The sequence below is a fragment of the Capra hircus genome, chromosome 4 (assembly GCF_001704415.2).
Source record: "Capra hircus breed San Clemente chromosome 4, ASM170441v1, whole genome shotgun sequence".
NCBI lineage: Eukaryota > Metazoa > Chordata > Mammalia > Artiodactyla > Bovidae > Capra > Capra hircus.
The window spans coordinates 88,763,735-88,835,823 of record NC_030811.1 but is presented as its reverse complement, the minus strand read 5'-3'; the positions used below and the strand labels follow the sequence as shown (position 1 = coordinate 88,835,823).

The following is a 72,089-nucleotide window of genomic DNA, read 5'->3' as shown; positions in this document are numbered from 1 at the left end:
TGACTTGAAAAGATCCTTGAGTATTCACTGATCCCACAATAGAAACACATGGAACATACTTAATGCAGAGTTTGAAGGAGACTCACCAGTCCCCACCTATAGGCTGTGAACATGAAATAAGAGATTTAGGAGTTGTATTTTATACATCAGTATTACATGATCAGCAGGAACCTGGCTGATGCATTAAGCAATCAGCATTTCTTTAATTACCAAGCAATAAACATTATCCAAAATATTCATACATTCAAATTCCCAATAAATCACAGATTTAACAAGTCAAAATTTCTCAGATACTCAAGCACTGATTACAAATTTATTTGAAATTATAGTGTCTAAATAATGGCTTAAGGACTTCTCTGGAGGTCCAGTGGTTAAGAAACCACGCTTCCAATGCAGGGGACCTGAGTTTGACTCCTGGTCAGGGAACTAAGCTCCCACAGGTCACATGGCCAAAAAATAAAGGTAAATAAATGATTTAAAATCATAAATTAACATATCAGATTCTTATAAATGCTTTCAAAACCTATAATGAGGACAAAACATACACACATATTATGCTGATTATTAGCACTGAAGGATTTGGATAGGCAAATTGTTGCTTCTCAATTGGATTTGGAATTCAATTATACAGTTCTACTGCAAACCAGTGCTGCTGCTGCTGCTGCTGCTGCTGCTAAGTCGTCTCAGTCGTGTCCAACTCGGTGCAACCCCATAGACGGCAGCCCACCAGGTTCCGCCGTCCCTAGGATTTTCCAGGCAAGGACACTGGAGCTGGTTGCCATTTCCTTCTCCAATGCATGCAAGTGAAAAGTGAAAGTGAAGTCGCTCAGTCCCGCCCGACTCTTAGCGACCCCACGGACTGCAGCCCACCAGGCTCCTCCGTCCATGGGAGTTTCCAGGCAAGAGTACTGGAGCGGGGTGCCATCGCCTTCTCCGGTGACTCTGCCCCAAACCACAGGTTACTAAATTAAACCTCTATTATAGTCAAAACTCACCGTTACTTTTAATTAACTGCCTCTCATATAGATTTTAATGTTTTGATACATAGTTTTTCTCTACAAAATATTGCGTTCTTTCACATTTTCTATGCCTGGCCATATAGAACCAAATAGCTTACCGCTCTGACTTAACAGTTTAACGTGAAGGTTTAATTGAAGGCTTCCATTTGATGTGTCTCATTATAACTAGCAGAATATGTAGATCAGGGTTTTGCAAACTTTAAGGTACATGAAAATCACCTGTGAAACTTGTAAAACTACAGACTTTGATTCTTTAGGGTTATAGGACCTGAAATTCTACATCTCCTTTTCTTTCCTTTTTTTTGGATTCTACATTTCTTGCAAGCTCCCAAGTGATCCTAATGCTACTGGTCCTTGAACCACACTTTGCATAGCAAAGATATAGATACATCTTCTCCTGGGTGGTTAGGGGTTGAGTCTATGTAGCCAATTCTCTTTGGTATAAATGGCTCTTTTATTTTCTTGGAATACATTATCTTCTTGCACAACTAATGGGTGTGCTGAAAAACTGTCAAACCCTCATTCTATTACTTCATGTGGCTGCTGGTGTTGATCATTTTTTGTTTCTTGCAACAATATCTACCTCTATTATTGCCTGTATATATTCTTCCCTGTATACAGACATAAAAATAAAGACATTTATATGCTTTATATGGAGAAAGCAATGGCACCCCACTCCAGTACTCTTGCCTGGAAAATTCCATAGACCGAGGAGCCTGGTGGGCTGCAGTCCATTATGTCTTTACAAGTCGGACATGACTGAGCGACTTCCCTTTCACTTTTCACTTTCCTGCATTGGAGAAGGAAATGGCAACCCACTCCAGTGTTCTTGCCTGGAGAATTCCAGGGATGGGGGAGCCTGGTGGGCTGCCGTCTATGGGGTCGCACAGAGTCGGACACGACTGAAGCGACTTAGCAGCAGCAGCAGCATATACTTTATAAACAGACTGTGAGGAAAAATTGTGAAAGACTCTGAAATCTGGAAAAAAAATTGTTAATTGTCCTGTCTAGTACAATTTTCTATTGATTCATTGATGGGGTTCAGGACATACTACCTCAAAATACGGCACCTTGGCATATTGACTATATTATGCTGAAGAAATCTGAGAGACAGCATGTGCAGGACAGGCTTTGCCTTACTCTGAAGCAGTTTATAAGACCCTCGTATGAGGGCTTCTCTGGTGGCGCAGTGGATAGGAATCCACCTGCCAGTGCAGGAGACCTGGGTTCGATCCCTGATCTGGGAAGATCCCACAGGCCACAGCGCAACTAAGCCCATGTGGGCCACAACTGCTGGGCCTGTGCTCTAGAGTCTGGGAGCCACAGCTGCGAAGCCCCCACACCCTAGAGCCTCAGCTCTGCAGCTAGAGAGGCCACAGCACTGAGAATTCCACGCACCACAGCTAGAGAGTAGCCTCCGCGCTCCACAGCTAGAGAAAGTCTGTGCACCAACAAAGACCCAGCACAGCCAGGAATAGATAAATGAAACAATTAAAAAATAAATCCTCATGTGAATGGTACACTCTCAATACTTCGGGAAAGGAACATCCTTATCTCCAAGAGAGGAATCTGAGCAGGTTTCTATACTTGGCTCATATCCTTTCTTGTCCTATCACATTGTTGCACCACTCTCTACTCTTCATCAGACCTAGCCTTAAAACACTCAAGTACAACCACTTCAGGTCTTCATTCCCTTATGAAGTGTCCCATAGAACTTATATTAAACAAATTTGTATGGTTTCTCTTATGAATCTGTCTTTTGTTACAGTGGTCCCAGCAAAGAACATAGAAAAGAAGAAGAAAGTCATATTTTTCCTCCACAATAAACCATTTTGTGGTTGTTGTTCAGTTGCTCAGTTGTGTCTGAGTCTTCGCGACCCCATGGACTTCCCTGTCCTTCACACCAGTAGTATCTCCCAGAGCTTGCTCAAACTCATGTCTATTGAGTCGGTGATGCCATCCAACCATCTTATCTTCTGTTGTCCCCTTCTCTTCCTGCCTTCAATCTTTCCTAGCATCAGGGTTTTTTCTAATGAATCAGTTCTTCCCATCAGGTGGCCAAAGTATTGGCGCTTCAACTTCAGCATCAGTATTTCCAGTGAATATTCAAGACTGATTCCCTTTAGGATGGGCTGGTTAGATCTCCTTGCAGTCCAAGGGACTCTCAAGAGTCTTCTCCAACACCACAGTTCAAAAGCATCGATTCTTTGGTGTTTAGCATTCTTTATGGTCCAACTCTCACATCCATATACGACTACTGGAAAAACCACAGCTTTGACTAGACAGACCTTTGTTGGAAAAGTGAACCATTTTATGACTGTAAGTTGTAGTGAATTAATATCTTAGTACAAAGGATTTTTTCCATAGAAGTGCAAATTAACAGTTGAATGCAATTTATTATTGCTGTAGATAAACCCATTTTCATTTATTTGTAAATTTACTTTGGCATTCCTTATCGACTGCATATATATATATATATATATATATATGTTTCTTTTAATTCTCCTTTGATCAAGTGGTAACACAGGGCTGTTTCCCTCATTAATTAATGAGTCACATGGATTTTATATCTACATAAGAATGTCATATAGAAATAATGGCTGCTTTTAAAAATTATCCTTTAGCAAGACATAGAAAGTGGAAGGGAAAAACTACCTACTGTTTTATTTACTATTTCATATCATTAATAAGTAAAAATTGAACAGATCTATTCATCTTCATCATTCTTTTGTCTTGTATCCATATTTTTTCTTACATTTTATTTTAATCTTTTATCATTAGAAACTTAAAAAATAATAATTTGATTGTGAATTTTTCAAAATTTTGACAAGTGCTAGTTGCTCAATCATGTTTGATTTTTTGTGACCCCCTGGACTGCAGCCCACCAGTCTCCACTGTCCATGGAATTCTCTAGGCAAGAATACTGAAGTGGGTTGCCATGCTCTTCTCCAGGAGATCTTCCCGAACTAGGCATCTGACCCAGGGTGGTACAGATGCTTTACCATCTGAACCACCAAACAAGAACACCTTTAATATGGTGCCTATGCCCTTTTAGCACTAACTCAAATGTATTTTTAAAGAATTCTTGTTTTCTGGCAATAGAAGGATATTTCCTGACCCATTTCAATTTTTTTTTTTTCCTGTTTCTAATCTTGGAAACTGCTACAGTCCAAGGAGTCCAGGCTCCTTTTTGGTGGAGAAAATATAAAAGACCCAAATATTGGTATTGTAAGTACGCATGAGAGTTAGTGGTGAGTCAGTGCTACTGCTGCTGGGGCACTGGAGAAGTCAGTTCAGAAAACATATATGTTTTTGAAGTCTTGAGTTCATACTCATTTCCCCATGTATTAAGTTGCTATGTCATACTTTTCTTATAGGCTGAGGTTTTACTGACCCCTGAGACTCTTTACCGTATGTCTGCTAAAGGAAACATGCTAAACCCTTCTTGGGGGAGAGCTGCAAAACAAATATTTGTATCTTAATCCTAACTTATATCCTTGTCCTGATCTTCTACATAGTTATTCACATATGACCAGAGAACGGAACAGAGTTGGAAATCACAAAGATTTGGGAAAATCACTCAGAGACAGAATGAGGACAAGATATGAATCAGGAACAAGAAATCAAAGATTCTGTCTTAATCTCCATTCCTCTGAGTTCAAACTGGGTTCCAACATTGGATGAAGTGAAATTCATTCTAACCTCTCCCCTGGTGGTGACAGAGAGTCAGTGTTCTCTGAGAACACTGCAACTGTGGCTTGGGCTCCCCTGGAGCTTTCTCTAAAGCAGGAAACACAATTTTTTTTTTACTGTTGAGGTTTTTCGCTTTGGCTATGAGAACCAAGTACAACTTGATTCTAAAGAGTTTTCCTCTTTTCAGCTCATTCCCTACTGAGCTTCCTTCCCTTAGTTGCACTTTCAGAACAAATTGCATCCTGCCTCACCCAGAGAACTGGAGCCATGACTAATGTCAGATTCTTAGAGCTAAGCATTAAATACAGCTGCATCTAGTTCACAGACTGAGGCATCCTCTTAGTCCCCATGTGAGGCAGCCCAGAGGGTGAAGGGATCATAGCACCTTCCATGGATTGGTTGTGCCTTAACACGGAGCTCCTGTGACTTGGGACCAATCTCTCTCTTAAAATCTAGATTATTTCTCAGACAATCGAATCAACATTTAAGTGCCCACCTCTTTCACACACATACACACACACAAACACACACAAATACACACACAAACACACCTCAAATAGTTAAATGCTTTTGTGCTATAATAAGATTCTTCCTAAAACTTTATCACAGATTACCAGGTAAAGAATGGACTTGAATGATTTCTATACATTTTGTGAGAATACTGTAGGGTCTATCAACCAATAATGATATTTCTGTCTTGAAAATGACTTCCTCTCTCCTTGTCTCTGTGAAGCAAGTCACAGTTAATGCCCAGAAAGTAGAAAGTACAAAGTGTTCTGTTCATTTCTGATGGCTTAGAAATTAATATTACCCCCAAAGAGAAGTTGTCCTTTGAGAACCACAATGAACCAAATTTGGGGACACATTTGATTACTGTCTCTTTGAATCATTTGTGGAAGACAAAATTTAGAGGACTCAGCCTCACAAATGGAGGAAGATGAGGAAATGTATAGAAGATTTTCACTAATCAAAGACATGAAGGTGAGGGTAACAGGATACCTTATTGCCTTCAGTTCAGTCGCTCAGTCATGTCCGACTCTTTGCGACCCCATGAATCACAGCGCGCCAGGCCTCCCTGTCCATCACCAACTCCCGGAGTTCCCTCAGACTTATGTGCATCAAGTCGGTGATGCCATCCAGCCATCTCATCCTCGGTCGTCCCCTTCTCCTCCTGCCCCCAATCCCGCCCAGCATCAGGATCTTTCCAATGAGTCAACTCTTCGCACGAGGTGGCCAAAGTATTGGAGTTTCAGCTTTAGCATCAGTCCTTCCAATGAACACCCAGGACTGATCTCCTTTAGGATGGGCTGGTTGGATCTCCTTGAAATTTGAACAGGCAATTCACACACTCTGTTTAGTACTAGGTAAAGTTTACAGACAAGAAGCATTAATGTTTATAGTCTAGTTAAGCTTGTATAGGCTTACTTCATTTTACTGAGTGTTTGCCATGTTAGGACTAAGCATACGAAGGTAAGAAGGAAAAACAAACCCTTGCCACCAGAATTTCACTTGGTCCTGACTTTACAAGCAGTTCTTTGACTCGTTTCTTTTTAAACTTTATTTATTTTTAATTAAAGGATAATTACAAAGAGTCGGACATGACTGAGCGACTGAACTGAACTGAACTGAGCTGACAATGTTGTTTTGGTTTCTGCCATACGTCAACATGGATCAGCCATAGGTATACATATGTCCCCTCCCTCTTGGGCCCCCCTCCCACCTCCCTCCGCATCCCATCCCTCTAGGTTGTCACAGAGCTCGAGCTGGGTTTGAGTTCCTGGAGTCATACAGCAAATTCCCACTGGCTATTTATTTTACAGGACTCTGGAATTTAAAAGAAGCAGCTTTGGTTGTGAAGGCAGCTAGAAGGGAATGATCATTTTGCCTAAAGAGCTCTCAGTGGGGAATTACCTGGTGGATAATAGATGTTTCTGAGCAGCCAAAACCAATTTCACACGTTCCAAATACTGAAAGTCACAGGAAGAATCCCTAGGCGTGCCTCCTGGAGCCTTTATTCCTGTTTTATACACAATTCTAGCCATGGTGATAACGCGAAAATACTGGCTCCCTTACAAAGACACATTTTGAGAACTTTCAAAGTTAATACTGGAGGTAGGTTCTTCAGTAGGGAGGTAGAGTGGAACCATGCAGTCCTGGTTTACCCTCATCTGATTCTAGCAGCCTTGTTTTCAAGGTATATTTGACCAACACCCACAACTGATAAAAGAGCAAATGGTGCCATAGCCCTAGAAAGTTGGAGGTTACCCTGAAGGATTTGATAAGGTGTTATGATTGTATAACCTTTAGAGAAATTAACCCAGAAGATACTATGGTTTTATTACCCTGTAGAATGTTCCCCAGGTTTGTATCTCATTTAACCACATTTCCTTTTGCTAACTGTATACACGTTTGTGTGTGCGTGAAGCAAGAAGACCAACTCTATTGTCTAATTGCTTAATTCCTGATTCCCTCACTAATAAAAATTAGATGTGTGAATGCTGAGTTGCTTTAGTCATGTCCGACTCTTTGTGACCCTATGGACTGTAGCCCTTCAAGATCCTCTGCCCATGGGATTCTCCAGGCAAGAATACTAGAGCAGGTTGCCATGCCCTGCTCCAGGGGACCTTCCCAGCCCAGGGATCAAACCTGCATCCCTCATGCCTCCTGCATTGGCAGGCAGGTTCTTTACCACTAGTACCACCTGGGAAATCCAAAAATTAGACACATTCTAACAAATAACTTTGTTCAAGAATTTTGCTTTTAAAGTTCTGTATTCTCGTAGCTAAGTCGGTAAATAATCTGCCTGCAGTGCAGGAGACCTGAGTTTGATCCCTGGGTCGGGAAGATCTTCTGGAGAAGGAAATGGCACCGCACCCCGGTATTCTTGTCTGGAGAATCCCATGGACAGAGGAGAGCCTGGCAGGCTACTGTCCATGGGGTTGCAAGAGTCGGACACGACTCAGCAACTAAACCACTACCATTTGCTTTTATAGCTCTGTCGCACACAGTATCTGAGATACTTAGCTGCTCTTCAAAGACTGAGAGAATTTCAAGGCTATCTCATCCTTGTTGCTTTCTTCTTAGCTCCTACCCCATCTACAGAAGGAGGCAATCATCTCAACATTCATGCCAGAGTATCTTTTATTGGTAGTTTTGATGGCTTTGTGGATGGGGTCAGTAGAGATGTATTCTTAGCTCATGGCAGCTGCTCAGGCCTCTCCTTCCCAGCCTCTCATCAGTTGACTGGCACTATGAAGGACCTGATCAGGACCTTTTAGATACTTCAGTGTAAGTATCTGAATATAACAAAGTGCCAAAATTCTGTGCCAAGAGACACGTATCCAGAAGCATTTCTTAAAGAACTTTGTAATATTTGTAACTCCCATTTATTTGCTGTTTCTATTACGGCTTTTCCCTGGTAGCTCAGATGGTGAAGAATCTGCCTGCAACACAGCAGACTGGGTTCAGTCCTTATTTGTTTCTCTAAAACAAATGTTAAAACTTCAAATAAGAAGAGCCTATGTTGAGGGATCATGAGAATAATTTTTCCTTTTTAATTTATGTTCTTCCTCTGTAAATAAGCACTGTTAGCAGTTTGATTTATAGTGGTTTCCAGTTTTTCTACACATTTTCAATATGTTCTGCTATCTTTCCATATCATAGGCTGTCTCTTTGAATCACTTCCTCACAGTTATGAAAGATTCTCACAAAAGACTTTGAATGTTGGTACAACAATGGATACGTGAAAATTGTGCTCAACCTATTTGGGGATTTAGAAAAGAATTGCTTGGAATTTTTCTGTTTTGTCTATTGTTGGAAAGATGTATGAAGTATGGGGAAAGGCTGGTGAAAACACGGAGAAGACAATAGAAAAGAAACTTGGAGAAGCTGGAAAGAGTTACCTAGAAAGTCTGGTCTGTAAGTCTCCAGTGAGAAGGGGGTGTGGGAGCAGGATTCTCACTGACTTTATAGGGTCGCTCCTATCTGTATATTTGTCAGGGAGAGGAGAGGGCGGTGACAAATGATGAGGACAGATTAGTGCAGGAGAACACAACTGTCCTTAAAAACATGGGCGTGAGTGCAGCTGAGAAACTGAGAAGAGTATCAGATGGCTATTCCAGATGAGCTGGACAAAGATGCTTGTTACCAAACTCAGCTTCGGGTGTTCACTGCTCTAAAACCAGTACTGGAGAGGAAAGCGTTGATTGGAAAAGGAAAGCTTGCCTATATTCAGGAGGCCAGCAACCTGGGGAAAAGGCAGACTCGTATCCCAGAACCAACTCCAAAGATTCTGCTTGGCCATGAAAATTTTTCACTCAAAAGACCTGAACACTTTGATGGATTTCAGGCAAGTACCTATGCGAATTATAAGCATTTGAAGGTGGTCAGGCCGAGTCATATTGGGTGCACATCCAGTTAGTGTTTATAGCAGAGAAAGTTTATTCATGAGGCAACCAAGCAAGGAGACGGGAGAACAAGTCTCAGATCTGCCCTCTGGAAGGCAAAATATTTATGGGATGTTAAAGCAGGGCGGGGCTTGCCTGGTGGCTCAGTGGTAAAGGATCCACCTGCCAATATAGGAGACATGGGTTCGACCCCTGATTCCAGAAGAGCCCACATCCTGCAGAGCAACTAAGCCTGTGCTCCACCACCACTGGCCTGGGTTCTAGAGCCCAGGAGCTGCAGCTGCTGAGGCCTGAGCACACTAGAGCCCATGCTCTGCGGCGAGAGCAGCCCCCGCAGTGAGAAGCTTGCAAGCAGAACCCCGGGAGTAGCCCCTGCTGGCCTTGACTAGAGAAAAGCCCGCGGAGCAAGCAAGGCCCGGCACAGCCAAAAATAAACAAAATAAACACTTTTTAAAAAGCAGGGTGGTTTTAGGTGTGGGGAAAGGTGATTGGAAGTAGGGAAAAGGTGAGAGGTGTTTCTGGGTTATGTGCTTCTTCGTGGGACACATGTTCAAAAATGGCAGTTTTTAGCCTCCTGATGTCAAAAGGTCATTCACTGGACACCTGGGCAGGCCCAGTCTGGGGGCTGGTGGTCCCAACCACTCTTGACCAGTTTGAACTGGATAAGAGTCAACTCTAGGTTTCTAGAAAACAACTTAAATCCACCTGTTACCATAGTGACCCATACGTCAGAGACATTATCTATAGGGGTGGTTAAGGAGCCCTGTAATATATTATCTGGGCTACATGAAGCTTGGAGGGTAGACAATTAAGAAAAACAACAACTAAATTAGTTGTTTAAGAAAAACAACTCATTTACTAACTAGTAAAGGGATGTTACAGAGAGGGTTTTAATAACCTATTTCCTTATCTACTGTTTTGTAAGACACACTTGGGATTTAAGATGCCAGTTTCGGTTAACCCTATAGGGTACAGTTTCAATTTCACATGACAACAAATTGTGCATTTCTCCTTTGTACAAAGAGAACAGCCATCGCCTGGGCTAGGATCTGTGGCATAATTATAACCACTGTTAGGTTGGCCTGGGTCAGTAGACAGCAACCCTGAGGTTCAGGGTCAGCAAGGGAGTGACAGTGCTGATGGTCTCTGGGTAACAAGAGCTTGGGCTGGTCAGGGCATGCCTTCAGTCTGCTCGGGTTTCAGAAGGCAGTGTACCAGGCATTTCGGTCCACAAAGCAACAGCAGCACGTTATGGAGTGTTACAGCATCACGGCCGTTCTGCGGAATCCTCTGACCTCAAGGGGGCACTCTGAGTTTTGGGTTTAAGAAGGAAAAATAATAGCTCGACAAATATTTGGACACTAATCAGAACGCCCGGGGCTTCTTGTATATACAGTTCTTGGGGAGTAAAACTCAAAAAAGACTGGACTTCCTGCAGTCATGGATGCCACACTAAATTGTATAATATAGGGAAGCATGACTGGTAAGGATCATATGAGGCCATGCTTATCCAGATCACTCTGAATACTTCATTTTTTGCTTCTGCTGAATTCTTTTCTTCCTCAGGGTCAAATCTGTATTCTATTTTCCCTAGTGAGTATTCTTTTCTTGTTGGCCTTATCCTGTGTCTTCAATGACTTACTGGATATTTTATGCATATATTATCTCACATTTAATTTGCCTAAAACCCACCTTAACAAACCATGCTTGTAGCTGAAATTCAGCTTCTGTACCCTAGTATCAAACTGAATCTCAGAGACAGAGCTTTGGGTGAAATAGAAAAGAACAGCTTTATTGCTTTACCAGGCAAGGGGAAGCAGAGCAGACTAATGCCCTCAGAACTATGTGGTGGCTCCAGAGGAGGTAATGAGTTTTATAGTAACTGTTCAAAGAGGCAGGTGTGATCAGCTCATAGCCATTCTTGATTGGTTGATGGTGAGGTAATTGGGAGTCAGCATTGTCAATCTTCTGGTCCAACCAATCTGGGGTCTACATGCTGGTGGGACGCACACAGTTAACTTTTTCTGGTAGGGGTTTCAGTCGGCAAAATAGCTCAAAGATATTGCTGTGTATATTCATTGAGGGGGTGGGGGGAAACCAGGAGCCTGCCCCAAGGCTGTACTATTGTTTCTTGATTGCTCTTCTCCTGTTTCTGCATCTCCTCCCTTCCTTGATTAGCAGCTCTTTGAACCTGCCCTTGGGAACTCAGGGAAGGTCATGGAAGCTATGTGAAGACTATTTCCTACAAACAAGAAATGCACAGAAAGACTTTTGTGCCCTGAAGACCCACAGGGTCCTGCTCGGTTTCATGCTTACAAATCAATAAGAAAAAAAATATCCAAAAGGAAAATGAACAAAGGACATAGACAATATAGAAAATGCATGAAATAAAAAACATAAATGACCAATAAACATGAAAAAATGTTCAGTCTCATTAGGAATTTCTAAAATAACACGCCAAAAAAAAAATCACTTTTTTGCCTGTCATATTGATAAAGGTTTCTAAAACCTAGAGTTCCACTGTCATAATGTTGCAGTGACAAGGAAAAGAGGAATGAGGTTTTTTTTTTTTTTCCCTTTCCTGAGAACAAAGAAGATAAAACAGTGAGTAGGCCTGAACATTCCTAGATTCTTAACTTCTGCATGTCTTTAAGCTTGCTTTTCTGCCCCCTAACTCTGCAGGAGTTACAATTCACAGTTTCTCCTTTGATTCTATGCTAAATACATCCCCTATCTGGTGTTTACCCTTACAACACCCTTCCCCTTAAAGTTACATATCCGAAAGGAGGTCAGAGCCACTGAACTGCCAGAATCAGATACCCGGTTACTGACACCAGTTTATGACTCTCTCTGAAACAATGCAAGAGGAAGTAATCAAGATCCTGTCACCTTTGCTCCTCATCACTGATCCTGAATGTGAGCCCTTGCCTTATATAAGCCCCTAGACTCCTCGTGGAGGGGGAGCACAGTTCTTGAGGCATGAGTCTACTGGATTCCCTTCTCTGCAGGCTGAGAATAAAAGCCATCTTTCTATTTCTTCAAACTCTGTCTCCACATTTTTCATTTGGCCTCGGTGGGCAGAGAAGACAAAGATTTTGGCTGGCAACAATGATCCAGATTTAAAGTTCTTTTTCAGGTAGTGATTCCAGCGTCTCCAAGACTGAAGTCAGTTTTCTGGTCTGCCCGGGATTCTTCCCTCCAGGTGAATGAGCCTTCCATTCATTAGTTAATCTTTACAAAAGAAACAAAGGAGGTTTTCAGACATTTAGAAAAGGTAAGAAACCTCAAAATGTCATCTACAACAGCAAATTATACCTAATCAAGTTTCAAGCAATAGGGATAAGTCATTTCCAAACACTTAACATACAAGTATACTTGAGATTTTTCTCTGAGAAGGACACATTACTTGTTTCCCAAAGTAGTATTCCCAGGGATCCTATTTCAGGAGAGAGGAGGGGGATGGTTTATAGAACTGGTTTCTGAGGAACACATTTTAGGAAATTCTGGATTAAATAACAATAGTTAATATTGTCAACTCAGTAAAGTGATACTCTTTGCCTTGCTCTGGCACCAAGCTGTTACAAGAAGCACACTGACTAAAACCACCCACCCTGGCCAGGCACCATAGTAACCATTTGCATTAATTATTTTACAATAGGAGGTCCTGGTAATGAACATGGAAGTACCAGCACCAACCAGGAAAGTGAAGTGAAAGCCACTCAGTCGTGTCTAACTCTTTGTGACCCCATGGACTGTAGCCCTCCAGGCTTCTCTGTCCATAAAATTCTCCAGGCAACAATACTGAAGTGGGTTGCCATTCCCTTCTCCAGGGATCTTCCTGACCCAGCGATCGAACCTGGGTCTCTTGCATTGCAGGCAGATTCTTTATCATCTGAGCCACCAGGGAAGCCACGTGAGACACCAGGGAAGCCCCACCAACTGGAAAAGTTCGGGAAAGGTCAAAAGGAGACGCCACTATGACCTCCCAGAATCCTTCTCGCTGACATCCATCTTGGCTGAGCAATGCACGCACCACCAGGAAGGATTCTGAGTCAGAATGATTGGCCAAAGACAACCGGGAAACTAACCCCATCACCATAAAACCTGAGACTGAGCCACGTGTCACAGCAGTTCTCCTGGCTTCCCTTACCCTACTGCTCTCCACCCAGGTACCCCAATACAATCTCTTGCTTTGTCAGCACGTGCGTCTCCTCAGACAATTCATTTCCAAGTGTTAGACAAGCGCCCCCTTTCGGGCCCTGGAAGGGGTTCCCTTCCCACAACGTAAGTATTTTTGCAAACCTTATAACAGTTCCATTGTAAGTTTTATTTTTACAGATAAGGAGACTTAAACACAAGAGAGGCTAAGCAACTTGTTCAAAGTTGGCAGTCTAGAGAGTGGCATACTTGACTCTGCATCCAGGTAAGCCTTCTGCCTAACCTCTGTGCTGTATAACTTTCATGGTCTCTAAGCTCTGAATCCTAAGGCTCTCCCATGGCCTTTAGTGTTCCGTGTTCTGCAGTACGTGAAAGGACTTTTTCTGACATCAAGTAGAGAGGATGCTATTCCTTGATTCCTTTGCCTTATTACAGAACGGCATGCTACCTCATTACCTACATTTCTGCCTTTGAATCCAGGATCCTTGGTGTCTTCCAAAGCCTTAGAGTAAGAAGACAGGTTTCTACTTCCTTTCAATTAAAAAAAAAGTTTAAATATACTCATTCTTCACTTTTCTAGGTCATTTAATAAAGTAAACAAAATTTTCCTCTAACTCCATTAGGGGATAAATGGTTTCTATTGTCAGGGTCCACTCTAAAGTCTCAAATTACAGTTGATTCTTTAACAACAGGGGTCTGAACTGAGTACTGACAGAGTGCTTTTTATTTTAATAAGTACATGCAGTACTACATGATCCACAATTGGTTGAATCACCTGTTGCAGAACCATGGATATGGAGGGTTCACTATGGGATTCTGAGCATTTGTGGATTTTGGTATCCCCAACAGCTTCTGGACCCAACCTGCAAATACTCAAGGATGACTGTCTTGACTAGTTAAAACAGAAGATCTGAGAACATTTAGATTAAAAAAAATTATAAGGTACACAGAGGTATAAATGTCTTATTCTTTTCTAAGAATGCTTAGATTTTTTTTTTTTTTTTTTGGCTGCACCTTCCTCCACCAGGAATCCAACCAGCACCCCAGGTGGAAGCAGTGGAAGCACAGTCATAACCATGGACCACCAGGAAACTCCCTTTTTTAAAGCTTTTTTTTTTGCTTAGATTTTTGTTTTTGGAGCGCCTTATAAGCCACTTGCTCTTTCATTTGAATTATACTGTATTGCTTTCTCCTAATCAAGAGAAAGTATAATGCTTTGATAGAGTCAATTATTTTACTTAAAGCATGTTTCTATACATTCCTATATGCATGCATGCATGCATGCTAAATCGCTTCAGTCGTGTCTGACTTCGTGCGACCTTATGGACAGCAGCCCACCAGGCTCCTCTGTCCACGGGATTTTTCAGGCAAGAATACTGGAGTGGGTTGCCATTTCCTTCTCCCATATTCCTATACAGACCTAGGTAGAAAATTAAAGGGATATGTATAAGTTTTCAAATGTAAATTTCAAATAACCTTATATTATAGATATTATATGCTAGAAATAATATGATTTATAGTTACAAAAAGCATCTCATGAGTTCTATGATTACTATGGGAAGCCTAATTGGAGATTTCTGGAAAAGCTGACACCTGATCTTAGTTTCAAACACTGAGAAGTAAACCAGCCTAAGCAGGCAGCCATTCCACATCAGGGAAACACCAATGGGGACTGTGTATCCTTGCTTTATGACTCCCAAGCAAATAAACCTTATTTTCCATGCAATAAACCTTAACTTGCAGTACGCGGTGGTCTTCTCCCATTTCATATTGAGCGCCTACAGCATGTCATCTTCTGATACTGCAACACCGACGCTGGTCCTTACGGAGTTTACGCTAACGGGACGCTCTTTAATGCCTTCTATCACCCAATTATCCCCAAAAGATAATCTCGCCACGTCAGCCAAATTTGTAAAACCTGTCTTGGGCAAAGGGAAAGGAACGCGCAACTCCGGACAGCTAGAAACCAAAACAGCCGGCGCACGGAAAGGACGTTCGGCACCGGCCTCCAGCCGCTCGGAGAGGCGCGCGGCTCTGACGCGTAGACCCCGCCCCCCCACTCCTTCTTAGCGGCCCCGCCCCCTCGAGCCAAGTGCGCAGGCTCCTCCTCCGGGCTCCGGTTCTGCTGGAGACGCAGCCCAGCGACTACATCGCCTTACAGCGATCTTCTGAGCGGGTCGTCTGGCCTTGCCCTACTGCAAGGTCTGCGGCGTCCCCGCGCTTCCGCAGGCGGAGTGGTACAGCCAGCCACTCTCCCAGCCTCGGTGCTTTGGTGAACACAACCCCCGGCGTGCCTGGAAAGTGCAACCCCTCGCCCGGCCCGGCAAGTCCCGGGCGTGAGCCGCGCTGACCGAAGGAGGATGGCAGCCTCTGGGGTAGAGAAGAGCAGCAAGAAGAAGACCGAGAAGAAACTTGCTGCTCGAGAGGAAGCCAAATTGTTGGCAGGTTTCATGGGCGTCATGAATAACATGCGGAAACAGGTACCGCCTCTGTGGGAGTGACCGTCGGCGTGGGGGAGGTGGTCCGGGGCTTGGGCCCCTGACGGACCCGGCTGAAACCCGCGCCCCGTGGATCGCGACCCTCTTCTTCCTCTGTCCTCGCCCTTCCTTGCATTTTCGTACGCCGGCGAAGCAGCTGCTGGTGGAGGGTCGCGTTAAACAGCTCTCCAGCAGAAGTGCCTCGTTGTCCGCCGATGCTGTGGCTCCCAGGTCAGACTCCTAGGGGACCTCTCGGACTGGCGTCCGGCGTCGGGTATCGGTTGTATAACAGCTGTGCCCTAGTTATCTCTTTGTGAGCCGAGCATCCCTCCATTGGCCAGCCGTTTTTAGCTGCCGTGAGATCTCGTGCGAAGAATCCCATTGGCACAGCCCAAACCGAAGCCCTCGAGGAAGGGAGAAGCATTGCTGGCCCTGACATCAGCTCCTCTTAAATAAGGATCCCCGCCTCCCTTCTGTGTTACCGGGGTGGAGCTAGGAGAAGGCAGTCTCTTGTACGTGTTAATTTAGAGCAGAAACAGTCGTGGATGAATTCCGTGCCATCCATTAAGGGCCCCTTGCGCCTCTGTTACTTAAGAGGAGTCTTTGTTCTGTCTTTGATGTGTGGCGTTTTAGTGACAGTCTTCGGCACGTCGGCGAAAGGTGGGTTGTGAAAAGAACGGGTTTTAACGCCAAAGAATGTAGACCAGAGAATCTGTTTGTTTATGAATGCCTCTTAGACCAGAAAAGTCGCTTGGTCATTTTCCTCATCCTGGAAGCTTTGTTTGTAGAAATGTGCGTCCAGGGAGATCTGTGGGAATGTTTCAGTTTTGTGTCTGTGGTCCTGTTTTTCATGACAAAAGCAGGATGTGAGTGTAACTGCAAAACCTAGCTTGCTCATTTGGTGGTGCTGAAACTGCACAAACCAGATTGGGACTTGAACTTAATTGAGAGCATACAGCTGGTCTCCGGACTTTATTGAAGGTCGGTTTCTTTTTTCCTGCGGCTTTGTAGGATTAGTTCCTCAGGTAGGAATTGAACCAGCGCCCCCAGCAGTGAAAGCCGAGTCCTAACCTCTGGGCCTCCAGGGAATTCCCAAAGCTCAGTATCTTTGTCTTATGGTGGAAGGAATTCAGTGAAGTGACAGGTAAGAAGTGGATTTATTTAGAGGTGCACAACCCATAGACAGAATGCAGTCTGTCTCAGTACCTGAGAATGCACCTTGATATGGTTAGTTTTCCGGGCTGGATAATTTTATAGGCTAACGAGTGGGAAGATTATTCCAACGGTTTCAGGGGAAGGGGCAGAGATTTCTGGGAACTGGGCCATCACCCACTTTTTGGCCTTTTATGGTTAACCTCAGAAGAGTCAGGGCACTGGTGGGTGTGTCATTTAGTTTGTGCTAATGCATTACAGTAAGTGTGTGATGAGGCTCAAGGTCCACTGGAAGTCGAATCTTCCACCATCTTGGACCAAGTTGGTTTTAACCAGTTTTTGTCATGTCGTGTGGCTGCGCCACCCTTTTAAAGGTTGTGCCCTGCCCCCTTTCCTACCGTTTCTGTTCTGATGGGACTATGGACAATAATAGAGGAATTTCAAGATTTTTTTGAAGATAATAATTGCTGGTGTCTTTAAGAAAACTCTGCTGGCATCTTGTTTTTGTTCATTAGCTCCTGACATCGTGCATGAGTGCAGTAGATGGTAGTGAGAGTGCATTTAAATCTTTCCTGGTCTTTGCGCTGAAGTAGCTGTGAATGCCTGAATTCAATATTTTATGTAACTTTCATGCATAAATTTACATGTATACATTCATGTTCCTTTCATGTGAACCTTTTTTGTTTATGACACCACTGACATTATTGATGCATTTAACTAGTGTCTGCCTCTAACAGGTAAATGAACCCTAGTTGACTAGCGCCCAGATTTGTTTCCAACAACCCTCCCATTCCCCCAAATGCGTGTTTTCATATGCAGACTATAGCATTGTGAAGCATTGCCTCATTCTATAGATAGGGTGCAACTGGGCTGGAGCATCAAATGTCTGCTTGAGAAGGAGGGGATTGTTTGAGACTATGTTTAGCTTTGGGGGTTTAAATTAATTCATAACCACTTTTTAGACTTAGCCTTAAGCAATATTAGTATCTACTTATTGTTACAATAGAAATACAGAATACTAAGTAGCAGGATTCTGTTACTGAGTGGGAAGGGAAAAATGGACGCTGGATGAGCCATCAGGAATTTCTTCCACAATGGCCTTAATCTGCCAGTTTCTGCTTTTTGTCGATGGCTTTGCTAACAGTTCTCCAGTAGCATTTTTACCAACTTCTTAGAATCCTGCATCTTTTGTTAAGATGTGTAGTTTGACTTTTGCAGTTGATTTACGTTGTACACGTATTGTCCTGTTTGACATAATACAGAAGAGGCTCACCAAGGACTGACAAGGGCAGTTGATGGGAAGTGGCAGAGGAGAAGCTAGTGTAAGCTAGAGGAGGAATGTTGAAGTGAGGACCAGTTTTTAAATTGTCATTGTTCTCTGGTGAATACTTTTGTGTTATTACTATTTTTTGCATCCCCTTATGTCCTCATTACTTTGAAGATGGGATGACAAGGGCCCTTCTATACACACCCAGAAACATCCCTACAAGAATTGAAGAGCACTGTGAACTTAGAATTCCTGAATCCCAATTCCTGCTCTATCATTAAGTAGTTGTGCGATCTTAGACAATAGGATTTAGGTCATTCATCTCTCTGTGACACTTGAGTCAATCTGTATGTAGTGGTGAAAGGGGATGCTGCTGAGCCAGCTGCTGCTGCTCAGCTTCCTGTGAAGCCTTTTCTTCCATTATCCTTTCAGTCATTTCTGGCCTCCTGTTTTTAAGTAAACTTGACAATGAAGTGTAAGATTGACAAAAAGGATCCAGATCATAAATGTGCAGCTCAAAGAATTATTGCAAAATGAACATACCCCCTCCAAGAAAAAGAACATGACTAATACACCAGAGGTCCCCCTCTTATGCCCTTCTCAGTTGCTACCTCCTCAAAGGTAACCACTATTCTAATTTCTGCTGCCACAGACTTGTTTTTCCTGCTTTTGAACTTGCGTACATGGAATCATAGAGCATACATTCATGTGTCTTGGTTTCTTAAAGCTCACATTTTGTTTGGGAGATTTATATATATTGTCGTTTGTTGCTCTAGTCCGTCTTCATTGTATGTAGTTTGCATACATACAAACTTGCATGAACATTGCATGAACACACCACAATTTATCCCTTCTATCATGCTGGGTATTTGGGATTATTAAAACTAGTACTACTGTGAACATTTTTGTACATGTCTTTTGATGTGTACACACGTGCCTTTGTTGGGAAATACCCAGGAATAGAGTTGCTGAGTCACAAGGTAGGCTGCATGCAGCTTTACTCGGTATAGGGGTACAATTTTTGAAGTTGTGCCAGTTCACGCTTCAGCCAGTTCTGTATGACAGAGGCTTTTGCTCTGTCTTAGCCAGCACTTGGTATCGTCAGTCTCTATGACATTAGCCATTCTAGTGGCTGTATGCTGCTGCTGCTAAGTCGCTTCAGTTGTGTCCAACTCTGTGTGACCCCAGAGACGGCAGCCTACCAGGCTCCCCCATCCCTGGGATTCTCCAGGCAAGAACACTGGAGTGGGTTGCCATTTCCTTCCCCAATGCATGAAAGTGAAAAGTGAAAGTGAAGTTGCTCAGTCGTGTCCGACTCCTCGCAACCCTGTGGACTGCAGCCCACCAGGCTCCTCCGTCCATGGGATTTGCCAGGCAAGCGTACTGGAGTGGGGTGCCATTGTCTTCTCCGAGTGGCTGTATAGTAGCATCTTACTTTATTTGGTGGAGTGCCTTGTCATTTTTCCAACTTTTTGTTTAAGTTCACATTATCTGTTACACTAGAAAGGGGCTCTTCAAAGCAGGGCAGGGTCATTAGTCACTACTGCACGTACCCAGTACTGATGCTGTTTGTTAATGCAGTCCAGAAGATCCTTATCAATTGAGAGATGTTTTGAGAACTTTGAGTACCACTATAGTTCAGTTTCCTCAGGTTAAATGAATTAAAGAATAATTAGAAAGTAAGAGCTTATGTTAAAGCCCCATTGAGGGTGAAGTGAGAGAACTGCAAAGCTAATTTTGAGGACTGGATGCTTGCTGAGCCGTCACCTCAGTTCTCTTACTAACTATTATTAAAATAACTCACCCTCTGTATGCTCACTTCTCCAAGACTGTCAGTTATTACACATCGGTAATCCTTAGGGTCTCCTGCAATGATCTAAGCCTTCTGCATCAAATCCTCAATAATAGAAACACTTCTCAAGCACTTACTTTGGATATAACAGCCATTCTGCAAAGTGTTTTACAGGCTTTTCTCACTGAATTTTCATAACAACGCCCATTGACAACTCCCTATTATCCAGACCTCCCTGTCCTTAACTCTTCTCAATTTTCTCTTTTTGTCTGTCCGGTTTAGGAGATATCTCTCTTTCTTTGCTCTCTTTTCAGTGTCCCAAGCTTTCTTGGCCCTCTGTCCTTTTTTTCACATCCTTTGGGCAAACAGCATTGATGACTGTTCACCTTTGTGCAAGGCTCCCAAGCACAGCTGAAGAATATCCCATTACTGGGCAGCCCTCCACTGGGTGAGTCCTGACTTCACCTGGCCTGGCAGTACTACTTACTGGTGAGCAATCCCACTTACCTATTTATTTTACTGTTTTCCTCTAACCTGAACCCTGTATCCTCACTTTCAGTAGATCATCTCTTTTGACATCACAAATAAATATAAGTCATTAGTCTGGAACTATCTATCTTTCATCTTTCCACCACCAAATCTGTAAACTTGTTTTGGCACTTTTAAAAAATTCTGCTACAGTGACTAAGGCCATTGAAAGCCAGCACTTCCATCTGGGCCTTGACTTTCTCAGTACTAGTCTAATCAGAAAAGTTGCTGCACCATTGATTACTCTATCCTTGTTAGGCATCATTAACTTCTCCTCTGCTGGATTCTACTGTCAGCATTTAGGCATGTTTTAACCTCTCTAGCTTGTAAACCAACCAATAAACCAATCCACCTATTCTTCGTCTCTGTAGTTCCCTGTAAATACCTCTCTCCCTCTTTGGGTCACTGGTTATCTATTCCCCTGTTGCAGTTTGGCGTTTTAACTCATCCTTTTAGGTGAGTATCTGTTGAGAATCCATTGTGTGAGACCTACTTAACATAAAATGGCAGGTACCAGAGACTGGTAAAAGGCCAGGGTGACTGGAGCACAGAACGTAGCGGGAGGATGGTGAAAGATGAAAATGGACAAGTTGCTCGAGATCTACCCGGGTACAGCCTCATAAGTCAGGTTAGTGGGTTTTGCCTTTTCTCTGATACCCTTTCACATACATCTGTGAGAGGAGGAAAAGGTGTTATCAGTTTTTCTTTTGACCGAGATGATTGACTGCTCTGTGAAATAAGTGAATTAACTCAGTAGTTGCTGACACACCAAACAGAAGTTCCCAATGAGATGGTCCTTTGGACAGAGGTGAGAGCAGCAACAGCAATATCAGTGAAGTTGTTGTTCAGCCACTAAGTCTTGTCCAGCTCTTTGCAACCCCATGGGCTGCGGCACACCAGGCTTCCTTGTCCTTCACTGTCTCCTAGAGTTTGCTCAAACTCATGTCCATTGATTGAGTCAGTGATGCTGTCTAACCATCTCATCCTCTGCCGCCCCCTTCTCCTTTTACTCTCAATCTTTCCCAGCATCAGGGTATTTTCCAGTGAGTCGGCTCTTCGTATCAGGTGGCCAAAGTATTGGAGCTTCACCAAAGGTGATGTATTCAAGAGATTTAGGAGGTAAGATCAACAGGTTAGGCATAATAACCATCCTGTGTGGTTGTGATGACTAAATTAGATAATCAAGATAACTTAAAACAGGACTTGATAATGCATAAGTTCTCAATAAAAGTTGGCTGCTTTCTTTTGCTTCTGTGAAGGTGGTGATTGATTGAATGCGGAAGACTTCTGTACAGGATGTCATTCATGATCCCCAGGGTTCTAGAGTGCATAACTAAATGGATCATGACACTGTTTACTAAGAGAGGAGATACTAAAAATGGACCACGGCTTTTATTTTTTGGATTAAGGCTTTGAGGATAAGGTAATTTGCATTTTAATTGGTTCAAAGTGCTGCTGAGACATTGAGGTATCTGAGTGGACAGGTCTGGAGAATTGTGGGTTAAAAATATGAATTTATGAGTTACCTGCAGATAGAAGATAACTTCACTGAAGCTGTGGAGAGTTAAGAGACTAGGATAAAGGCTGGATGGGGAAGGAGCCTGTAAGGAAAACAAAAAAGGAATGGCTGGAAGAGTAGGAGGAAAGTGAGTTTTGAGACTCAGAGAAGAAATTGTTTCAGCAAGAAGATGGCAAATTTTGAAGCCTATGAGAAGTCAGTAAGACAAGAACTAAAAATGCTTGTAGGATGTAATAACAAAGAGGGGTTTATTGACTTTGATAAGGAGACGAATGGAAGTCAGATTAGTGTGAGTAGGATATCAGAAAATGGAGACAGTTCATTTGAGAAATTTGACCCTAAATGGAGACAGGGAGTCAGATGAAGGCTTTTGATGTTATTTGTTTAAATGGGAGATGTATGTGTGTTTAAAAACTAGTAGGAAGAATTCATTTGAGATGGAGAGGTTGAGTTCTTATGAGACAGAATGGGTAGTTGATAGATAATTCCTGAGATGAAGTCCGAATTAAAGGTGAGTAACCTCATATGGAGGAAGGAGGATGGTTCCCCTTCCATAGGACTAGGAAGGAGAAGAGGGTTGGTAAGTGTGTAGGTGGGTATGTTTGGAATCAAGAGACTGAGCGAGTTTCTGTCTAGAGAATTTTGGGAGCTTACTGCATTCACTGCAGGCTGGAAGCTGAGCAGGCCTGGCAAACAGGGGGAACAAGGGATTCTTTGGTAACTAGGCTGCAAAAACCCCAGAGCCAAGGTTACAATGCAGGGACAGTCTTGACGACTAGCTCGTGCCACTATAAAGACGTCTCCATCTCCCCACACTCTGCACTATCATTCCATCATTCACTCGGGTTTCAAAATTCTGGAAGTAGGTGTCTAATTGGCTGGCCTTTGATTGTTTTCCAGATTAGGTCTTTGCTACGGAGTGAATAGAAGAACTGTCTGACTTACGGGCTCCATAATGAGAGGCAGGCTCAGAGAATTGCCCTCTCTCCAGGATAGTTCATAATGAGGATTTTTTTCCCCAGAAATGAGAGTTTGAAGTTCTAATAGGAGGGGGAAATTGGAAGCTAGATTGCCAGAATCCACAGACACCCACTATGACCTCTATCTTAGGCTGTCCAATACAAACATGCATGCTCTTATTCTCATTCCTATAATTAAAAATATGTATATATACCACCAAAATTTTTTTCACTTATAGTGTCTAACTCCAGGATCACTTAGTGATATCCATTCCTTCTAGGTCACTTTAAGATCCTAAGGGCTATATATGATAACTGATGGTTTATATGATCTTGGAGGGGAAGGGCAACTATTATGTAAATATTTTATAAAAAAGAAAAAAAGTAGAAGCCACGTTCATTGCTTATCATGGTTTATTAATTGTTGTATTTGTGACTTCTTTCTTGACTGGCCATCCTATTCTTTGTCTTTAGCCAACCCCTCAAGTTTCTTTACCTGATGGGGTGGTGACCTGATCTTTTCTTCCTAGGTATCTTGAACCTTCGGACTTCCCTGTATAGGATTACTTTAGTCTCACACTAACATTTACCACGACATTTGGCAGCATCAGTGTTACCTCTGGGATCTGATTTTATGTTACTTAAAGGCTGACTGAGTTAGCCTGTTACTGTTGGATGGATGCTGGCAGAAGACACGAGACTCCTAGGTCAGGGGCAGCAGACTTGGCTAGCCGCTGCACAGCGTCCCCCGCGTCAGCGTGTATGCACCAGTTCCCCTTGCCTCAGAAGTACTGTGAGGGTGACGTGGGGGGGGCCTGGCTGGATATCACACACACAGTGGGTTTGTGTTAGAGCTAAGAGATGAACAATGAGTTTAAGGAATCTGCCAATTTTACAGCAAACCATAGACGGGCTTGCTTTTTATCCTGGAAGGGAGACGTTGTCTCACTGTCATGGTCACTTTCTGCCAGCAAAACCGTGAGAAATGGGGGCTTGGATAAAAAGCGACAGAACCTTGCATTCTTGGCATGTCCAGGAACTCGAGAACCGTAGAGGATTGTCTCTCCCAACAACCAGAAGGAGTCCAGTGGGGGTCCCTTGAGTTCCAGTCATCTTTTGTCTCATGGAGAAGAATAACAATTTTTTTTCTTGACGGCCAGGATCAGGCACCTGTCCCACTGTAGAAACTTTTTACCCAGTGGCATGAGGAGGCCAAAATGGCCAGGTCACAGTTTTAACTTTGAATTTTGTGGAAATGCTGTTTTATCACTTGATTAAATGATTCTTTTTCTGGGTCCCCAAATCTCTAAACTGCTACCAGAACCCATGTCCAGAAGGACTAATTGCTGAGATCAGAAACAAAAGTTTTGTAAATGAATCATTAAGCATATTAGTGAGGGGAGCCTCTGCCATACCTTGGTTGCCAGGCTAGTTCTGGCTAGAAACCATTTTGTTTATACAAATTAAATGAAATCAAATCATTTGAAAATGGATTCAACTGCTTAAAGAAAAAGCTTTGAAAACCACTCATCCAACGTTTTTCCCAGAAAAAAGAGTAAACTGCGTGTGTCTTGTCTCTCTGTGTCTATGTGGTACTGAGAACCGAATATTTCTGATCATACTTCTCTCAAAGGAAAGGCGCAAGGTGTCTTGAGTTCACATCTCTCTTCCTAATTTTACCCAACAAGAGCAAAGTTGCTAGTAAAATTAAATTAGAACAAAAGGCATTGCTGTTTTATTAATGATGAGATTCCTTACATACTTCTGCTTGAGTTCCCCATCTGCTCAATAGGACAGGTAAGATGTGTCTTACGGTGGACTCTGTATGCTGGACTTGGGCCCAGCCATCTTCCCCACTGCCCCCCTTGCAGGACACATGAATATTCAGATTATAAAATTTAGATTATTGGAATTTACAAGGTGTTCTTCTCAAGCAAAGCCTCGTCTGCCAACTTTATTTCACTAGAGAAGCACTGCCTATGGGGGATTACCAGGTAGTTGCTCATCTGTCACTAGGGTGTTTTATATTGCATTTGGCTGTTGATCTTCAGATAAACTCCCTGAGCTGAGATCTTAGAGCGGTGAACCGGGCACCAGCGCTCTTCACAGACGTTAAGTGGACACAGCACTGTCAGTTCGTATTCCCAGGTTTGGCTTATCTTCCAGGTGCTCTGTTCCTGGCACAGGGGGTGCTTTGTTCTGTCTCAGATGCTGACGAGGCATCCTCCATCAGTTGACTGTTCCTTTGTGTAGCCTCTGAAGAACAGTTCAGGGAGTTATTTAATTTTTTTACTCCAGAAAGCTACAGAATGCAGAAGGGTGTGGAATGGGTAGATATCTGTTAACTCTAGACTTGGAAGGCCACTTCCATTTCTCATCTCAAATGGTTCTCAGCCAAGATGTCATTCATAGCTCTCTCGACTGTCTGCAGTGAACAAATGGCAGCACTCTGTCTAATTCCATACTAGCAACAAAATCCCCCAAGTCTGCCTGTTATGAACCCCCTTATTGTTGAATTCCCACATCTATAATCTACCTGTCAGTTAAAGCAGTTGAAAGGCAAAAGTCTGCTCTCCCTATTTTCTTATGCTGCTGAGTGTCAGCCATAAGGCATTCACTTAAGTGTTAAGGTCAAGTCAGGATAACTTCTTCAGCACCTTCAGTGTAGGTTGTCTTCCATCGGAATAGACTGTTAATTGAGCACTTCCAGAACGTCTCCAATTTCAAAGTAGTTTGTGTCATGTTTTCAGTATGGCAGGGGGTCTCCAGGACTCTTAAGATTAGCATCGTGTCACCCCCATCCCCACAAGCTTGAAACTGTACAAGCACATCTCCCATCTCTCAATAAATAGTAAAGATGTTTACATAATACTATATGGTCCTAACCCACTGTTATTGTTGCCAGCCAAAAACAGAGCAGAAACTTTGTTTCTGGTGAAACAGTTTTCAAAGAAAAATCTTGGCTTTTGATTTTGACAGATTGCTAGCCTTTGTCAGCTGTCTGTAATAGATAGACCCTAAGACTAAACTCAGCCTGGAGGAATCACTTTGATCAGGAGGCTAATGGGCAAACTGTTTCCTGGAGAAGGAATTTCATCTATGCATAATAATGCTTTGTTGGCATAGGATACATTGTTTTCCATGGAAATTTGCCAGCAGAGTTTCTCAGCTGCTGACTCTGCTAGAGTCTCTTTTCTCCTTGTGGTCCATCCTGCACGTTTAAGATTAATTTTCATTTTCTTATTTGAACCTTGTGTTCCTGGCAACTTGGTCCCAAAATAGTTGAGTTTTGTCTAGTGACAAAGTCTTCTCTCCTGTTTGGGAGGAGAGGGATTCACATTCGTAACGGGCAGTTGTGCAGAGCAGTTTGTGGCCTTGAATCCTCCACAGTTCTGATCCTCCTGGTTGTTCTGCACCTTTGTGTCCTTGTTACAATCCTCACCTGCTGTGAAATTCCTTATATATTCATATATATGTGTGTATAAAATACATTGAAGTATAGTTACTCTATGGTGTAGTTTCAAGTGTACAGCAGAGTGATCCAGTCTCCTTCTATGTATTAATCTTAGTTCATGGAAGAGCCTTTTCTTTTTTTCCCCTCCGTTTGTCTCAGCTGGAGTGTGACCTTTAACAGACTCCTCTAGGCCTGTGGCCCTTTACAGCGTGCTCCTGGAAACCTTGCCTTTCTTCTTCATCTTTTGTTTGCCAGGCCTGGAAAACTTGGTGATAGCAGACACATTCCTTTCTGTTTCCTATTTGTGTTGAAGTGGGCGGTGTCTTTGTGTCCATTTGTTCCTTCCAGACAACCCCAACTGAGTTGCTAGCCTGTTAAAGTTGCATACTTTCCTATCCTGTAGAGCTAACATTGCTTAGATCAAATGCCTCTTTTCCTTTTCATTTTAGCCCCAGATGTTTTGCTAACCTATTTCTTCTACTAGTGCCTTTCAAAGTCTATTGACATTGCCATGGTAGAAAATATAAGAGGTCTGTGTTAGGTTTACTGCCAACCCTTAACCACCCTCAGTAAGGTAATTTTAATTATGGGGAAGCCCAGCGTCTAACAGGTCTGAATTATTTGGCTCCCCTTAATGTGACCTAGTACTCTCTCGTAGTCTTAATTTCCAGAAACTTCGCCAATATGTTTCGCTAGAGCGTTTACCATTCCTGTCTTCTCGCCAGATCACCTTGCAGAGTATTTAATAATGCATGTGATACTTTACTGCTGATCTTCATTTCCCCTTTTCAAATCAATCTGAACTTATTGTAATCACCTACTGTAACTGCCCCAGTCTTTCGAGGGCAGTCCTTAAATTGTGTGTTTGATTTCTTACCTTTAGCTTTAAAAGAAATCTTATAAAAAATTCCTAGGTCAAACTTTTTTCTGAGAGAGATTGTTTAGTCTGCTCCTGAATTCTTTCTTCCTTTGTTATGTATCTCTTTGGTCCACATCACCTTCACTGAACAAATAACAACAAAAGTAACCTTTTTTTCCCCTCTAATCTCATCTTTTAAAGATCAGTTGCACCAAAATTTATCTGCTTTTCTTTTCAAAGCTGTTTGACTGAGCTTGTCATATATTTCCCTTAAGGAAGGAAATCTCCTTTATTAATCTAGGTATGTTCCTATGTTTTTCTTTTACTTTTCCACTTGCCTTATCCTGATTATACATGTATTTAAGCCCAGTGCTGTTTTTCTTGCTTTTCTGAACAAAAAAGGTTTCTAAAGTCATGTAAATTATTTTTTTCTCTTAACCTTTGGGTTTATTATTGCTTTGTTGAGGCTTTTCTGGGCTTCCCTGAGGCTTTTCTAGTAAATCTCAATCCAAAATGATGATTTATTCCTGTGTAATAAGGGTTCCATTTTCATTTATCCTTTCAGTGATTTAAATCCACCACCCAACTATAGTTGAATCTACAGTCTACCCAGGGATCTGTACCCAGGGTCAACTTGAATTCACGCTGGGAGGGACTGATTGCAGAACCTTGTTGACAAGCCACATAAATCCAAAGGTTAGTCATTCCTCAGTCCTCTCCTTGGGATACAGTGAAGAATAGAACTTGGGACTGCTGCTTGCATGCCTTCTCCTAACGCCAACACATACTGCAGAGAGCTAGAACCTCATGCAATGCTGTGGAATTTACAGGAACCTAAAGTGCCTTTTTACAGGCCTATCTGGCAACTACTTAAAGAGAGCGAAAGGTCATTCCACAAACGCATGTCTAAAATGCTTGCCTTTAGGGGGGAGTTTTGAGGGGAGTCTTTTCAAGCCAAAGGACTTTCCCCACAAAAGTGCCTAATACCTGCAAACCCTAAAGCAGCCCCAGAGTTGCTGTTTGCCTTGGTTTGAGTGTCTATCCATAGTGGTTTGAGGGACCCTCTTCTTCTGGTTCTAAATATTTCAGAAATAGACACAGGAGACATAAATTAAGGGTGATGACAGACTAGTGAGCATGGCCTTGACTTGAGCATAAAGAGGCTTCCTCCTCTTCTCCCCACTAACTAAAAACTTTCCCACCCAATCTGAGGCAGAGCAGCTGAGGAATGGAAACAGTCCTCTCCTGCCATAGGCGGAGGCAAGCCTGTCCCAGTGAATTCAGTTCTGCTTGGGGAGCAGATTCCTGGAAGAATGAGCTGGGAAACCTGGCTCTGTGTGGTCAGTGACCTCTACCGTGCTCTTGCTCATCTGGCCGTCACTCTTCCACCAGCGACGGAGAAAAGGACTGAGACGTCCTTCCCAGTACTTACCGTCACCAGAGGAAGAGAGAGCACTTTAAGAGAGAAAACTATTATTTATTTTCTCATAAATTGGTAACAGCCACTCCAATACCATTTTGTCAGTTATCAAATCTCTCACCACCTTTTTTAAATTAAACTTTTTTTAGAGCAGTTTTAACAGAAAAATTGAGCAGAAAGTAGTTTCCATTTACCCCTTTCATCCCCCTGCCCCAGTTTCCCCTCTTATTAACATCTTGTCTAAGTGTGAGGCATTTGTTAAAATGGATGAGGCCTTGTTACATTTTTAACCATAGTGTATCTTAGAGTTCATTCTTTCTACATTCTGTGGTTTTGACAGATGTATAATGACATATATCCATTGTTAACAGTATCAAGCAAAATAATTTCACTGCCTTAACCGTTACCTGTGCCCCACCTCCTCACCACATACTTGAAATGGTATCTTTATCATATGCCAAATTCCCATTAATGTAGATCCCTCACATTGCTTAGGTTTATTTCTCGATATTTAATTATTTTCTTACTGCTGTGATTAGGATTTTTTTTCTCATTTGTGTGTTTTTTTTAATGGCATATTACTCACATCTAATTGGCTTTTCATATTTATCTTCTTTGTCTAGCCACCTTACTGACTTTCAGTATAAGTTCTAATAGTGTTAAATTGATTTATCTTTATTTCTGTACTGATTTGGCTAAAAATTCCAGGAAAATGTGACAGGATGTATGTATATGTGTATATATATATTTCAAACTTGAATGAGAATGCCTCTTCTGTTTCACTATTAAATGTGATGTTTGCTGTTGATTCTGATGAATGACCTTAAGTGGACAGATACATCATTTTCTTTATTGAAGAATCTCAGGAAATGAATTTTTAATATTATCACACACCCTTTTGTCATATATTGAACCTTTTCTACGTGAAAAATTTCTCTTTTAACCCATCAGTATGATGAATTACATTAATAGATATATTGTTCTTGAACCCTTCTTGCATGCCTAGAACAATACCCTGCTGGACTGAGTTTGCAAATACTTGACAGATCTCTATATAAGTCCCTGAAAGAGGAAAAAAAGCAAAGAATATGTGACCAAAATAACAACTGACAGTTAAAAAAATGAAGATAGCAAGGAAATAATAAATAGCATTTAAAAAGTAGCATATGTAAAATGAAATTAAGTTATTAGTGATAAACAGGATTATGTTAAACTCTATTTAAAATTATCTTTGTGGGAACCTCAGGCAAGGTTACACAAAAATTATGCTTTTATAAGAGACTTAAGATTCAAAAGCTGAAAATAATAAATACAAAGATGTAACAAATATGGGAGGACATAAACAGAAATTGCAAGGTTTTTTTGGTGTGTTTAATCCAGTGAAGATATGTTGTTCAAAAGGTAGTTTTGTTTAAGTTTCTGTTCTATTCACCTTGGGCTTTCATTCTCCAGCTTCCTGAGTCTCTGTCTCCCCATTTCCTGGTTGTGCATACCCCTCTTTCCCAAGGACAGATAGCAGGAGGGACCTCTCTCTTTAGGTCAGTCCCATTTCTTGTTGAATAGGACCTATTAATCTGTTGTAGTCCAGTCAAATAAATGTACCATTTGGATGTAAACGATTGCTCCCATTTCACCTCCTCCCACTTGCTGTACACATTTATATCCAGCTAGAGATTAATCTTAGACTAAGACTAAATTGTACAAAGATTCTTCTGATTTCCCTGACTTCCTTCTGTGTCTGTTAATTCACTACACTAACATTTCCCATCCCCAAGTATGCCTTGGGAAGGTTTTTTGCTCCTTTTCAGTTTAACTTGACGTTTTCTGGAACTTCCCTTCAGCAGCCATAGGCCCCTCTCCTGTCTAATTTGCTTGCTATTCTGTTGGTATTCTTTCTTCCTCTTTTTTTCTTTCCTTCCCTCCCTCACCTCTCCCTGTCTTTTTCTCTTTCTTCCTCTTAAGCAAACTTGATCAAGCTTGTTTTTGATGGTAACCAAACAGTTGGCTTGGTTTTGCTACCTAGTATTTTGTGGTGCAGCAAAATCACCTGCAAGCTATGCCTATTCTGTATCCCTTCCCCAAATAAATGGAAATAAAAATGTAAGACATGATTGGAGTAACAGTGGCTTTAATTATGATCTGCATATAATGTCTAAGCAATAGTCTATAGTTCCTAGTAGTGTTAGTCACTCAGTTGTATCTGACTCTTTGTGAACCCATGGACTGTGGCCCACCAGGCTCCTCCATCCATGTAATTCCCCAGACAAGAATATTGGAGGGGACTGACATTTCCTTCTCCAGGGGATCTTCCCGAACTAGGGATCAAACTCTGGTCTCCCACATTTGCCGGCAGTTTCTTTACCGTCTGCGCCACCAGGGAAGCCCCTTAAAAAAAAAAAAAAGTCCTTAAGTAAGCTGTAAGAATGAAATGTTCATTCCTTAGCCCACTAAGAACCCATTTTTAGGGTCCTAAAAAAATGGGACCCATTTTTTTTCTAATTCTGTTACTATCTTATTTGAGTTTTTATTTGTGGAATAGTAATGTAGGAAATAGTGATTTATCTATCAGAAACTATATCAGTAGTTTTAGTAAAATACCTAAATTTGCAAAATTCCATATCTTCTGAGCTATTGGGCCATTACTTAGATTTGTGAGTACTATTACTCTGAAAATATTATTTGCCTTGTATTCCCAGTGCCTAAGAGAGTGCTTTACATATTTTTTCCTGAGCCAAATCTATACATTATATCTTTAACTTCATTAAGAAATTGAAATTTTATTTGATAAATAAGACATTTCTTTTTTCTTGAAACTCATCTTTAAGTAAGTAAATCTTAAGCTTTAATGTTCCCCATTTTTCTAACACTTTTAAGTATACAATCTAGGTTTGTCTTCTTTCAGTAACCTACAGTGACACATTTATCCTTGGTTAGATATCACAATTTAAAAGTGGCTGCTATCCAGGTCTTATCAGAAGTGCATATTAGAGAAGTGTTATTTAAGGAAAGAGTGCTCAGTGGACACTTGGTTCATCTACTCTATGTTCTGAGTAGTTCCTGTTTCGGGTTAGGTCTGTGAAGGCAACTTTCTTGGAAAATGCAGTGTGTACTTTACATTTTATCAAGGACAGTTTTTAAAAAGTATATTGTTTTGTTTGAAAAACCACCAGGAACATTGTCATTTAATGTCCCTGTAAAATCTCACTATGAGAAACATCGTAGAATTAGTGTCAGATTAAAAAAAAAAAAATTGGCTTCCCCCAAAGGTTAGTACTTTTTTTTCCTGATTTTAAAGATTTTTTTTTTTTTCCCCTGACTATTGGGAGCTTTAGTGCCAGATTTTGATACACCAAACTCATGACAGCAACTCTGTAAGTCCTTCGTAAATAGATTTTACATTATAAACAAGATCTGTGCTGGGGAAATACTGGATTTAAATGGAAAACAGAGATAAAGCATTTGGTCAGCACCTGTTTTTTTCCTTTGCCTAGCCATTCCCATTGAGCCCTTTTTAATTGTATTTATTTCTCTCTTGATTAGAAAACACTGTGTGATGTGATCCTTATGGTCCAGGAAAGAAAGATACCTGCTCATCGTGTTGTCCTTGCTGCAGCCAGTCATTTTTTTAACTTAATGTTCACAAGTAAGTATCTGAAGATAAAACACAATATTTTTTCTATGAAATTTAGGTGAGATCTAAATGGAAATATGCCATTTTCATATTTAATATGCCAGTTTTATAAGCACGTACGGCCATAGAATGGTGAGGAGATTGAAGAGTGGTCACGGTGGTGACTGCTCGGAGGAGAGCTGTCCTTTTTTAGCCCCAAAGGCCTCTAAGTGTTTACTAATGAACATATAGCTTCTAGTTGAATACTGGGTTTCTTTCTTAATCTCAGATGAAAAGGCAAAGGAGCAGATAGTCTTATGGCCTTTTATCTAGCAAGTTAAATGAAAAATGAAATATACTAAAAAAAAAACATTTTGGAGTTGAGAATTGGGTCCGAGTCCTGGTTCTTCTACTTAGTACTGCTTATGAGCTTGATCAAGTTGTATAATATATTTGCCTCAAGTTTTCTCTTTAATGCCCTGGCTACCTACCAGGGTTTTGGGGAAGAATGAGAGCCTTGCTGTTGAAAGCTGACTATGTATATTTAATTGTCATTGTTTTTATAGGTCTGTTCCAGCTGTATCAGAGGCATTTTTCCCATAGCAATTTAAGAGAATGCTACCAAATTAATTTAGGAGTTGGGGAAATACTAAATCTAGATTTATGTCTTTCTGTTTACTTGGCCTTTTTTTTTTTTTTAAGTACACTAATTGACTAATATCTTATTTTAAGGCACATCTCAAGTATGGAGAATTAATTTGCATTTATTATAGGGGAGTGCTGGTTAGGCTTTCCTAGGGTGTTTTCTTTCAGAGAGGTGTCTGTCATTCTATTTTTCTCTAACATTTAACACAGCCTAGAATGATCTGGTTCTTCAGTTAGACTCATGGAAGTACTCATGCCACTTATGTTTCTTCTCTTTGTATTAGCTAACATGCTTGAATCAAAGTCCTTTGAAGTGGAGCTCAAAGATGCCGAACCTGACATTATTGAACAACTTGTGGAATTTGCTTATACAGCTAGGTAAGTTAGGGATCATTTCTGCTATGAAGGATCATTTCTGTTATGGAGAAGTAAGGTCAGGCTCTGCCATGGCAAAGTATTATTATAACAAGTTGGTGTGTTCCACATTTTTCAGAATGAAAAACTATAAGGGTGGTAGGGGTGGGGTTTGAGGATCCTATGCTATACTAGTTCAAAGGCTGAAAAATCTTAATTTTTTGTTTAATTTTAGGGGCCAGTAGGATACATTTTAAAGCAGCATTATTTAAACAGTAAATTGTAGGAAATTAATATTCATTTCACCTTATTTACAGAATTTCTGTGAATAGCAACAATGTTCAGTCCTTGTTAGATGCAGCAAATCAGTATCAGATTGAACCTGTGAAGAAAATGTGTGTTGATTTTTTGAAAGAACAAGTTGATGCTTCAAATTGTCTTGGTAAGAAATAAGATTCCTATTTTTAAAAAAAAGTTAATTTGTATTTTAATAAAGAAAAAAGGCATGGTTATAAGTATCCTTATTTAATCTTTTTTCCTCATTTAATCTTGAGATGGTCACTAAAATATTTTCCAGGAATATATTTTAAGAGGAGGTTAGGGAGATGCCTATTAACCTCAGCATAAACAAGCCATAAAATACTGTATCAGCATTTTCCAAAATAAAAAATAACCTCAGCAATGAAGAGGAGCCAGGTTTTACTTTAGAAATGCCAGAATGATTCAGTGTTAAAAAAACAAACATAATTTACTACGCTAACATGCTATACTTATATAAAAATACTTAAAGCCGTAGCAACAGATGCTGAAGGCACTTTTGTATTTCAGTACTCATTCCTATATTTATAAAAACTCTTAAACTAGAAATAAAATAGTTAACCTGTATGTGTCTGAAACTGATAGCAAATATTCTTTGCATGGAAACATGCTAGTGTTCAGTTTTGTGCTGAAGGTTTCCATCAGTGCAATCAAGAAAAAATACAGTAACAATAGAAGTTTCCTTATCTGGCATAATCAGAACAGTACTTAGTTGGCTAATTTAAATTTTATTAATGTAGTAAGTGGTTAAAGAAGGTTTTTATCAATTGTAAAGATTTTATTTTAGTGTAATATAAATATAGCAATCTGCTGTTTGATGCTAAGCCCAACTCTATAAATACTGATTTTACCTACATCTGTCTTACATAAGTCACACCAATAATATATCATCTATGATTTTTTATTCTTAATTTCCTTAAATTGATAACTCAGCAAGAAGTCTGATGACAGACTCCTTCTAGAATTTTGCAGTGTTTTCTCAGATTTTATCAATTGTCTTGGTCATGCTTGATTTGATCTATTTCAAGTCTTTCTTAAACCTCAGTCTTCATAGAAACAACTACCTTTCACATTCATATTTTATTGATCCACATGATACTTTATTTGGTCACATAATCACCACAAATTCAACTGCCAAAAATTAGTTAATAAATAAATACTGGTTTTTGGTGAAAGTATCATTTCCCTATTGGGATCCTAAACATTCATATGTAGCCGACTGCTCACCATGAGTATATAGCATGCCATCTTATTGGTTAATACATTCCCCTCCTTCTTTCTCTCCCCTACTCTCCCTTTTTTCACAACCCTTTAAAAATAGGAAAAATATTCTTAGCTGCTGACCCTACAGCTAGAAGTGAGTGATTTGTCTCATGGACAGGACTTTGCAGATTCCTGATACAGAACATTAATAACCAATTAATTACATTGAAGATCATTAAAAAAATCTAAGTGGAGATCTGTCAACTGTCCCTAAAGTAATCCAAATATTTAGCAACCTTAATTGAAGTCATATTAGAATTTTAAAAAGTAGAACATTATAAGCTTATTTTAAAATTTATTTGCAAGAGAAAATGTTTTACTTGTAGCCAAGAAAAGTTTGGAAAAACATTGAAGAGGGTCTGTCCTACCAAGTACCAAATTCAGCCACATACAAGATGGTATCATGCTGGCATAACAATAGACAAATCAATGGAAAAGATTTATGAAATTTATTATCTCATTTTCCTAGAGTCAATTACTGTATCTTCACTGTGTTTTTTTTAAAAGGTATTTTGGTTCATTTATTTTCTTTCTATCTTCAGGTATAAGTGTATTAGCGGAGTGTCTAGACTGTCCTGAATTGAAAGCAACTGCAGATGACTTTATTCATCAGCATTTTACTGAAGTTTATAAAACTGATGAATTTCTACAACTTGATGTCAAGCGAGTTACACATCTCCTCAACCAGGACACTCTGACTGTGAGAGCAGAGGATCAGGTAACTAAATTGCCTTCCCACAATATTCTTAGTAAAAATGTTCCTATGGACTTCTTACACTTCATTTTTGGATACATGATAACGAAAAGAATCATATTAGGAGAGATGGTATTTACATTAAATAGAGTATTCCAAATTCTGTTTCATGGCTGCTGAATGTTAGAAAAATCAAGAAAATGGTTTCTCCTCTAGGCCTTCAGGCAGCCTTGCTGACACCTTGATTTTTGCCCAGGGTATGATCCACTTTGGACTGTCATCTCCAGAACTGTCAGATAAACTGTTAGAGGTGTAAGCTGGGTGCAGGTGTTGGGAGCTAGATGGGGTAATGCTTTAATATGCAGACATTTAATTAATCTCTCTTTTCAGTTCCCCATCCTTCTCTGTAATTTAAGTCAAAAAGTTTGTGATAATGTATTATATAGCATGGAAATCAGTGATACCATGTTGATAGCACATACCCTTAATATAATGAGACTGGCATGTCATCTCTGTCTTCCTCCCAAAAAAACTACAGCCCCAGCCTAATCATGAGATAACCTAGATTGAGAGACAGTCTATACTGATTAGAACTCAAAACTGTCAAAAATTGTCAAAAACAAGGAAGGTCTGAGAATCTGTCATAGTCTAGAAGAGCCTAAGGTGATATGATGACTAAATGTAATATATCTTCTTTGGAATTGAGGAACAGAAAAAGAAAATTAGACAAACTAAAGGATTTTTTTTAAGTATGGACCTTAATGTATCAACATTTATTTGTTAGTTATGATGAGAGTTTTTTACTAATGTACCAATTAACATCTAAGTGCAGGGTGTATGGGAACTCTCTATACTATCTTTCCAATTTTTCTGTAAATCAAAAACTATCCCCAAAAAGAAATTATTTAAAAATAAAAGACTAATTCCTATAAAAAGTTTCACTCACTCATGGGGAAATTAAATTTAGGCCTTATTAATATGACCTAAAAGTGTGTGGTATATGAAATAATATATTTTTTTCAGTGTGTTTAAACTAGTGATTTGTAGATCAAATTATGTTAATAAACTTGGCACTTTTTTGATAGTTAAATGAATTATTTTATTTTAGAAAGCAATTCTTACATAAATACTCTAATTTACTTTTATATATATAGAATTTTTATGTCATAAAGTTTGTGAAAAGCACATAGGTCTATTAGTTCATAATTTAGGAATATTAGATTGAAACAAAATCTTAAATGACCTTCATATCTCTTGGGGTAGAAGGCCTCTGAGGAAATAACACATTTTCCTGGTACCATATAAGCAAATAATTGAAACTAGCATTGATCAATAGATTTTTTCAGTGGGAAATGTATATCATATCTCCTTCCAAAACAGAAGTTATATTTTGTTTAAAAGCAATTTAAAAATATGTATTCAACATCCTCCTTATTATATTATGCAGTAGTAATAAGTTCTATAAAGCATATTACCTAGAAGAATCACTAGAGCATTGTATAAACTGTTCTGAAGTAAAGGTGGGTATTTGGGGATGAAAACAAGTATCTGAATGAGATGTTTGGGATAAGCAGTTATGTCTTAATGAGATTCTTTCCCTTCACTGTGAGAGTAAACATAGGTAATTGGAAGTGCTGCTGCCATCTAAAAATTTTACCATGCTTTTTTTCTCCCCTTAGGTTTATGATGCTGCGGTCAGGTGGTTGAAATATGATGAACCTAATCGCCAGCCTTTTATGGTTGACATCCTTGCTAAAGTCAGGTTTCCTCTTATATCAAAGAATTTCTTAAGTAAAACAGTACAAGCTGAACCACTTATTCAAGACAATCCTGAATGCCTTAAGATGGTGATAAGTAAGTTTCCTTAATATCCATTTATAACCTGATCATCTAGCCAGTTTCTCATGGACTTAAAACCCTTCAGATTGGATCAGATGGGGCAGCCAGGGAGAAACACTTGAGACTTAGCCCTTCTGTATAGTTAATCTATTGGGATTCTCAACTGTCTATCTGGAAGGAACTTAGCCTCATCCCTTATTTTATAGGAACACCTGGGATAGAAGGTAAAAGATTAGACTTTGTCTCCTTTCATGTACAGCAACTTTTGTTTTATGTGTTTTAATTCCTTTTTAAAATAATTAAGCCAAGTAGTGTACTCTGATCACATTTTCTTTTTGGAAGAAAAAGGTTGGTTTGTTGCACCTGGTGCACATTTTTTGCCACATTCATTTTTGATTCACTTAATTTTTCTTGACTTGCAGACTTGAATTCCAACCCCTCTGTAAAATGCCACTTAATAAAACTGTACAATTAAACAATCTGTTGCTTTTCTTTCTTTGGCAGCACTGCTCATAGAGCCTTCTTTCTGCCTGTTCCAGTATGAAGTATTTGCATTGTAGGTGTAAACTTAAGGCACAGTTCTCATCATGGGACTTCTCTGCCATCCTGGGATGTTCTTTCACTCCTTTCCTAAGTTAGATTTCACTGTTTTCCTCAAACGCAGGTCTTTCCCTTCCTAAATTCTGTTTGATTGGACATATCCTTAAAAGCTTCCTGAGAAAGAGTATATGATCAGTAAATATTTGGAAATTTGACAAATCACACCTTCATCATAAAATGTTGAAGGATAGTTAAACTGGGTATAGAATTATGTTGAAAAATCATTTCCAGTTAGAATTTTAAGGCACTTTCCATTGTTTACTAGCTTCCATTGTTACTTTTGAGAAATCTGATGCCAGTTTATTTAGTATGCCTCCTTGTAAGCATGTAACACTTTATTTCCTTTTAATCCCTGGTATTTTGAAGGTTCACAGTAATGTACCTTGCTCTTCATCTTTTTTTAGTTATCACACTGGCATTCTGTACCTATTCAGCCACAGATTTCTCAGTTCTTTATTGCTGGTATTGTGATTTTTTTCAGGGATTGAGTCTGTAATCTTTTCTTGTCTCTCCTATCCATCTTTGCCTTTTCTATTTTCTTGGAAATAGCCTTTTCTTTTAGCACTTTTATTTCAGTTATTTTGTATTTCTGTGAGTTTTATTCTCTTCTTATTTCATGGCTATAATTATTCCAGAGTAGCATTATAATGCCTTTAATGTTTTCTTATCTTGCCTGCATTTCCTGTATTGCCTTCTTTTTTCTTTCTTTCTGTATTGCTTTTGTTTTTTTTTTTCTTTTTGTTGTTGAAAACAAATATTTCATATCATCTGTGAATCATATTTATAAGAGTGTGTTATTATAAAAATTGATAATACTATGTATGTGAGTGGTCTTCTCATTTATTGGGCTAAACTGTAGGATAATCAGGATAGCCAGACAGTTTTTAAATTGGGGACCCCCAAAGGTCTTTATCTGTAGTTACTTTCTCAGGTAGTTGGGTTGGAGGCATTTGGAACTGAATGGGGAAACATTTTGACTTGAAGGCTTTCACTTAATCCCTGTTTTCAGTTTTACACCCTTTTCTGTATGATTCCCTGAATCTGGACATCTCTGATTGAGAATCTCCAAAGACCAACCCTTTTGTCTCCTATAGTGGGAAAAGCATAGGTATCTGACTGAAGTAGGGAAAGGAGATCTGGCAATTCAGCGGTCATTTATTTTAGGATTTTAGAGTTGTCTTGATATCATCCCCACTCCAGCTTTTGGGGTACTCTGTATCATTCCAGGGTTCTGCAGGATCACTTGGCTTGCTTCTGCTGTAACTATTCAGGTCTAACGTTCTGTCTGCTAGCTGTCTTCATTAACTGTTTCGGGAGTGCAGATCTTCTAGCACTATCAGAGGTAGAGTTTGCTGCTTCTTTCCTTGTTTTTGGAGAGTGGCTTTCAAGAGAGAGGAAGGAAAATGTCTTGAAATGGCAAGTCTAATCTCAAGTTGTTTTTGTGTTGATAAATCTTAATCAGTCTTTTCCTTTATATCCAGCTTTAGAAATATGTTTGGAAGGGGTCTTTCTTGGTCCAAGATGATTTTTTAAAATTTCCTAAATTTTCCTTTTGTGCATTTATGGGTTTCTTTTTTTTAATTTCTAAACCTTATATGCAACTGAGATTGATTACATATAAAATAATCTCATGCCACCCAGAATAAATAAGAGCCTAGCTTTGTTTTCCCTCCTAAATGTTTGGCAAGATTCTAACCCAGGATCATTGTTGAATGATTCATCTTTGCATTGCAGGCAGATTCTTTACCATCTGAGCCACCAGGGAAGCCCTTAAATATTGCTGTACTTCATTTAAATTGTTGTGTGTCCCTAGAGAACTTGTAATTTTCTTACATTTTATATTTCTTGAAAAAAAAATGTTCAGATATTTTTATCGTTGCTATTGTGATTGTATTTTTTTCTTTAATTAGTCATTATTGATCTTTTTTTAAATTTCAGTGGATTTCTTTTTTCTAGGAAATAATTCATGATCTGCAAATCATGATTTTAGTTTTCTCCCTTAATATTTATACTTTTTTCTTTTGTTATATTGCCTAATTGCACTGAATAAGTTTTTAATTGAACAGTGTTCAATTAACTATGGTGGTGTTAAATATTAGCCTTGTCTTTCCCTTACGCTGATGGGAATACCTTTAGTTCTCACCTAGAGCCATGAACCTGGCTTTGACATTAGTTGGGTACATGTGTTGGGGTATGTAGGTGGATATGAGTGGAGTAGGTAGGAGATGTCTATAATTAAGAAATTACTTTTGTTTCCTGAATTTTAAACTTATTTCTAGTGGATACTGATACTGCTTTTTCTGAGAGTTTGAGGATTTTGACAAATACTCAGTTCAGTTCAGTCGCTCAGTCGTGTCCGACTCTGTGACCCCATGAATCACAGCACGCCAGGCCTCCCTGTCCATCACCATCTCCCAGAGTTCACTCAGACTCACATCCATCCAATTTGCCTTGATTCATGGACCTGACATTCCAGGTTCCTATGCAATATTGCTCTTTGCAGCATCGGATCTTGCTTCTATCACCAGTCACATCCACAACTGGATATTGTTTTTGATTTGGCTCCATCCCTTCATTCTTTCTGGAGTTATTTCTCCACTGATCTCCAGTAGCATATTGGGCACCTAATGACCTGGGGAGTTCCTCTTTTGGTACCCTATCATTTTGCCTTTTCATACTGTTCATGGGGTTCTCCAGGCAAGAACACTGAAGTGGCTAGCCATTCCCTTCTCCAGTGGACCACACTCTGTCAGACCTTGCTATAGTGCTATTTTAAAATTTATGTGTATTTAAGCTGTACTTAAATCTATAAAGAATAATGCAAACACTAAATGTTTTTTGTTCTGTATTTTAGTGGTTTTTAACTTTTCAAGTGGGACTTAATTTTTTTTAATAGTATTTAAATTTATCCATATTTGTCAATCTCTGTGCATACCATTTCTTCTTGTATCTTAGACCTTCTCCCTATATTCTTGAAAAGCATCCTTTATAAAGTTCATACATTGACAGTCTATTGATTTTAAACTGTTTCAGTTACTAGTTATATTAAAATCTTTTTTTTTCCTTTATTCTTAAAGGTGAACTGGGCATGCAATTCTAGGTGGAACATATTTTCTCTCAATACTTTGGGGATATCTCACCCCACCTCCGTCGTTACTACTGATGTCTCCTGTCAGTGTAGTTGTCATTCTTTGTATACAATGTGAATTTTTTGCCTGTGGCTTTTTAAAAGGCTTTCTGTTGGTTTTGATGTTTTGCATCAAATATATAGCTGGACATTTGTTTGTGTTTATCCTGCTCAGTGTTTGTTCATTTTCCTGAGTCTGAGGAATCCATGTTTTTCATCAAGTTTGGAAAATTCTCAGCCATTTTCTCTCCCAATAGTGTCAGCTTCCTCAGGAATTTTAATTAAAAAGATGCTGTCAGTTCTCCACTCCGTAATTTCCAAGCCTTTCGTCGCACCTGGGGTGGTTTCTCCACATCTGTGCTCCAGGTCCCTAGTTCTGCTTCCTATGTTTCTCCTCCTGCTGGCTGGGCTGTGCCTTCATTGCCGAGTGCAGGCTTTCTGTAGGGGTGATGAGCGGGCACTACTCTAGTTGTAGCGCGTGGGCTTCCCGTGGCGGTGGCACCTCTTGTTGCAGAGCACAGGCTTTAGGCACTCACCTGACTGTTAAATACTATCACTTTCCCTTGATTTGGAAGTAGAGTGAAATTTCTGTTAGACTTATCACATGGCTACTAGTTGATAATATTATGGTTTTAGGGTAAGTTGACCCAATACTGTCCCCTAGTTTGGGAAAGTATTATGATATATCCATACAGTGGAATGCTCTATATTTACTAAAAATATCTTAGATGAATATCTAATAATAAACATTTTTCGTGAGTGGCAATAGCATAAAACAATGTATGGTATAATAGCTTTTGGTTTCAGTTAAGGTGTCGAGGGGGAAAAAGGGTATGAATCAAGAACATATCCCTTAAGGGTGATAGGAAAAGAACTGGAAAAGGAGAGTTCACCCAGGCTGCTATCTTTAAAACCAAGGTGTAGGGAGTTTAAAGAAGTAGATTTAAGTAGTACCTAGTTTCTTTAAGTACAGGGAGGTGAAAGAAAATCAAGACCAAGAAGACACCTTTAGATTAGTGCTTTCATTATGTGGATTTCGTATGTGTTAATATCGGGTTTTTTATTATACCCCTATTTGCATACTGTGTCATATTGCTGGTTTCACTGGGTGGAGACCTGCATCTGTTTATCCACACATGGAGTAAGCTGTTGAAGATAAATTAGCCAGTCTAAATGAAGTATAGTGTTTAGTTCTTCTGAATTGACTTAGAATATTGGGATTATTCCAGAAATCCAGCCAAGTGTGGGGTTAGGCTCTTGAGCAGGAATCTCTGTTACATTTTCTTTTTTTTGTCTTGTTCTAATAAAGAACAGTTCTAAAATTCCTTGACTAGGCACACTCAGCTTTGAAGCCTGAATAAAGCTCAGTGGAGAAAAGGCCTCCCTTCCTCCGACTGTTACCTTCCTACCATCTGACCTAGAGGCTGCCTTCTGAGAGCAGAAGACAGACAGAAGAGATGATAGGAATATAGAATGAAACTAAACTGAGAGAATTTACAACTAAAAGAAAATGAGTCCTAAAATGAAGATCATAGTCAAAGCCACCACAAAGGGTCAGACCAAGTTCTTACTCAGAATCTTCAAATGACACTACCTGCCTCTCAAAGGATTAACTCCCAAAGGAATAAGCCTAAGGAGCAAGGTGCTTCTCAGGGAAAGGTCCCACAGAGGTTGGCCACAGTCGGCCCCTTGCACCCCTGGCCTGTTGCCTGGAACCTTCCCCTCCTGAATCTCTTCTTCCCCACTGCCTATGTTCTCTTGTTGGGAGAACTGTGTTCATAGATTCCACAGGACATATCCGCCCTGTGTGGAGCCCTCCAAGAGCAGTGGCTCTCAAACCCCACAAGATCTCTTCTGGGGTAGCGTTCCATAATTGGGATTTCTAACAAGTTTCCAAGTGATGCTGCTGGTCAGGGAACTACACTTTTAAGAACTACAGTCTTACACCTGGAGTGGGAGAGGAGGGGACGAGGAAAAGTGGCTTTTTACAGTTGTAAAGGATTGTGGAAAAACAAATCAAAAATATATGACAGAAACCAAATGTGACTTACAGAGCCCAGAATATTTGCTGTCTGGCCCTCTGGGGAAGGTTTGCTGACCCCTGACTGAGAGTAGGCATCTGAGTCTTGGCTGCTGAGGGTGCCAGCTGTTCTAACGCACAGTGGATCTACTAATGCTCTAAAGTAGAAAGAAATGCTAGAAATACCGATACTGATTTTCATTCATTCACAACCTGTTATCCAAAACTGTCTTCTCTCTATATTCCTCTTATAAAAGCCCAACACAGCATCATGAACAGAAGTGTTTTCTGCATGTATTGAAAATTGGTTGCATTATTTTATTTTTGGACCAGTAATACTGTACATCATACACAGTTCAAGGGTAGATAGTGAAAAGTCTAAGTAACCATTATTATCTTGTATTCCTTCTAAAAGAAGTCTTGAGTCTGTGCATACACAGTCATTTATTGACAAATGCTTGTATAAACTATGTATAAATATATATAAATAAAGATATAAATTTTTAAAATAAATAATGTCACATTCTGTGTACTCTTCTATGTCTTTCTCCCTTGCCTTCCTGTCAGCTTGTGGGATCTTGGTTCCCCAACCAGGGAATTTTCCCATCTTGCTTCTTTTCATTCCACAGTATTTCTTGGAATTCATCCTATGTGTACATATTACCCTTCCTTTTTCATCTCAATAACCATGTTTAGTATTCTATTGTGTGGATAACCATAATTTTTAACCACTTCCCTGACAGTGAACTTTAGGTTGATAAAATCCTAAAGGGGGAAATTGCTGGCTAAAAGGTATGAAATAATAATTTCACAGATAATTTGCACTCATCCACGTCTCCACCAGCAGTGTAGGAAAATGCTGCTTCCTTTATCATACCCTGTGTTCCAGATAGTTTGATCTTGTGCAGTCTGATGTATGAGAAAGTCTGATTTTAATGTGTATTTCTCTGACTAGAGCACATGAGCATCTTTTCATATGTTTCAGAGTTACTTGTAATTAGTTCTTTTTCTATGAACTTTGTTCAGATACATGATCTAACTTTCTGTTATTTGATCATCTTAATATTGAGTATCTCTTATATGTCTTTTATATGATTTATAAATTCTTTTCTAGTTTGTCATTGTCTTTTTCTTTTAACATTTACTTATTTTTTTGACTGCACTGAGTCTTAGTTGCTGCATGTGGGATCTAGTTCCCAGATGAGGAATCAAACCTGGTCCCTCTGCATTGGGAGTGCAGTCTTAGCCACTGGACCACCAGGGAAATCCTGTCATTGTCTTTTGATTTTTTGTTTTTTCTTTTTGCTATGAAATAATTTAACTTAAAATTTTATGTAGTTCTATTTTTTTTTTTTTTTTAAGCTTCTGTGTTATTTGTCTTTCCTTAGGCTTCCTTGGTAACTCAGACGGTAAAGCATCTGCCTGCAATGCAGGAGACCTGGGTTCAATCCCTGGGTTGCGAAGATCCCCTGGAGAAGGAAATGGCAACCCACTCCAGTATTCTTGCCTGGAAAATCCCATGGACAGAAGAGCCTTGTAGGTTACAGTCCGTGGGGTCGCAAAGAGTCAGACACGATTGAGTGGCTTCACTTTCACTTTCAGGCTTCCTCATTCTGGGCCTATTTTGTTTTTAACTTTTCCTGTTTTTCTTTTAGTTCATTTATAAGGCTTTAAAAAAAAAAACATTTAAAAATATTCTATTGATTTGGGTTTACTTTAGAGTAAAATATGAAGTTGGGTATTTTCTTCATATCGCTGTCTGTCATCATTTATTGAATAATCTACTTTTCCCACACTGATTTGAAATGACATCTTAAAAGTTTTTAATTGTTGTGTGTCCCTTGACTTGGCAAAATTAAGTAATTGCTTAAAGAATGATTTTAGATCACAGTAGTTATGAATCCTCATTGCATTTTAGGATCATCTAAGCAGTAAGTACTTCTCCAAGTTTTATGTGCATCTGAGTTACTTTTGGATTTTGTTAAATATGCAGATTCTAATTCAGTAGCTCTGGGATTTAGTATTTCTAACAAGTTCCCAAATAATGAAGTTGCTAATCTTTTAACCACATATAAGGGGCAGTACCAGTGCCTCCACCCTTCCACCAGAGGTTTTGATGTAACTGTGCTGGGGTAGGCCCCAGCAATAGTTTCTGAGATTTTCTAGGTGACTCTAATGTACAGTGAAGATTGAGAACTGCTGGGTTAGGAGATCTGAATTTCAATAATTTATATTATGGCTGCTGTTGCTTGAAAAGCCAGATGATTCACTGATATTTACTAAGTGGGTAGGACAATCTTAACATTAATGGTGATGATGGAGAATGATAAATTGATTAGCACTCAGATTATTATACATTTCTCCTGCCTCATTCCCCCTCACTCTTTCCATAAATGTCAGAGAGATGATAGGAAAAAAAAAGTTACAGAACTAAGAGCACTGCTTTGTTTGTTTCCTTTTCAAAGTAAGTATTAAAGTGCCCGAAGTTCTTGAAGAGTTGCCATGTATTTTTCTACAGGTGGGATGAGATATCATCTCCTTTCTCCAGAGGATCGAGAAGAACTGGTAGAAGGTACAAGGCCCAGAAGGAAGAAACATGACTACCGCATAGCCCTGTTTGGAGGCTCCCAACCACAGTCTTGTAGATATTTTAACCCAAAGGTAACTAACTTTTATCCTTGTTTTTGTCTCTAAAAGCACTGAGCAGATAGACTGGCACCTACCACCGATAGTAATGACTCAGAGATGTTATAATTTATGGTGTTCTTTCATAGACCTTATGAGATACATAGTTATATCTCATTTTACAAATAAGGAAACTGAGGCTTAGTCAGATTTCAACTGTCTCTGTGACTGCTCTGGAGTGCTACATAGTAACCATTATGAAAAAGGGAAAGCAGCTCTTCTAATTTGCAACTCCTTGCTTTACTTATGTGCCATTTTCAATGAAAATCTGCTTCTGGAGCTATAGGGTTTTATTTTCCCCTTTAGTAATTATGTTTGAATATAAAATAATAGTCTTTCTAGAAAATGTGAAAAATCTAGACCATCATGAGGAAAAAGATAAAATTACCTTTAGTCCAACCATCTAGATATTATTACCAATTTTAATGTTTTTTACATTATGCCATTTGGGCAGCAGAGTTTGAGTCACAGGTCTAGGAACACAATTTTTAAAAATAGATTATGAGCAAGTCCATTCATTATTTCTACCTCTTGTTTCTTAGACCCGTGACTTTTGGCTGTTGGAGAGATATTGCTATATTTTGCTATTGCTATATATACTGGCCAAGCAGAACACATACCATAATCCTAAAAAGATAGCACCTGACCTTGCAAAATGGTACCCATAACTGATGTTGAGTCTCAGCATTTAACAATCTCTTTCATCATCTTAATAGCCCCATTTTTTGTTGATAGATACATGGATGAGTCCAGAGCATCCTTTTTACATCAGGATACTTCTGATACTACTTTCTCTGAGAAGTGGGTCCTTGGAGGCTTTCTATATAATACGATAGTGGTGATACACATAGGGTAGTGTTGTCAAGAGTGCAAAAGACAGCATGGGCCAGTCCAAATCCAGAATAAATATCAATTTCAATGAGGATGGAGCTTTGTCCCTTCAATAATGGGACGGTTCCAGTGTAGTCAGCATGGCATTAGGTAACTAACTGGTTCCCTCAAGGTATGATAACAAATCAGCTTCTTAGAATCTGTCAGTATTGCCCACAAAGTGGGTGCTAGCCAGTAGTGGATAGCCACGTAGGCCTCAGGTAAGGAAGGGCCATTAGCTGTTTTTTTTTGTTGTTTTTTTTAAACTTTTTATTTTATATTGGAGTATAGCCGATTAACAATGTTGTGACATTTTCAGGTGAACAGCAAAAGGACTCAGCCATACATATACATGTATCCATTCTCATTAAGGTTCATTAACTTCTGTAGCCACTGACTTCTGTAGATAATGCATGCATCTATCACTGCACTGTAGTCACTCATAAGCCCACTGAGCAAGCATCACACTGGGGAGGAAAGATGCAGACACAGTCCTAACCACATGATTACTAAGACTTTGCTGCAGCTGTAGGCACTCCAGTAAGAATTCATGTGGGACTCAAACTTGTTTCCTTTTGGAAGAAGGGGGTGGGGCGGGCTTCTACATTATCCTTTCTCAAATCTCCTTGTCAGCATTTTTTTCATTTTTGCTTATTTCAGGTATAACCATCTGGGTAAACCATTAGTCACTGTCTGACAGTTGATAAAAAACTGACCTGAGGCTTCCTCTACTGAATGACATACTGAACAATTAAAGGAACTGCTTGAAAATCTGCCATATCAGGATATGTCTTTTCTGTATTATGCCTTAGTACCATTCCTGAAGGGACTGTAATGCTTAAGCTAGTACTTTTGGCTAGTACTATCACAGATGAACCAAGCTCAGGTCTCAAATTTGTCAGCTGATGTGGAAAGACTACCTCCAAGAAGACATAACCCTGGGTGAGGGAGAAGCCTACTGAGGAAGGGTCTGATTATCCCATTTGGATGTTCTGTGCCTTTGAGACCTCCAAAAGCCCAGTTCTGTGTCTAAATACTAGATCATGGATTGAAACCATGCTGTTGCTGATGGGGTAGGTCAGGTAACACTATTCAAAATGGGTTAACGATATGCTCACCTGGTTTCCCTTGCTGTCAGACATTTGCTGTCTGTCAGACCCTAGTGGCCAGCCAGGAGCTATTTCCTGAAAAAATGGCACCTGCCTAAAGTAGGTTGGCCCTGCTCTAGAATCCCAGGGGTGTGCTCTGTGGTCATATTGGGACATGCCTCAAGTTATATAAGCAGCAACTCAATGCCCTAGGGTCACAGGCTAGCCTAAGCAGCTGAGCTGTACTTCTGTCACCTGTCCCACTTAGAAAGCGACTCCAGGTTTTGCTCACAACTGGCAGCTTTTTGGTTTGCCCAGTTAGAGCTTAAATGTAGGACACCCAAACACAGGATATGTGTCATCTGTAAAGTGTTAGAAGATGCCTGGGGCAACAAGCTGTCCTTCATTTCCAAGGGGTTATACCAATATGATGTAGATCAGGGCTTGGCTAACTTTTTCTAAAAGAGATAATAAACACTTGCAATTTTATAGTCTACATATTCTTTGCTATAACTGCTCAACCTGATGCTGTAGCCGGAAAGCAGCCATAAATAATACATTAAAAAATGGGCATGGCTGCATTCCAATCAAACTTTATTTACAGAAGCAGTCAGTTGGTTGGATTTAGCCTGCAGTTTGCCAACCCCTGCTGCAGACCTGTGGACATCTAGGAACCCTGTTGTGAGCAACACCATACTTTAGGATAACTTTTGTTTTGGGAAACACTTGTCTTTCCAAGACATGTGGGATCCCTTCTATTTTCTGTTCATTTCTGTTTCCAGAACTGATCAGTGTTACAGGCATCCACATAGGAGACCTTTGGCAAGGTGAGATAGACCAGGGCTCCTGCAGCTGAGATTATAGCATAGAGTTAGAGTCTAGAGATCTTGAAGTCAGACTATGAAATAACTTTATCTTCTCTGTCAGTTGAAAAGAAATTCCATCTAATGATCTTGGGTAGATAGTAACAGAAATACACACTAGCCAGAGTGTAAGCTATAAACCAAGTTTTAGTGATTGCTTCAGTCTGGTCCAGTGAGGAGACCACAACCTGGCCCTGATGCAACAATCAAGAGTCACCAGTCAGTTCAGCTGCTCAGTTGTGTCTGACTCTTTGTGACACCATGGACTGCAACACGCCAGGCTTCCCTGTCCACCAACCCCTGGAGCCTGCTCAAACTCATGTTCATTGAGTCAGTGATGCCATCCAACCATCTCATCCTGTCGCCCCTTCTCCTCTCACCTTCAATCTTTCCCAGCATCAGGGTGTTTTCCAATGAGTCGGTTCTTTGCATCAGGTGGCCAGAGTATTGGAGTTTCAGCTTCAGCATCAGTCCTTCCCATGAATACTCAGGACTGATTTCCTTTAGAATGGACTGGTTGGATCTCCTTGCAGTCCAAGGGACTCTCAAGAGTCTTCTCCAACACCACAGTTCAAAAGCATCAATTCTTTGGTATGCAGCTTTCTTTATAGTCCAACTCTCACATCCATACATGACCACTGGAAAAACCATAGCTTTGACTAGATGGATCTTTGTCGGCAAAGTAATGTGTCTGCTTTTCAATATGCTGTCTAGGTTGGTCATAGCTTTCCTTCCAAGGAGCAAGCATCTTTTAATTTCATGGCTGCAGTCACCAGCTGCAGTGATTTTGCCACGCCCCAAAATAGTCTGTCACTGTTTCCATTGTTTTCCCATCTATTTGCCATGAAGTGATGGGACTGGATGCCATGCTCTTGGTTTTTTGGATGTTGAATTTTAAACCAGCTTTTTCACTCTCCTCTTTTACTTTCATCAAGAGGCTCTTTAGTTCTTCACTTTCTGTCATAATGGTGGTGACTCATAACCCACAGAAGATATATGCTGCCAGATACCAAAAAGACCTCCAGGGAATGAGTGGCAGGTTAGATTGGTTAAATATCATCATATTTGGACTGTCCCTGTGACTGGCTTTTGGGTCATATATCTATCTACAGTCAGAATATAGGCTGATTTTTTTTTTTTTAACTGAAGACATCTAGTTTCCTTCCTTAGAAGACTGAGTGAATGGCAGGTACCATAAAGCCTGTCAGTGCGCTTAACAGGTTGATGCACCTACGCATCTATTTCATACTAGGTAATGTTAAGACTGTTGACATTTCAGTGGCTATTTAATTTCATTGTTTTTTAATTTTTCAGGATCCTTCTGAGTCAGGAGCAGGAAACATATCAGTTCTTTTTCTCCCCCAAGAAAAATCTGAAGTCATAGGAGCTTAAATTATAATTCTATGACTACAGCTTTCAGGTGTTGATGATAGTTACACCCCTCCTAACTTTGGTGTCAATTTAGACAGTTAAAAATGCAATTAAAGTATATTTTGGTAAATTAGTAGATGTCTGTTTCGATGTACAGAGGTACAAGGAGAATACTGATTTCACTTGGGAGACAGCATTGTTTTTAGAGTAAGGCAAATATGGATGACTACTAGCACTTGTTTCTAGCCTGTAGTTGTAACAATTTCCTTGATTTTTTTTTTTTTTTATTGAACAGTTGAAAAAAGATGAGTGTGCTGCACAAGCCTGGAAATGAGACTGTAACTTCAGAAATCTCATTTGATGTCTTGCTTTGCTCTTATAAATGGCACATACTTGGTGCTCTTCTGTATATTCAATCACAAGTTCTTAGACTTATAGTGGAAAAATTTAAATAATTGAGGATATAACTACCAATAAAAACATTCTTATTCCATCAATTATTACTCATTTCCTGATGTTAACACTATTAGCACCCCATTATAATACTTATTAAATATTTCTGTTGGAAGTTCCACCCTCTCCTTTCTTTTTGCTGAAACTACATCTTAAAAATTTTCACCATTTACTCTTATTTAATATAAGTTGATTGTCTTTATTATTTCTAATATTTAAAGTCAGGAGGCTGATTTCTCTATAACTTATTATTTACCTTGAATCCTCAAAGTGAACATTATTTCATTTTCCATTTCAGATTTCTCTATAAGTTGTTATTTACCTTGAATCTCCAGAGTGAACATTATTTCATTTTCCATTTCAAGTAGACTGCTTAGTAATAAATACTGTATAGGAATTGTTTTAAATTTCTTGAATTTAATATTTTCAGAGATGTTAAAATGGTTTTAGCTATCATTAATGGAACCCATTAATATGTGTCCTATACCTGTTCCAAATGATTATTTTGACTGAATTGATCTTCAAAGAGACAATTTAAGCAGTACTACTTAGTTGAATTATCTAGAATTAAGCAGTATCCCTATAAAGTGTTGTCTTTAGATATTCCTTGGATATCACTCATGAGAAGCAGCAAATATTTATATTAATTGCTGATTGAAAGATGATAAAAAATGAATATTTTTTCTAGTAGATAAGTAGATAAAGTAGTAGAAATCTTGGGTTGCTATATTGAATTGAAATGATACTGTTCTTGTCGTCCTTTCATGAATTCTGCTGAGTCTCCTCTTCCCCTTCCCCACTGTCCCTGTTGATATTTCTCAAGTGTTTAATGATTACTGAAGAGTTATTTGTCTGAATCCAGTGCTCTGTTCTCAGAATTTGTGTTCTCAATTGTAGCATGGGAATGTTTTATAATACTGATGCCAAAATAAAAGTTGACTTAATTGACCAGATTATTTGGACTATTCCTGTCAGTGAAATGATAAGCTTTGAGGGCTTAAAACTTTGTAGGGGTCTTGGCTCACCACTTTCACATGGTGGAGAAATAGGAGACTCTGCCTCAGACAAAAAGGGATTCTGCATATATCCTGCTAAAACCAGACAAGGAGTAAGAACAACACAGTGAGGACCAGTCCTGGTTGCAAAGGCAGAAAACCAATGGTGCCATGTTTTACAGAACCATCAGATTCAAAAGGTTTATGCTGAGTATCTTTTTCTTTTGGCTTCACTACACAGCTTGTGGGGCTTTTAGTTCCCCTACCAGGACCCTCGGCAATGAGAGAACGGAGTCCTAACACTGGACCACCAGAGAATTGCCTCTAAGTACCTTTCCTGCTCACAGCTCTGAAGTAGACTCATCACTGAGCTTAGTGTCTGGCCCAATGTGTACGGAGACGGTCCTACACTATCATCAAGGTGGAACTTGGCGATTATATGTTGCATACGATTTTAAAAGACTTGTGCATAAGAGAAGTATAAACCTTATAGGAAAATGTTATTACATTAAAAAATTAGAGAAGTTTTTGTAAGAGTGCATCAGTGGTGTTTGTCACCAGCAGAGTGTTGTACAAATAGTGTACTGAAGTCCAAGAGGGAGTGCTGCTGAAATGATTAGGAGCATCTGTCAGAACAGAATCTCCACAAAGGACAGCAGTAATTCCAGGTGGGTTGGACCCATAGCTGTACCCCCCAGGGACTGACATTGCTGGAATGCAAGTATGGGTCAACATGGGTGTCCTTTAAACATTCTCAGTTGTCCGTATAATAGGTAACAGTGGTAAAACCAGGGTTCTTTGCAGCTTATGCACATTAAGTATTTCTCAACCTGATTGTTTGCAGGCAGTTTGGTGGTCCTCAAGTTCAGATAGAAGAGATTGGAACACATTCTGAGGTGAATTCTCAGTAGAGTGCCTTCCTAGAATGTTTTCTAAAACAGGAATATTGATAGCCTCTTTTTTTTTCCTTATGAAGCATCTCCATAACACACTTTTGTAGTTTTGTTCTAAAGTCAGCCTCACAGCCCTTGTACCCCACAAAAGTGTGGTACCTGAAGTTCCCCGCTTCAGGGATCAGTTCCTTTTGTGTTTAATCACTGTGTCTGCACAAGAAACTTTGAAGATACAACTTACCGTGGGAGGGATGACTTCAGAGTCGCTCTCATAAGCCACAGTCAGCCATAATTATTACGAATTAACAGATGAGTCCCCTTAAAAGACTGAGAGAAGACAGAAACAAAGTTGTAGGCATTTGATTGAGGGCCCTAGGTGGGAAAGGATGAGGTGACTAGGAAAGATAAATCTATGTGGTGTTTCGAAGGATTCTAGTCATCCTGGAATTAGCTAGAGGGTAGTGGGTACATAAATGCAATGCTAGCGGGGCAAGAATCAGGCTGAAGAAAACCAACTGGGAATGAAAGAAATTATCCCTATTTTTACTGTATCATGTCACTTGGAAATGACTATTGGCTACCTTTGGTAATTGTTCATATCATGATCCCAAGGCACAGTAAGAACTATTATTCTAGAAGGATTAAATCGTGCTCAGAGAGGTTTCTTGTGATGATTTTCTTTGAAAATTGGTAATCAGTATAAGAGATAATTAACTTGTTATAAATGACAAGAGATTGTATGACAGCGTACTGTACAGTCAGCTGGTTGTAAAGTGCAGTTTAACCAGAATTTGAAATTTTCAGGTTGGGCAGCAGCGGGGATTGTGAAGGATATATATCACAGTCCTGTCCCTCAAACTCAAAGTGTATGAGGTGTACACAACCTTGAAGCAGTTAGAGAAGACGGAGGCTGCAGTCAGTAAAGCAGCCACTGAATGTAACCAGTTAAAAGTCGTGATACTGATAGCTTACCTTGAACTGTGTCAGAGTCATGATCTCTGAAGAAGAGAATTTAGCTTCTGGACCAGAGACAAGGCTTGATTTAGAGCTTTTGTGTAGCAGTTTTATGACAGTGAAAAAGGGATAGAGAAAGCTTCTGATATAGACATCAGAAGGAGGCAGAGTGTCCCACTCAGTCTTATCAAGACCGTATATACTTCTTTAACTGTTAACAATAAAAAGATCATACCAGGCCCACTCCTACAACGTAAGTCTTAAAATAACATGATTGGTCAGAAGGTTCCTGGTAAGAGGGAGAAACTGTCCTCGAGCAAGATACATTGTTGTTATATAGTAAGGCTTCCCTGTACATCACCAACTCCCAGAGTTTACTCAAACTCATGTCCATTGAGTCGGTGATGCCATCCAACCATTTCATCCTCTGTTGTCCCCTTCTCCTCCTGCCTTCAATCTTTCCCAGCATCAGGGTCTTTTCCAGTGAGTCAGTTCTTCGTATCAGGTGGCCAAAGTATTGGAGTTTCAGCTTCAACATCAGTCCTTCCAATGAATATTCAGAACTGATTTCCTTTAGGATGGACTGGTTGGATTTCCTTGCAGTCCAAGGGACTCTCAAGAGTCTTCTCTAACACCACAGTTCAAAAGCATCAATTCTTTGGTGTTCAGCTTTCTTTATAGTCCAACTTTCACATCTGTACGTGACTACTGGAAAAACCACGGCTTTGACTAAATGGACCTTTGTTGTCAAATTAATGTCTCTGCTTTTTAATATGCTATCTCGGTTGGTCATAGCTTTCCTTCCAAGGAGCAAGCATCTTTTAATTTCATGGCTGCTGTCACCGTCTGCAATGATTTTGCCGCCCCCCAAAATAAAGTCTGTCACTGTTTCCATTGTTTCCCCATCTATTTGCCATGAAGTAGTGGGACCAGATGCCATGATCTTAGTTTTTTGAATGTTGAGTTTTAAGCCAACTTTCACTCTCGTTTTTCTCTTTGATCAAGAGGCTCTTTAGCTCTTTGCTTTCTGCCATAAGGGTGGTGTCATGTGCATTTCTGAGGTTATTGATATTTCTTCCAGCAATCTTGATTCCAGCGTGTGCTTCATCCAGCCCAGCGTTTCTCATGATGTACTCTGCATATAAGTTAAGTAAGCAGGGTGAAAATATACAGCCTTGACATACTCCTTTCCCGATTTGGAACCAGTCTGTTCCATGTCCAGTTCTAACTATTGCTTCCTGACCTGCATACAGATTTCTCAAGAGGCAGGTCAAGTGGTCTGGTATTCCCATTTCTTGAAGGATTTCTCACAGTTGTGATCCACACAGTCAAAGGTTTTGACGTAGTCCAAGAAGCAGAAGTAGATGTTTTTCTGGAACTCTCTTGCTTTTTCGATGACCCAACAGATGTTGGCAGTTGATCTCTGGTTCCTCTGCCTTTTCTAAATCTAGCTTGAACATCTGGAATTCACGGTTCACGTACTGTTGAAGCCTGGCCTGGAGGATTTGAGCATTACTTTGCTAGCCTGTGAGGTAGTTTGAGCATTCTTTGGCATTGCCTTTCCTTGGGATTGGAATGAAAACTGACGTTTTTCAGTCCTGTGGCCACTGTTGAGTTTTCCACATTTGCTGGCATAATGAGTGCAGTGCTTTCATGGCATCAATTTTTAGGATTTGAAATAGCTCAACTGGAATTCCATCACCTCCACTACCTTTGTTCATGGTGATGCTTCCTAATGTCCACTTGACTTCGCATTCCAGGATGTCTGGCTCTAGGTGAGTGATCACACCATCGTGATTATTTGAGTCGTGATGATCTTTTTAATATAGTTCTTCTGTATATTCTTGACACCTCTTCTTAATATCTTCTGCTTCTGTTAGTTCCATACAATTTCTGTCCTTTATTGTGCCCATCTTTGCATGAAATATTCCCTTGGTATCTCTAATTTTCTTGAAGAGATCTCCAGTCTTTCCCATTCTATTGTTTTCCTTATTTCTTTGCATTGATCACTCAGGAATACTTTCTTATCTCTCCTTTCTATTCTCGCTATAATTTGGCCTTGGAGTACAAAATGAAGCAGGACAAAGGCTAATAGAGTTTGCAAAAACCCTCTTCCAACAACATAAGAGAAGACTCTACACATGGACATCACCAGATTGTCAATATGGAAAGCAGATTGACTACATTCTTTGCAGCCAAAGATGGAGACGCTCTATATAGTCAGCAAAAACAAAATTGGGAGCTGACTGCGGCTCAGATCATGCGGTCCTTATTGCCAAATTCAGACTTAAATTGAAGAAAGTAGGGAAAACCACTAGACCATTCAGGTATGACCTAAATCAAATCCCTTATGATTATACAGTGGAAGTAAGAAATAGATTCAAGGGATTAGATCTGATAGAGTACTTGAAGAACTATGGATGAACATTGTACTGGAGGCAGGGATCAAGACCATACCCAAGAAAAAGAAATGCAAAAAGGCAAAATGTTTGTCTGAGGAGGCCTTACAAATAGCTGTGAAAAGAAGAGAGGTGAAAGGCAAAGGAGAAAAGGAAAGATAGATCCATTTGAATGCAGAGTTCCAAAGAATATAATCATTAGTACAGAGCTTAAGGAAAAACATACCACTGAGCAAGGTGAGTTGTTTTGTTGTGTAATCATTAGTTCTGGGCTTGAATAAAGTTGGTCTTAGGCAAAATAGATTGTTGCCATAATAACTCAGATCTTAATAAAAAACCATCTTATGTGATTAAGGTGAAGGAATGTAGAAAAATAAAACATTTGTATAAGGAGGGCCCCAGACTCCTTATCAACCCACCTCAGAATTAACTCTCTCAGTACAAAATAGGTAATGATAGCAGTGGTGGTCTGAAAAGAAGAGATCCCTCTGGGATGCATTTGCCCAGCAAGCTTCATGGAACTTTGAGGGGAACTTACTGATAGAGTTTAGATAGATAGAAAGAAAAGAATATATTTAATCCTAAGTATGAATATACCTTGTTAAATTTTTTCATAAAAAGCAAAAGCATACAAAATATTAACTGAATGGATTCCAACTTTTTCCTTTAAAAAAGGAATTTAGATATAGGTGTACTTTTCATGAAACTATGTCTAGGAATGCTTTGGCATCTGGCATAAACCTCCTTTCTCCCCTAGTTTTGCTTTTCTCTCAAAATGATACAAAATAAAGTTCTCAAGTCTTTATTTTTAAAAAGTTTTTTTCATATTTTGCTTATTAAAATTTACATGTGTAATGTTTCTATTATTTGAGGATTCATGTGTTTTCAGAATGCAGATTATATAAAATCAGACTTCTCTCTTAAGGAAAATATCAGGCTGATATTTTTGCCTTAAGGCATTTGAAGAAAAATACTACATCCTATCAACTCAGGAAGCTTTTCACTTCCTGTAGCAGTGTCCTACAGCTGAAAAATCACACAAGATGTAATGAAGTGCACTGTCGTCAACTCCAAACTTCAGTGTGGTAGGAATGCAGAAAAAGGAAATCAGAGAAGCTTGCAAAAAAAGTCTTGATCCTGAAAAAAGTCTAGAATGTGATGTATCACAGCAGAGGCAAGAAAGGTTGACTGGGACCGGGAAAGATAGGATTTTATACTTGGGTGTGTCTCTATAGTACGTGGGGATGCATGCAGAGGTGATTTTTCAAAACTTAAATCCTTCTACCTGTGTTTTTTATAGACTTCCCAGTTTTCTCATTTTCATATCTTCTCAGCAGCTAAGCATAGAACCTTGCCTAGTTCAGTTCAGTCACTCAGTTGTGTCCAACTCTTTCCAACCCCATGGACTGCAGCACGCCAGGCTTCCCTGTCCATCACCAACTCCCGGAGCTTACTCAAACTCATGTCTATTGAGTTGGTGATGCCATCCAACCATCTCATCCTCCGTCATTGCCTTCTCCTCCTGCCTTCAATCTTTCCCAGCATCGGGGTCTTTTCCAATGAGTCACTTCTTTGTATCAGGTGGCCAAAATATTGGAGTTTCAGCTTCAACATCAGTCCTTCCAATGAATATTCAGGACTGAATTCCTTTAGGATGGACTGGTTGGATTTCCTTGCAGTCCAAGGGACTCTCAAGAGTATTCTCTAACACCACAGTTCAAAGGCATCAATTCTTCGGCACTCAGCTTTCTTTATAGTCCAACTCTCACATCCATACATGACTACTGGAAAACCATAGCTTTGACTAGACAGATCTTCGTTGTCAAATTAATGTCTCTGCTTTTGAATATGCTATCTAGGTTGGTCATAACTTTTCTTCCAAGGAGAAAGCGTCTTTTAATTTCATGGCTGCAGTCACCATCTGCAGTGATTTTGCCGCCCCAAAATATAAAGTCTGTCACTGTTTCCATTATTTCCCCATCTGTTTGCCATTAAGTGATGGGACTGGATGCCATGATCTTAGTGTTTTGAATGTTGAGTTTAAGCCAACTTTGCCTGGAATGGATAATAAAACTTAACTGAATTAAATTATATTTTTAGGGTAACAATTTCCTGCTCACAAATATAGTGTGACTCTAGTGCTATTCATCCATCTGTTGCTAACATGAAAGCTCCATGTGCTTTTACCTTGCCCATAGTCCATGTGTGCAGACAGCCGTAAGTAATTCTTCCTCCACCTACAGGATTGGGAGTGGTCCCGTCAGTGGAATAAGACCTGGCACTCACATCCACTAAGCTGACAGGCCTGACTTCCCATCTGTTGTTTTCCCCTCTCTGCTTGCTTCTTCAACTACGCACATCTCCTAGACAGTATATAACTTATTAAAGGGCAGATGTTAAATCACATTCTCTATTTTGGATGAAGCACAGATTGAAGGAATTGGGCATATTTCCAAGGGAGCTTGGCCGATACACACACAGGAAAAAATACCATAAACTCCCCTGCATACAATCTAAGCCAGATGATACAGGTGCATTTAACACCTGACAGATACATATAATGAGCCCAAGTATGAAACATTACTGTTTATGTGAAATGAAGTCTTATTTTTCATTCAAGGTAGAAATTCTTGCAAGGAAAGATCATTTCACTTATCTGCCTAGAAGATGAACTATTAGGCAGAATATTCTATATGGCTAATATTCTATATGGCAAGCATAGTGTTTAACATGTATAGTGGAAGAGTCAGAAAAGATTTAAAAACTTTGAGGACTTCTAGAGAAATCAGAGCCCAAATTGCAAGTAGACAGAAGCATGTGCCTATTCCTGTGTCTCACACACACCATGCATACACACTAGCTAATCAGTTCCCTTCGACTTACAGTTCTGAGAGAGCAATTTATTTCAATTCTTGAGTAATAAGCATAACCTAGCCCTGTATGACTTAATAATCATCCATTCCCTACTCAGGTCCTTGAGTAGTACTGGAAGGTTAGAATTATTGTTACCAAGCTCTTTCAAATTACTTCACTCTTCTGAACCTCATGTCCTTTTGTCTATGTAAGTTCATTGAGCTAAAAGAAGTAGCATTTTTGTTTTCTTAGTTCCAACATCTGCATGGGTAGCTCTTTTCATTTTGAAGAGTAGCAGATGTTAGACACCATTTCAAAGAATGCCTGACCAACCTTCTCATCCTGAAATTAAGGAAGAGCTTGGAAACATGTTCTTAAAGATATCTTTGGAATCGTTTGCATATTACTTTCTAATATCAAATAAATTGGGTATAAGAGTGGCAAGACTTGAGGTTCACTAAATATAACATTAATAAAACTGTATTTCTCTGCTATTCAACCTGGTCAGGTAGGAATTATGAATAATTTGCATAATATGGTAGAGATTAACTTTGTTTGCTTTTGAGATATTGCTCCCTGTAGAATATTCTATTACTTACTTTTTCCCATTCTGTACTATGCAGTTTCCCTAAGGAAACAAATTTCTACAATATTCTTCCTCAGTTTTTCAAATCCATTGACTATAACTGAAATTTCAGGATGATGTTTACCTTACAGTTTTGTGTGCCTACCAATAAACATACCACTGAGTAGCCCATGGGGACTCAATAGACTCTACTTTGAGAATAAAAAAGGGATTAAGGCTCTGTTTCTCTGGTCACCTAAGAAGCAGAATGTTTATCATTACTGGGGGTCAAGATACTCTACATCAGGTGCTCTTTTTCCTGAAGAGATCATTTCTTATGTCCTATGATGCTTTGATGAGCTAGCATGATAGATAACAGTCAGATTTTCCCAAAGGGAACTCAGCATTAATCAATCACACACAGTGCTTTTCTTGATAAGATTGGGAATTGTCTGGATTTTGGTCTGACCCTAATTATTTTCAGTCATTTTCAGAATGCATCCAGAACACTGTAGCTTCCTTGCTTTAAAAGGGGGAGGATCCAACAAGCTGTAACTTTGGAAGCATTCCCCCACATATTTTCATAGAAGACAGGCATGCGCATCAAACAAAAAGTGGTGGTGCTGTGAGCAGCGTTTTTTGTGAAGTGCTGATAGGCGCTCATTTCTTCTCATTGAGAAGGAAACATTTGAGCTTTCAGATTACTCCAAGTATATGACAAATATCACAGCTTTAAGAGTCTGGCTGACTATACCGACTCAACTGAATATTTAAAAAAAAAAATCTCTCTCAGAAGTCTACAAAATGCCTTCTGTCTTTAGACATCAGTAGGCTAATGGCAGTTAAGCTTCAAATTATCCATTAATTCTTTGCATCACTATACATCTGGCAAAGAAGGGATGCACATATTTCTTTTTTAAAAAAGTCTTTAACAAAACTACTTATTTTAGAATTTTGTGTTATTGTTCTCAGTAACAGAAGGAATAGAAGACTGGGTGGTAGTGATGAATGCAAATATATTATAGTTTATTTTAGAGCCAGAAAAAACCCAAAGCCATCTCTGTCTTCCTCTTGCCTTCTGCCACAATTAACCAACATTCTGAAGAAGAAATCACACGAAATTAGATAATAGTTTCAAGCCCAACATTCTTATATATACTGATAAACTAACATATTCTTATGTTTTGTATGTTCTCAACTGTATCTTTGCTTCCTCCTTTTCAGTTATATTTTTCCGTCATTGAAAGCTTCCTGTCCTTTCCTATTACAGGATTATAGCTGGACAGACATCCGCTGCCCCTTTGAAAAACGAAGAGATGCAGCATGCGTGTTTTGGGACAATGTAGTTTACATTTTGGGTGGCTCCCAGCTTTTCCCTATAAAGCGAATGGACTGTTATAATGTCGTTAAGGATAGCTGGTATTCCAAACTGGGCCCTCCAACACCTCGAGACAGCCTTGCTGCGTGTGCTGCAGAAGGCAAAATTTATACATCCGGAGGTTCCGAAGTTGGTAAGGACTTATTTAGTATTTGTATTTGTGCTTTAAAGCCAAGTGTATATATAGGCTTTTATATCTAAATAGAGTTGGTATTATTTGTCCAGATACTCTTTGACATAATTTAAATACATAGCTGTCATATTTTAGAGCACATTTCCTTGAAGGTTTACCTTAGTCTATATAAATCATTAAGAGAACTTCATCTTAAATTATGTTAATTATCCAATTTCTGTCATGATAAAGCTTTCGTTGACGTCATCTGGATTTGAACTTCATTGGTGCCATGTGGATTAGTTATTTTATATACCTAATCTTGGAGAAGGGAATGGCAACCCGCTCCAGTATTCTTGCCTGGAGAATCCCATGGACAGAGGAGCCTGGTGGGCTACGGTGCATAGGGTCACAGAGTTGGACATGACTGAAGTGAATTAGCATGAATGTACACATGGATGCATATTATTTGCTTTAAAGATTCCAGAGTTTGGCTTACTTGTAGACCCTTTAAGATCTCTTTATTATAGTCAAGCTTTTAAAATCTATTTTCTTTGCTTTTTTTTGTATCAGAAAAAGGTAAGACGAATCTTTTTTATTTGCTTCATGCTTTCACTTTTTAATGTAATGACTGGTAATGGTATCTTGGGCCTTTTGATCAGAACGGGATGTAGGTATGGGTATAAAAACCATTCTCATTGATAATTTGTTAGTGTCTACTAGTGTTCCTTTTCTAAATGAAAAAAATTTCTAAGTCAATATTCTACATGCAGGCTAGATGCATATTAGCTTTTATATGCTTTCATCTTTTCAAATAATTTCTTTAGCAAAATAATGGGCTTATAAACAAAACTAGGAAGACCAAGTAAGTATAAGATATGGAATTTAAATTGTTAAGTCTTTTTATTTTCTTTGATGATTTTTATATTAGCCCAAAGAATGTTTTACTTTTGGTCAGCACATTTATTTTTTACTCCCCACCCCCAAATGTTTGTAAAATGAGTACAAGAAAGGTTATATTTTCTAAATGTGACTTTAGGAGGTGACCTTTCCCCTCTTTAAAAGCATTCTTCACAGAATGTCTAATACAGCATATTTGAAATAACAATAAATCCTAAATGTAGTAGGAAGTTTTATAATTTTTGTAGAAAGTATAGTAGATAACTTCATTTCTTCATCATTTACTTAATTTTTCACTTAAATAGTAACTTTTTTTTGTATCTACTATGTACTGTGTATTTCCTTTGTGTCAACTGACTGAATCTACTAGATTGGAAATGTTTGAAAAGTTAAAAAGAAGTTATTGTTAGTCATGATATTACTTCTTCCATTTGGTATTCTTTGCTCTTTGTAGGCTTTGGTTTTGATAGAGAATTACAAGGGTGCTATTGTTTTTAAACATTAGGAAAGTTGAGAAAACTTGGAGATGAGCAATAATTTCAGTAAGTTCTAACTTCTTTTTTTCTTGGGAAAGAAACACACACTTGACCTTTAATAGTATCATTTCTTAAAAAAAAAAAAAACTTTACTGAGCTCCTGTAATGTACAAAAGTTGTAACACAGGACGAGTGTGTTTTACCATTAAAATGTATAATCAAAGAACACCAGAAACATACAACAGTGCTATGAGTGTATACCTAAGAATGGACTGGCATGATTTCAGAGCCTGCTTATACAACAGTATTCTCGACACAGCTGATAACAGTGAGGAAGAATAGTTTTGTTAGTGATGCAGTGGGTATTCCAGAACATCACATGACAATCCTTAGGATACTCTCAAATAGTAGTTTTATAATTTAAGGTATGGATTTGCCATCTGTAAACAGCTGTTTTTCTCCTCTTTAGAAACATTTGAGGTTGAGTTAATTCCTACCATGCATGACTGGGCTGGAAGACATATATAACGTTTCTTACTTAATTTGAAAATCTTTTGAAATCAAACCAGTTTCTTTTCTGAAAGTTTAATTACCAATTTACCGATTACCAATTGGTAATTACCAATCACCAAGGATCTCCGACAGATCCTTTTTTGAATATTTTCCAAGGTCTATACAAACAAGGATAGCTTTTTCTTAAACTATTTCTATGTTTTGCTGCTGTTGCTTGAGAATAGAAAAGACTCTACAACCCTCAAATCTTTCCTTTAGGAATTAATGATTCAGTTCCTCAGTCAGCTCACTCCAAGCTCCCCTCACCACCACCCCCCACACACACACACACATACTAAGCTAATCAAGATGCGGTCCTTTTCTTTTACAGGAAACTCAGCTCTGTATTTATTTGAGTGCTACGATACGAGAACTGAGAGCTGGCACACGAAGCCCAGCATGCTGACTCAGCGCTGCAGCCATGGGATGGTGGAAGCCAACGGCCTGATCTATGTTTGTGGTGGAAGTTTAGGGAACAACGTTTCTGGGCGCGTCTTGAATTCGTGTGAAGTCTATGATCCTGCCACAGAAACGTATGTACCATCAATTTAAAAATCTTACTTCACTATTAACTGTATTCTTTAAGCTCCAAGGAAGAAAATCTTAAAAGGCAGAAGGAACCCAACAGAAGCATTTTGTTCTTATATTAAGAGTGTATTAATACATACACTTTAGAATGTGCTAGGTTCAGGGGCACGTGTATAGGTTGGACCCTTCCTCTACACCTTAAGAAATGGCTTGACCTTGTATCTTGTGGGAGCCCCTCTCTTTCTTTCCTGCTTGTGCAATAAATAAATCCCTGAGGATGAGCAAGTATGACTGATTCATCAGATTCAAAATGCTTTTTTTTTTTTGAGATATCAATAAGTGTAGAGAGGGGAAAACAATCTATAATCAGTGGTAAATTTGCCTTTAATTATAAATATTATATATTGGTTCTAGCTTAAATGAATGATAGCCCTAAATATAACATCTTTTTTTTTGGTAATTTGTGCTGACTAGGGTATGTTTGGATTCACATATATTAAATAAAATTATTCTTAATCAACTGAGAAGTAAACTCCTTTTTAAAAAGCAAAATATAAAGAAATAAATGGTTAACCAGTTTTTCTGATCTTGTTAATGATGGAACCCATCAAGTACAGCCAAAGGAAATGCACTAGTTACTGAATAGTGGGAGTGGTGGTAAGTATAGTGTAATTAACTAATGAGAAAATGAACACAGATGATACTCCAGTCAGACCTTTTATTAATAATCAGAAACATACATAGACCTTTAATAAGAAAATCCACTTGTTCATCTGAAAGGATTATTCTTCCTTTACCAGAAAAAGTTATTGGGTGAATATGTTCAACTTAAATGTTATGCCAAAGAACTGCACCAAAACTCTTGTGCTCAAGGTTTGTATTTAGAAAATACTGCCAGGCTACAGAACATACAAGTCTTCTACTCTAGCTATTGCTTTTTTTTAGTGAAGAGTAAACATTTAATTATAAAATATGATTGTCATTTGCAGCTGTTTGTTTGTGCTTCCCACCTACTTTTGAAGGATTTAAGGAAGCAAAACCATTAACTCTTTTCCCAGAGAAAAGTGCGGTTGCAGTTGTTCTTTTCTCAGTTTTTGCTCTACTAGTCTTCCATGTTAGGGACAGAACTGAAAGAAGCTTATCTTGAAACTTGGGGCCTCCTTAGTAGCTCAGACAGTAAAGAATCTGCCTGCAATGTAAGATAACCGGGTTTGATCCCTAGTTTGGGAAGATCCCCTGGAGAAGGGAATGGCAACCCACTCCAGTGTCTGGGAAATCCCATGGACAGAGGAGCCTGGAGGGCTACAGTCCAAGGGGTTACAAAGAGTCGGACACGACTGAGCGACTGGCACTTCTATTTTAAAACTTGTATTTTGCTAAAGTGTTGAGACTAGGAAATCTCTTGAGATTATCAAACTTAATACTTCTCAATGTTTTTTAAAAATGTACCTTTGTACTGGCCAGGGATCACTGGCAATACCCCTTATCCTAATCCTATCATCCATCCAGCCAGATAGCTATCCAGCTATCCGGCCCCTCTTGTCCTAAACAGTAGGAGCAGGGTGTATACAGATGGTCCTCCCTCCTCTATCAGTCTCTACTTTGCCTCCCGTAAATTCTATACTCAGAAAGCATACAGGATGGAAAACTGTAATCTCATTCACTCTGCTAATTATTGTTTCATTTCTTAAAAAGGTCTTAAAAGTAGAACCCATACCATATAAACTCCAGGCTTCTAAATTTTGAGATCTGTATTTAGGTAGTATCAGTGTAAATCAATATATTCTTGTTCATAGTAGTGGGGGAAATGTATAAAGGAATCTACAACATCAATATTTTTTTAAAAAACTAGGTGAATATAATCAGTTTGGGGAATATTTTTAAATTTACACAACTTATATATTAAGCTTATGTATTAAATTTGAATTCTGTATATTTTCTATTACATTTAAATTCCCTAAATTTTCCTAAGTGAAAAGCTAGTGTAAATTCTCTTATATCATAAAGAAGAAAGGGGTAGGTATATTGAATTTTTCCCAGTCAGATACTCTGTTTAATGCACTTTGACAGCTCACTGAGTGCAGAGCCTGCCAGAGGTCGAGTACGGGCTCTCCCACTACTGAGTTGTACACTGACCTTTTCCCCTGGGGGGCCCTGTGTGTTTATCCTGAAAAATGGGAGGTCTTTAACCAAATGCTCAGAAAATGAGAGTAGTGACTGTCAGAACTATTTTTAAAATAAACCAGAAGTATGTAAATATAAGGCTACAAGAGTTGTTGATATTTCAGAGTTCATTATGCTCTAAAAAGAAGAGTTATAAATAACCATATTAGAGAGTTATACTCATGCCAGATTCCACCCCCCTTTTTTTTTTTGGGTGGTTGTCTGGAGCCTTTTGATTTATATCACCCGTTAAGAGCACCACCTGCACAATCACAGGTGTCAGTTATATGTCTGGGAGTTTAGGCAAAAAGATTGAATCTCATTAAAAAAGTAACAAAATGGTGTGTGTAAAGCTACCTGTGAATTATTCTCTGACGTGGGTCCACATTATATTCTCAATCTCGTTCTTTATAATAGAGCTGTGAACACAGCAGTGTGCTAATAAGTTATTAAATGTGACAGAATGATAGTAGTACTTTAGTTACTAGAGCTGCCTAAAAGTTCTAAGTGTATATTTAAAGATGGATGTGTGAATAGTAACACATAGGCTGATTTGCTGATTGCTAGAGGCCCATGATAAATTTGTGTTTTACTTACTTACGTAAATATTAATTAAAACTACATATGACAGTATTAATGCCTTATATTTCCTTACACATCTTCCTTTTCTTGTTTGTTTCTGTTTTACAAGTTATTGTGAACTATAGAAGTGGGTTTCTTCCAAAAACATGACAGTAGTCTCCAGATAGCCTCTACTTCCCATATTATTTTGGAGTTGAAAGAAGAAAATCTTTTTACCCCACCTGTAAATCACTCAAAACCAGTTAACTTTTGTTTTCTAGCTTTTCAGATGTGCATATTTGTGTGTGTATACACGTATGTGAGCTGTAACTGAGCACTTACTTGGGATAACAGACCTTTCCTGTAAATTCATATAAGTCCTTTTACTTCTTGTAAACAAGTATACTAAACACTTTCCTTAATTTTTTTCAGGTGGACTGAGCTGTGTCCAATGATTGAAGCCAGAAAGAATCATGGGCTGGTATTTGTAAAAGACAAGATATTTGCTGTGGGTGGTCAGAATGGCTTAGGTATGTGATGTTAATTCACTGTTCAACATTATCAGTGAATTTGCTGATGTTTCCTTATCCTAACTTATAAAAATGTTTCTTGAGATCTTGATACAAGCATTAATTACATACATCATTAGATTTATTTTTATAGTTTCTGGAACTAACATTTTATGAAACATCATAATACATTTAACATTCCTGTCTGTGAATGTAGGTAGTAGCCAGCAGTCATTGTGACAGTCTCAGATGGCTTTTGTCTATTTCCAAATACTCTCTGGGGAATGGCATCACACTAGCTTAAGAACTGTTGAGTGACAGAAATATTTGAACTTTAATACAACATTTAAAACTTTTAAGTCTTCTATCCAGGCTCTGAATGGCACTGTTTCCTAAACATTTTTAAACACTTCGTGAACATATCAGTATTACTCTTCTAATTGATTAAATTTGATATTTTAATTTTTATAAATAATGTAGGTCCTATCACTTCATGGGAAATAGATGGGGAAACAGTGGAAACAGTGTCAGACTGTATTTTTCTGGGCTCCAAAATCACTGCAGATGGTGACTGCAGCCATGAAATTAAAAGATGCTTACTCCTTGGAAGAAAAGTTATGACCAATCTAGATAGTATATTCAAAAGCAGAGACATTACTTTGCTAACTAAGGTCCGTCTAGTTAAGGCTATGGTTTTTCCAGTGGTCATGTATGGATGTGAGAGTTGGACTGTGAAGAAGGCTGAGCGCTTAAGAATTCATGCGTTTGAACTGTGGTGTTGGAGAAGACTCTTGAGAATCCCTTGGACTGCAAGGAGATCCAACCAGTCCATTCTGAAGGAGATCAGCCCTGGGATTTCTTTGGAAGGAATGATGCTAAAGCTCCAGTACTTTGGCCACCTCATGCGAAGAGTTGACTCATTGGAAAAGACTCTGATGCTGGGAGGGATTGGGGGCAGGAGGAGAAGGGGACGACCGAGGATGAGATGGCTGGATGGCATCACTGACTCGATGGACGTGAATCTGAATGAACCCCGGGAGTTGGTGATGGACAGGGAAGCCTGGCGTGCTGCGATTCATGGGGTCGCAGAGAGTCGGACACGACTGAGCGACTGAACTGAACTGAAAGAATCTTTAATTACTGCTTTAAAAAAATAATTGTATTTATCTATTTTTGGCTGTGCTTGGTCTTCATTGATGTGCAGCCTTTTCTCTAGTGTGGCGAGTGGGAGCTAGTTGCTAGTTACGGTGTGCAGGCTTCTCTTGTCACGGAGCACAGGCGCTAGAGCATGTGGGTTCAGTGACTGTAGCTCCTGAGCTCTAGAGCTCAGGCTCAGTAGTTGTGGCATACTGGCTTAGTTGCTCTGCAGCATGTGGGGTCTTCCTGGATCAAGGATCAAATCCATGTCTCCTGCACTGGCAGACAGATTCTTTACCACTGAGTCACCAAGGAAGTCCAAGAAATTGCTTTTGAAAATGTAGAATTTGGACTGAATCTACAGATAGATTCCACAAAGCTCATTTTAGTCAGTACCTTCAATATTTAAGAATAACAATGAAATGACTTCTTTTCCTTCTTCTGTCTCTTTCCATTGCTATTTTTCATAAACTGCTGACAGATACATGGTAGAAGGAAAAAGAACATTTGGGTAATTATAATCAAACTTAATCAGAAAGAAACTTCATTGAGTGGTTTCCTTTTTAGTTTTTCCACAGCAGATAGAACATTTTTAGTTTTACAGAATAAATTTTAAGTATTTATGGTTCTAAAATGATAAATAAAAAATTAAGTTAAATTCCTATTGCGTTAAAGTCAGAATAAGAATTTAGATAGTAGATATGTAAGGATTCATTGTAAAATTGCTACAACTTTTATTATTACTTTAAGAGATGGTAGAATTGTTCACATAGTTATTCATGTTTTATTCTTTTGAAGGTGGTCTGGACAATGTGGAATATTATGATATTAAGTTAAACGAATGGAAGATGGTCTCACCAATGCCATGGAAGGGAGTAACAGTGAAGTGTGCAGCAGTCGGCTCTATAGTTTACGTCTTGGCTGGTTTTCAAGGTGTGGGTCGACTAGGAAACATCCTTGAATATAATACTGAAACAGACAAATGGGTCGCCAACTCCAAAGTCCGAGCTTTTCCAGTAACAAGTTGTTTAATCTGTGTTGTTGACACTTGCGGAGCAAATGAAGAAACCCTTGAAACATGAAAAGCTGAGTGAACGAACTTCAAGATTCATTGGAGACTCAAAACTATGGCCGCCCGTGCTTTGTTCCAAGAGTGCAGTGCAGTCACAAAGTTTTAGTTTGGTGTGTTGTTTTTTTTTTTTTTCCCCCCAAGGAATTTTCAAGTAAAGTAAGATTCATGTAAAATAGATTTTCTATGATTTCCTTCCTCAATTGAAAGACCGTATTTCAGCTGGCCATATAACCAAGAACAAATCTAGCAAGAAAACTTGTAAAATTATAAGCACTTGGTGAAAATATGAATTCTTAAATGAATTTCACATTTGTAAGTATGATTATGGCAGAATGGGGGACTGACTCATGATTGAAGCAGTCTCAGGTTAGCTCTAGATTCTATTTTCATACATCATAGAAGTGCTATGTAGTTATGTCTGTTTCTCTTCAGTCAAAAACTAAGAAATAGTATGAACTGTAAGTCAAAGATAGTTCTGATGGAGCAGCTTAGTCTCATAATTTTGCTAGTCTTCATTTGTTCCATTTAGTGCCAAATGTATTCCATTTTAAAAGCAAGCCAGAGTGAGTCAAAGCATACACTTATATCTCATAAAATCTCATAAATACATTTTGGGAGTTAAAATGTAATCAACTCCTCATGAAATATATTCAATACAGTTAAATAATTCCATCTTTTTAACACAAAATGTCAAGCTTAGCACCCATCATTAATTTATATCACTTTTTTAACCCAGGGATTAAAAAAGAATTATACCTCTTCAGTGCTCACTCTGTTAATATTACCTAGCAAAAGAAAGTTACTTATAGCAAATTCTAGGTCACTAGAATATCACTGATAGTTATACACTGTCAATGTTGAATTTGAACTTCTTATAGATTAAAAAGGTATATAATTTCTTTTCCTTAGCATAACATATCAGCAAATTTGACCCAGTTGTCTCTAAAAGTTTTGTAATTGAGTTACACATTTGTTATATTAATTACTTATATGTGATCAGTAAATCTTTTACAAACCCAACTGTTCATTTCTTTCCTAGTAATGTTTTGCCCTTTTACATTATGAAATGTATGGAATGAGCCATGTAAAGCTGTCACCATCAATGTTTTTAAACCTGATAATATTAAATATTTTTAAACTTCAAGTAGACTGCTAAGTTCATTCTTCACTTTAAATGTGTTAGGTAGTTTTTAACTTGTGAAGCAGTGTTTCTTTTTAAATTTTTATTCTTTATATGAGGATTATAATCTTAAGACCTAAAAATGTTTAAATGAAAAGGGAATTATAAAAGATCATGGCAGATATACTTCCATTTATGTAAGGTTTTATGTACATTATAGTTCTATTAATTTATGTGTCATACAATTCACTTGTTTAAAGTGTACCACTCATTGATCTTAAATATATGTACAGAGTTATGCAACCATCAGCCTAATTATGGAACACTTTCTTCACCATAAAAAGAAACCCTATACTTATTTTCCCTGTATTACTTCCTAATGGCTCCTATAACAAGTTACCATAAACTTCATTGCTTAAAACAACAGAAATTTACTCTTTTACAGTTTGGGAGGCCAGAAATCGTAAGCCAAGGTATTGAAAGGGTTGATTCCTTCTGGAGTTTCTGAGGGAAGAACTTCTCCTGCCTCCCCTGCAGCTTCCGGTGGCTGCTGGCAAGCCAGGAATTTGTTGGCTCACAACTGCATCACTCCAGTCATTGCTCCTGGTTTCGCATGGCCTTCGCCCATGTGTGTCTGTCTGTCTGCTGGTACTGTTGAAAGTCACTGGATTTAGCTCACCCTCCTCACTGGTGGAGGGTATGGCAACCCATTCCAGTATTCTCTCCTGGAGAATCCCATGGACAGAGGAGCCTGGTGGCTCGCAAAGAGTCGGACATGACTGAAGCAACTTAGCATACACTTAGCACACATGCACGCACCTCTTTATATTTTTTAAATTAATTTATTTAATTGGCGGGTAATTGCTTTACAAAATTTTGTTGTTTTCTGTCAAACCTCAACATGAATCACACACTTCTTTATCTTAACCAATGACTGTCTCCAAAATAAGGTCTCATTTTAGAATTTTAGGGAGACATTACTCAACCCAGTTCTATCTCCCAAAGGACCCCATCCCTAGGTAACCATTAATCTTTCTTTTTCTAGATTTTGTTATTCTGAACAATTTTATGTTGGGTTTTGACCTTTGCTCTCTGTTGGGAAAAATGTGTAATATTTTTGAAGGTAGAATATTGATTTGTCATATCTCAATTTGGTTATATTATGTAGTTACTTAATATTACTTAAATAATTTCCCATATGGAATATACAACTGTTTAAGGTATTTTAAATAGATTACTCATTTCTTTAGGCTACATCTGCTGACTAGAACACACTGATAAGTATGCAGATAGCTCTGATGTAGGTTATAATAAAGTGTGTGTGTGTTTTTCCTTAGTAATCTTAGTTATTCTAATTATTGTCTGTTTTCTGTCCTGGAAATAGTCTGTGATATTGTTGATATCAGGATAATGAGCATAATATGTCAGTAAATATATTTTCTATTGCTCTCCCACCCAAAATTCCTATCCTATAAAGTGCTCTATTTTCTTTTTAGTAGACATGTTAATGTTAATATTGTATTTTTTATAGTGATACTACTTAGATGACATAACAATTCAGTTTATACTTTTGAAAATCACAGTGTGAACATGAAATTTTAATGTCTTGAGAAAAAAGTTGTTGCTATCAAAAACATTAATTACAATTGTGACCTAGCTTTGAAAAACCTGAAAAATTTAGTCATGAAAAGGCGCCATTTTTAAAATCCAACAGTGTGTATTTCTGTTGAAATGTCACTCTTACTAACTAGAAAGCTTTTTCACTTTCCAGAGCTTTAGCCTCTTCTGATAACAAAGCTGTAAAATGGGATTCAAAATCTGGTTTATTCAGTTCTTAAGGGGATTTCCCTGTCTTCCAAACACCCATTGAATTTGTTAGCACTATCCATGTTTAATCTCCAAGAGCATTTTTCTTTTTATGATTGTCCTTTTCTACAGCATGTTGGTCTTGTTTCAGGTTGTCCTTAGGACATTTTAGTTTGCTTTTGTGTGTGTGTGTCACTCACTTGTGTCTGACTCTTTGCACACCCATGGACTATAGCCCGCCAGGCTCCTCTGTCCATGGAATTCTCCAGGCAAGAATACTGGAGTGGGTTGCCATGCCCTCCTCCAGATTCAGGGGATCTTCCCCACCCAGGGATCAAACCCAGGTCTCCTGAATTGTAGGCAGATTCTTTATCATCTGAGCCACCTTAACATTACTTATGCTATTGGTGTGTTTCTCTTTCTTCTCACTTCTTTTTCAATTGCTTTGATCTTTCCTGTTGGAATCGTTCCTCAAATATCTGGTCCTTGACTGTGCATTTATATTTAAAATGAGATGTTAAAAAATTGTGAACTTTCATGTGCAAGTGTGAGCTGAAGTGTAAGAGAACTTCATCATATGATAAGGAAATGGCTGCCTATTTTTGTTGGAGAT

At 39.1% G+C, this 72,089-nt stretch overlaps 1 protein-coding gene across 5 annotated transcripts; it reads left to right on the top strand.

Moving 5' to 3' along the window:
* KLHL7 (kelch like family member 7) lies at positions 15,377 to 69,694 on the top strand. Of its 5 annotated transcripts, XM_018047322.1 has the most exons (12): positions 15,629 to 15,756; positions 27,849 to 27,979; positions 32,244 to 32,346; positions 33,243 to 33,336; positions 33,630 to 33,754; positions 35,436 to 35,611; positions 37,267 to 37,441; positions 45,692 to 45,834; positions 60,433 to 60,673; positions 62,912 to 63,113; positions 66,265 to 66,362; positions 68,277 to 69,694. In XM_018047322.1, the coding sequence occupies exons 3-12, from the start codon at positions 32,268 to 32,270 to the stop codon at positions 68,558 to 68,560; spliced, it is 1,617 nt and encodes a 538-aa protein (XP_017902811.1). In that variant the 5' UTR covers positions 15,629 to 15,756; positions 27,849 to 27,979; positions 32,244 to 32,267; the 3' UTR covers positions 68,561 to 69,694. The 5 variants fall into 5 exon arrangements, with proteins under 5 accessions (XP_017902810.1, XP_017902811.1, XP_017902813.1 ...); XM_018047321.1 differs by lacking the exon at positions 27,849 to 27,979 and having other exon boundaries at positions 15,377 to 15,756; XM_018047324.1 differs by lacking the exons at positions 15,629 to 15,756; positions 27,849 to 27,979 and adding an exon at positions 15,768 to 15,984.

Excerpts from the sequence above, each read along its gene's own strand:
- KLHL7 (XM_018047321.1), top strand. The coding sequence starts at position 15,637 with ATGGCAGCCTCTGGGGTAGAGAAGAGCAGCAAGAAGAAGACCGAGAAG. Across the intron at positions 37,442-45,691 it reads ATGCCTTAAGATGGTGATAA|GTGGGATGAGATATCATCTC; the intron begins GTAAGTTTCCTT and ends ATTTTTCTACAG. Across the intron at positions 45,835-60,432 it reads GTAGATATTTTAACCCAAAG|GATTATAGCTGGACAGACAT; the intron begins GTAACTAACTTT and ends TTCCTATTACAG.